The sequence below is a fragment of the Coregonus lavaretus genome (assembly GCF_964263955.1).
Source record: "Coregonus lavaretus genome assembly, chromosome: 7".
NCBI lineage: Eukaryota > Metazoa > Chordata > Actinopteri > Salmoniformes > Salmonidae > Coregonus > Coregonus lavaretus.
Window position 1 is genome coordinate 29210718 of NC_139994.1, and position 72089 is coordinate 29282806.

At 42.8% G+C, this 72089-nt stretch overlaps 3 protein-coding genes across 3 annotated transcripts in view; all 3 read right to left on the minus strand.

Annotated features, from left to right (window-relative positions):
* Nucleotides 1-27534: 27534 nt before the first annotated feature.
* Nucleotides 27535-43893, minus strand: LOC311132881 (hepatic leukemia factor-like). Its single transcript, XM_084166243.1, has 4 exons — nt 43608-43893; nt 35619-36041; nt 30999-31264; nt 27535-29069 (listed from the first exon to the last, which is right to left on the minus strand). The coding sequence occupies exons 1-4, from the start codon at nt 43795-43797 to the stop codon at nt 28854-28856; spliced, it is 1095 nt and encodes a 364-aa protein (XP_084022369.1). The 5' UTR covers nt 43798-43893; the 3' UTR covers nt 27535-28853.
* Nucleotides 43894-51645: 7752 nt separating this feature from the next.
* Nucleotides 51646-56913, minus strand: LOC311131977 (uncharacterized protein). Its single transcript, XM_084165122.1, has one exon. It carries the CDS (start codon nt 56831-56833, stop codon nt 52781-52783), a length of 4053 nt encoding a protein of 1350 aa, XP_084021248.1. The 5' UTR covers nt 56834-56913; the 3' UTR covers nt 51646-52780.
* Nucleotides 56914-70032: 13119 nt separating this feature from the next.
* LOC311131698 (protein shisa-7-like) overlaps nt 70033-72089 on the minus strand; it is a gene marked incomplete at its 5' end in the record, with an annotated part of 4502 nt that continues 2445 nt past the window's right edge. Inside the window, 2 exons of the mRNA XM_084164807.1 lie at nt 70033-71492; nt 72005-72089. The exon at nt 72005-72089 is cut by the window's right edge and continues 122 nt beyond it. Coding sequence (XP_084020933.1) covers nt 70633-71492; nt 72005-72089 — 945 coding nt within the window. The 3' untranslated portion in view covers nt 70033-70632. The remainder of the gene's footprint in view (nt 71493-72004) is intronic.

A 72089-nucleotide genomic window follows, 5' to 3' on the forward strand; every position in this document is an offset into this window, starting at 1 on the left:
ACCTTAATGACTTGGAGAAGATCTGCAAAGAGGAGTGGGACAAAATCCCTCCTGAGATGTGTGCAAACCTGGTGGCCAACTACAAGAAACGTCTGACCTCTGTGATTGCCAACAAGGGTTTTGCCACCAAATACTAAGTCATGTTTTGCAGAGGGGTCAAATACTTATTTCCCTCATTAAAATGCAAATCAATTTATAACATTTTTGACATACGTTTTTCTGGATTGTTTTGTTGTTATTCTGTCTCTCACTGTTCAAATAAACCTACCATTAAAATTATAGACTGATCATGTCTTTGTCAGTGCGCAAACGTACAAAATCAGCAGGGGATCAAATACTTTTTTCCCTCACTGTATATATATATATATACACAGTGGGGAGAACAAGTATTTGATACACTGCCGATTTTGCAGGTTTTCCTACTTACAAAGCATGTAGAGGTCTGTAGTTTTTATCATAGGTACACTTCAACTGTGAGAGACGGAATCTAAAACAAAAATCCAGAAAATCACATTGTATGATTTTTAAGTAATTAATTTGCATTTTATTGCATGACATAAGTATTTGATCACCTAAGAAGCCCTCCCGTTCTCCACTCATTACCTGTATTAACTGCACCTGTTTGAACTCATTACCTGTATAAAAGACACCTGTCCACACACTCAATCAAACAGACTCCAACCTCTCCACAATGGCCAAGACCAGAGAGCTGTGTAAGGACATCAGGGATAAAATTGTAGACCTGCACAAGGCTGGGATGGGCTACAGGACAATAGGCAAGCAACTTGGTGAGAAGGCAACAACTGTTGGCGCAATTATTAGAAAATGGAAGAAGTTCAAAATGACGGTCAATCACCCTCGGTCTGGGGCTCCATGCAAGATCTCACCTCGTGGGGCATCAATGATCATGAGGAAGGTGAGGGATCAGCCCAGAACTACACGGCAGGACCTGGTCAATGACCTGAAGAGAGCTGGGACCACAGTCTCAAAGAAAACCATTAGTAACACACTACGCCGTCATGGATTAAAAATCCTGCAGCGCACGCAAGGTCCCCCTGCTCAAGCCAGCGCATGTCCAGGCCCGTCTGAAGTTTGCCAATGACCATCTGGATGATCCAGAGGAGGAATGGGAGAAGGTCATGTGGTCTGATGAGACAAAAATAGAGCTTTTTGGTCTAAACTCCACTCGCCGTGTTTGGAGGAAGAAGGAGTACAACCCCAAGAACACCATCCCAACCGTGAAGCATGGAGGTGGAAACATCATTCTTTGGGGATGCTTTTCTGCAAAGGGGACAGGACGACTGCACCGTATTGAGGGGAGGATGGATGGGGCCATGTATCGCGAGATCTTGGCCAACAACCTCCTTCCCTCAGTAAGAGCATTGAAGATGGGTCGTGGCTGGGTCTTCCAGCATGACAACGACCCGAAACACACAGCCAGGGCAACTAAGGAGTGGCTCCGTAAGAAGCATCTCAAGGTCCTGGAGTGGCCTAGCCAGTCTCCAGACCTGAACCCAATAGAAAATCTTTGGAGGGAGCTGAAAGTCCGTATTGCCCTGCGACAGCCCCGAAACATGAAGGATCTGGAGAAGGTATGGAGGAGTGGGCCAAAATCCCTGCTGCAGTGTGTGCAAACCTGGTCAAGACCTACAGGAAACGTATGATCTCTGTAATTGCAAACAAAGGTTTCTGTACCAAATATTAAGTTCTGCTTTTCTGATGTATCAAATACTTATGTCATGCAATTAAATGCAAATTAATTACTTAAAAATCATACAATATGATTTTCTGGATTTTTGTTTTAGATTCCGTCTCTCACAGTTGAAGTGTACCTATGATAAAAATTACAGACCTCTACATGCTTTGTAAGTAGGAAAACCTGCAAAATCGGCAGTGTATCAAATACTTGTTCTCCCCACTGTATACAGTACCAGTCAAATGTTTGGACACACATACAGTGGGGAAAAAAAGTTTTTAGTCAGCCACCAATTGTGCAAGTTCTCCCACTTAAAAAGATGAGAGAGGCCTGTAATTTTCATCATAGGTACACATCAACTATGACAGAAAAAAGAAAATCACATTGTAGGATTTTTAATGAATTTATTTGCAAATTATGGTGGAAAATAAGTATTTGGTCAATAACAAAAGTTTCTCAATACTTTGTTATACACCCTTTGTTGGCAATGACACAGGTCAAACGTTTTCTGTAAGTCTTCACAAGGTTTTCACACACTGTTGCTGGTATTTTGGCCCATTCCTCCATGCAGATCTCCTCTAGAGCAGTGATGTTTTGGGGCTGTCGCTGGGCAACACAGACTTTCAACTCCCTCCAAAGATTTTCTATGGGGTTGAGATCTGGAGACTGGCTAGGCCACTCCAGGACCTTGAAATGCTTCTTACGAAGCCACTCCTTCGTTGCCCGGGCGGTGTGTTTGGGATCATTGTCATGCTGAAAGACCCAGCCACGTTTCATCTTCAATGCCCTTGCTGATGGAAGGAGGTTTTCACTCAAAATCTCACGATACATGGCCCCATTCATTCTTTCCTTTACACGGATCAGTCGTCCTGGTCCCTTTGCAGAAAAACAGCCCCAAAGCATGATGTTTCCACCCCCATGCTTCACAGTAGGTATGGTGTTCTTTGGATGCAACTCAGCATTCTTTGTCCTCCAAACACGACGAGTTGAGTTTTTACCAAAAAGTTATATTTTGGTTTCATCTGACCATATGACATTCTCCCAATCCTCTTCTGGATCATCCAAATGCACTCTAGCAAACTTCAGATGGGCCTGGACATGTACTGGCTTAAGCAGGGGGACACGTCTGGCACTGCAGGATTTGAGTCCCTGGCGGCGTAGTGTGTTACTGATGGTAGGCTTTGTTACTTTGGTCCCAGCTCTCTGCAGGTCATTCACTAGGTCCCCCCGTGTGGTTCTGGGATTTTTGCTCACCGTTCTTGTGATCATTTTGACCCCACGGGGTGAGATCTTGCGTGGAGCCTCAGATCGAGGGAGATTATCAGTGGTCTTGTATGTCTTCCATTTCCTAATAATTGCTCCCACAGTTGATTTCTTCAAACCAAGCTGCTTACCTATTGCAGATTCAGTCTTCCCAGCCTGTTGCAGGTCTACAATTTTGTTTCTGGTGTCCTTTGACAGCTCTTTGGTCTTGGCCATAATGGAGTTTGGAGTGTGACTGTTTGAGGTTGTGGACAGGTGTCTTTTATACTGATAACAAGTTCAAACAGGTGCCATTAATACAGGTAACGAGTGGAGGACAGAGGAGCCTCTTAAAGAAGAAGTTACAGGTCTGTGAGAGCCAGAAATCTTGCTTGTTTGTAGGTGACCAAATACTTATTTTCCACCATAATTTGCAAATAAATTCATAAAAAATCCTACAATGTGATTTTCTGGAGATTTTTTTTTTATCCATTTGTCTGTCATAGTTGACGTGTACCTATGATGAAAATTACAGGCCTCTCTCATCTTTTTAAGTGGGAGAACTTGCACAATTGGTGGCTGACTAAATACTTTTTTTCCCCACTGTATATATATATATATATATATATATATATCAGCTTTAGTGCAACATTGGTTTTTGGGCAACAAATTTTATATTAACGATTAGCCTAACTCTGCAAAAGTTCTAGGAAACTCAGCCTGTCTGCTTTTGGCAGATCACTTTTATACATTTCCTTTCTGTGATTAAGTCACATTATTTTCAATCATCTAAAATGTGCTTCTTACCACAACCAATCATTGAAATGCCTCCCAATCGCAGAATCTCAATATCTCCCTGATAAGGAAGGCTGCAATTTCTTCGGTTCCCGACCTGAAATAGAGGTTTCACCAAAAGTCTAATCAGTGTCGTCATCCCTTGAATGTATGTTAAATTAAAATGAATTCTTTATGCATTTATGTTATCAATGTAGTTTTTTTTAAGTGCAGACAGGCAGCCAGCCAGGCGGACGGACAGACTGACGGACAGACAGGTAAAAAGACAGTCAGCCAGGTAAAAAGAGGTAAACAGGTCAAAAGACAGTCAGTCAGTCAGAAAGACAAACAGATTGAGAGATAGACAGATAGACACCCAGAAACTCTGTAAATACAGCTAATAACCTTTGACCCCCCACTCAGTGGATGAGGGATCCTAATGTGGCTTGAAACTCTAATCCTCTCTAGTTTTATAGTCTTGGTGAGTCTAATCTTTGTGCCACAAGCCCATGACAACTTCCTTGTACTTGTATGGTTGACTCTCTATTGTTGGACATTGTTTCCTCCTGGCGGTTTCTGCTCATTAATCATAATTAACGTCATGTTGGAATGGATTCAATAAAGGCTACCTCTGCGCACCTGTGAATCTAAGTACATCTCCATCTATTCCCCAGGCCCATTTAAGTGGCCGTAAATTAGGAAAAGCAGAGAGAAATCAAATCAAAGAAAATAAAACTCTAATCACACATCTGGTCAAAACCATCACAGAGTTCTTTGTCATGAGTCAGAGGACTTTTACAGAGCTATTGGACTGTGGCCCGAAATGACCTACAGTCAATATACTGTACTATGTACTGTGTTGGGTCTATGTAGTTCAGATTGGGGTGCATTAGTAGTTTGGGTTAGATTAGCTACTCCCAAACCATGTCCTGATGTGCCCCTGTACATTGCTGGTTTTTATTCACACTAGTCTGGAGGACTCACATAGGATGACTATGAGAGCATTTTCAAGGTCTAATGTGAAAATCAGTATCTCATCTTGAATGTATGTCATAAGATTGATTCATTGATAGATGAAGTTTAAGATGAATACCAATTTGTACAGGGGGCTCCCATAATGTAGATCAGGAGACACTGGGTTAGATCATATAGAACCTCATTGTACTTGGTTTTATCTGTTCACTGTCTGCTGAATTCCAAGGATTTATGGAATTTATGGAAATTGCCTAGCTGGTCAGTGTTCCATGAGATTCTTCAGGAGAATGATGATTTCTGTTTGCTCTCGGGAACTTCTCTGCATATTTGTTGACTTTGCGGCATGGTAATGATGGGGTTTTGTATTCAGGACACTCTCTGGTAGGGTCTCAACTCTGGTACAGGTGACCTATCTGTTTTTGTTTGTTTTTATTTAAATCAGACTGCTAGTTTTATCAAGATTTAATGGGAACTGTTGGATGTGGTTGGAGGATGTGGATGGAGGATGTGGCTTCTGTAGTATTATTAGATCTAATATGTTGTAACAAACAGTGGTGTAAAGTACAGTGGCTTGCAAAAGTATTCACCCCCATGGCATCTTTCCTATTTTGTTGCCTTACAACCTGGAATTAAAATAGATTTTTGGGGGGTTTGTATCATTTGATTTACACAACATGCCTACCACTTTGAAGATGCAAAATAAGACAGAAAAACAGAAAACTTGAGCGTGCATAACTATTCACCCCCCCCAAAGTCAATACTTTGTAGAGCCACCTTTTGCAGCAATTACAGCTCCAGCTCCTTCAAGTCTCTTGGGGTATGTCTCTATAAGCTTGGCACATCTAGCCACTGGGATTTTTGCCCATTCTTCAAGGCAAAACTGCTCCAGCTCCTTCAAGTTGGATGGGTTCCGCTGGTGTACAGTAATCTTTAAGTCATACCACAGATTCTCAATTGGATTGAGGTCTGGGCTTTGACTAGGCCATTCCAAGACATTTAAATGTTTCCCCTTAAACCACTCGAGTGTTGCTTTAGCAGTATGCTTAGGGTCATTGTCCTGCTGGAAGGTGAACCTCCGTCCCAGTCTCAAATATCTGGAAGACTGAAACAGGTTTCCCTCAAGAATTTCCCTGTATTTAGCGCCATCCATCATTCATTCAATTCTGACCAGTTTCCCAGTCCCTGCCGATGAAAAACATCCCCACAGCATGTTGCTGCCACCACCATGCTTCACTGTGGGGATGGTGTTCTTGGGGTGATGAGAGGTGTTGGGTTTGCGCCAGACATAGAGTTTTCCTTGATTGCGAAAAAGCTCAATTTTTGTCTCATCTGACCAGAGTACTTTCTTCCATATGTTTGGGGAGTATCCCACATGCCTTTTGGCGAACACCAAACATGTTTGCTTATTTTTTTATTTAAGCAATGGCTTTTTTCTGGCCACTCTTCTGTAAAGCCCAGCTCTGTGGAGTGTATGGCTTAAAGTGGTCCTATGGACAGATACTCCAATCTCCGCTGTGGAGCTTTGCAGCTCCTTCAGGGTTATCTTTGGTCTCTTTGTTGCCTCTGATTAATGCCCTCCTTGCCTGGTCTGTGAGTTTTGGTGGGCGGCCCTCTCTTGGCAGGTTTGTTGTGGTGCCATATTCTTTCCATTTTTTAATAATGGATTTAATGGTGCTCCGTGGGATGTTCAAAGTTTCTGATATTTTTTATAACCCAACCCTGATCTGTACTTTTCCACAACTTTGTCCCTGACCTGTTTGGAGAGCTCCTTGGTCTTCATGGTGCCACTTGCTTGGTGGTGCCCCTTGCTTAGTGGTGTTGCAGACTCTGGGGCCTTTCAGAACAGGTGTATATATACTGAAATCATGTGACAGATTATGTGACACTTAGATTGCACACAGGTGGACTTTATTTAACTAATTATATGACTTCTGAAGGTAATTGGATGCACCAGATCTTATTTAGGGGCTTCATAGCACGCACCACTTTTCCGTTATTTATTTTTTAGAAGTTATTTTTTTCATTTCACTTCACCAATTTGGACTATTTTGTGTATGTCCATTACATGAAATCCAAATAAAAATCTATTTAAATTACAGGTTGTAATGCAACAAAATAGGAAAAACGCCAAGGGGGATGAATACTTTTGCAAGGCACTGTCCTTAAGTAAAAATATTTTAAAGTACTACTTAAGCAGTTTTTTGTACTTTTACCTCACTACATTCCTAAAGAAAATTGTGTACTTTTTACTCCATACATTTTCCCTGACGCCCAAAAGTACTCGTTACATTTTGAATGCTTAGCAGGACATCCCTGGTCAACTCTACTGCCTCTGATCTGGCGGATTTACTAAACGCAAATGCTTTGTTTCTGAGAGATGTCTGAGTGTTGGAGTGTGCCCCTGGCTATCCGTAAATGTAAAAAACACGAACATTTGTGCCATCTGGTTTGCTTAATATAAGGAATTTGAAATGATTTATACTTTTACTTTTGATACTTAAGTAAGTTTAAAACCAAATACTTTTAGACTTTTACTCAAGTAGTATTTTACTGGGTGACTTTCACTTTTACTTGAGTAATTTCCTATTAAGGTATCTTTACTTTTATTTAAGTATGACAATTGGGTACTTTTTCCACCACTGGTAACAAACTTGCATAAACCACAAACTTTATCTTTTACAGAATTAAAATATTGGGGTACTTGCTCAGTTTAATAATAGTGTATGGATAGGAAAATCTAAAGGGTTCAACATAAACAACACAAGAAAGATTTATCAAGAATGATTCATTCAACTAATGAATAGTCCTGTCACAGCCACACAGTCCAATGAGCAAATTCACAATATACTGTAACTGGAAAAACGTAGTCTTACCAGAACCTCTGATTGAGTATTTGAAAGAAAGTCCCAAATCCAAATAAATATTTGTAATCCAATGGTAAAACCCTAAAAAAAAGGCAAAAATCCCAACGAAATCCCAAATTTAACGTCAATAATCCAACAGAAAGTGTAAAGGTCCAACAGAAGGTGATGGCTCTGAACCGCTCAATGTCTATTTTCCTGCGATGTACTGATTAGTCAGATTCCGTTGCAAAACGTTTGGTCTGTTGCAAAAAAAATTGCAACGGAAGCTGTTTACTCCAAATGGAAAACGTTTTGCAACGAAAACAAGAGTTTCTATTGGACAAATGTCCCTCCCTGTTTCGTTCCGTTTGCTCTATTTGCTTCTGTTTGGCGCTTAGAGTAAACGGTTTCCGTTGCAAAACTTTTTGCAACAGACCAAATGTTTTGCAACGGAATCCGACTAACGAATACACCCCTGCTTAATAGCAAACAATATCAGGCTCTCTCCCAACAATGGGGTTTCAGCCTAATTCAATATGGCACCTGCAGCCTTTAAGGCCTACTGCAAAATGCTCAACTGTAGCTCAGTTGGTAGAGTATGGCGCTTGCAACGCCAGGGTTGTGGGTTCGTTCGGCCAGTATGAAAATGTATGCACTCACTAACTGTAAATCGCTCTGGATAAGAGCGTCTGCTGAAATGTATCAGCACAGTGTGCTAACATAGTCTTGGACAAGTACATAAATTTAACACATTATATTCATATTTTCACTTTATGCTTTCATGTGGGCCCCGTGTAGCTCAGTTGGTAGAGCATGGCGTTTGCAACGCCAGGGTTGTGGGTTCGATTCCAACGGGGAGCCAGTATGAAAAATGTATGCACTCACTAACTGTAAATCCCTCTGAATAAGGGCATCTGCTAAATGACTAAAAAATGTTTTGACAATGTTCTTGTTAAAGGAGTGCTTATAAAAATAATCAAGAAAGTTGACACTTTATATACTCTCAACTATTTAGTGAAAATAACCAACATTTTTTAATTATGTTCCTCCCTAGGATTCACAGAACCCAGAAATGTGCTTATCTTCATGGTATGTGAATATGGAGAAAAATCATGAGTCAATTAATTTGCAATGGACATTATCAAGGGGTGATCTAATTTCTGGCCTAAGATCATGTTCTACTCACCTTTCCATCTCCTACCTAATATCTCAGTCAAACCCATCTGCCGTTTGAGCGAACCTGGAATTAAACCTTGCTGCTATCATACTGATTTGCATTCAATTGGCACCGTTGGTATCTAAGATTAATTAGGCACTAATTATGTGGGCATATGGAGTGTGATCCAGCATACAGAGTATGTATAGTAACTTTTCTGAGATCCGACAGCCGGAATACCTTGCCTTAAACACGTTTTGGACCAAATATGGACCTTGTATTTTTACTTCCTATTTCCCACTGATACACACTGCCCCCGTTCTAATTCCTTAAATGTGCATGATTGGACAGGTGAACGTCAGGGCTCCAGAGCCGCTCCACCATGCCTTTCACGCCATTTCTAATCAGTGATTACCTCAGGGACAAAGAAAGGATGCACGTTTAAAGAATTTGAAGGGGGCCGGTGGTTGCAGTTCTGTGAGCAGAGTAGTGCAGTCCATGTCCAGGGGACAGGGTGTACCCTGTCCATGTCTGCCTCTGGCAGTCGGTTGGCATCAGTGCAGTTGCAGTTACTGTATCAGGCCACAGTTACAGCTGGTGAACAGCAGGTGGCAGCACTGTGTTGTTGTTTTTTGTTTCCCTGCAGGCTGTCCTCTCAGTGTTTGATTAGTGAGAGTGGAGCTGTAGGCTCCTGATAGGCTCTCATGTAGTCACACAGACACAGTTCCCCTCTCTATCTCCTGGCGTATACTCACCACATAGACACTCATACACTTACAAATGTCCATGTGCATACACAATCTCATTGTACAGGCATACATACATGCATATGTATGCACACATGCACATACATGCGCACTCACACAAACCATAGACACGCTGACACATAAGTTCCCATGAACATACACACACTAACACAAAGTCCCCCACACACATACACAGATATTGCCATTTGCCCTAAAGATCCCATGGGTGCACTTGCATTTGCACACACATGATCAAACATCAATTATCATGCACACACACAAACACACACACACAAACACATCCCACACGCCCCTCTCTCTCTTTCCCTCTCTCTCTCACTCACCCAGACCCAGTCTAACAGATGGGACGAGGGCACTGCCAGATCGCGGTCGACTGACAGAGTCCAACAATCTGATATGTGAGAGAGAGGAGGAAGAAGGGATGGTGATTGATGATGACACACAGGGCTCAGACACAGACAGACAGACAGACAGACAGACAGACAGACAGACAGACAGACAGAGAGACAGACAGACAGACAGACAGACAGACAGACAGAGAGACAGACAGACAGACAGACAGAGCCAGACAGACAGAGCCAATAGGAAAAGAGGGAGATGAAGATAGAGATGAGAGAGAGGGAGATCAAGATCCTCTCTTTAGCTAATGGCTTTGAAATTACAACCTTGGTGACACATTTACTTTGCACAGTTAGCAATGCAATCAGTGGGCGACGAGGAGCGACAATTTACATGCTAATACGTTCTCGTTTATGTGTAGAATGTTTTACATGCAATATTATATTTTGAGCACTTCTTCATGACTAAGGATGTCTGGTCATAATTGTGCACAAGCTTCTAGTCGGCATTAGTCCCAATGTTATGTTAGAGACTTGTCACAGCAAATTATTTAAAAAAAAAAGTAAATGTGTGTCCCTGGTGAGATGCAGAGGAACTGTAAAAAATAAGTATTTCATTTTACAGTTTGTCAACTTTGATTCATTTTACAGTTGTCAATTATGAGTCAAATCAAATCAAATCAAATCTTATTTGCCACATGCACCGAATACAACAGGTGAATTCGGCGCACCTTACAGTGAAATGCTTACTTACAAGCCCTTAACCAACAATGCAGTTTTAAGAAAAATACGTGTTAAGTAAAAATTTGATAAGTAAAAAATAAAAAATAATAAAAATTAAATAGCAGTAAAATAAATAACAGTAGGGAGGCAATATACAGGGGGTACCGGTACAGAGTCAAAGAGCGGGGGCACAGGTTAATCAAGGTAATTGAGGTAATATGTACATGTGGGTAGAGTTAAAGTGACTATGCATAGATAATAAACAGAGAGTAGCAGCAGCGTAAAAGAGGGGGTAGCCATTTGATTAGATGTTCAGGAGTCTTATGGCTTGGGGGTAGAAGCTATTAAGAAGCCTTTTGGACCTAGACTTGGGGGCTCCAGTACCGCTTGCCGTGCGGTAGCAGAGAGAACAATCTATAACTAGGGTGGCTGGAGTCTTTGACAATTTTTAGGGCCTTCCTCTGACACCACATGGTATAGAGGTCCTGGATGGCAGGAAGATTGGCCCCAGTGATGTACTGGCAATACACCTCTATGACAATACACATATACAGTCTGTAAAGTATATCCCAGGGACCAACCAGCTTAGCCTGCTACAGCCTGATAGTACACTGTCCTATTGTCCTATTGTGTTCAGATTTGTCAGGTAAATAATATTTCTTAATATAATATTCATTCATTTGAATTGAAGAAAATTGAATTGGGAAATTGCCTGTATGTATGTGTGTGGGCAGAGGGTGGTCTCGGTTTCTCCTTCTTCGTCAATATCATGATTTCCCTTTTCTACAAAAACCTTTATGAACCACATTAAGACCAATTTACAGTATGTAAATGGTTTCAGTGTGATTAAAATGATTTTGGATGTATAGATCAGGTATGAAGCTGTGAGATTTGGCATTACTCATGATAGGATTGGAAAATAGCATGAGAAGCATTTAAAGGATTAGTGTAATGATGAGTGAAGGTACACAAATCACATTGAATCAGATCTGACTGGCTCTCTATCTCTGCCACACACAAACACACACACACACACACACACACACACACACACACACACACACACACACACACACACACACACACACACACACACACCACACACACACACACACACTGATATGAGACAAATCTACCTAAGATAGATAGAGGGAATGAGATAATTTGATAAAGCGTGTGTGGTGTGCATGTGCGTACATGCAGACAGGCATGTGTGTGTATGTGTGTGTGTGTGTGTGTGTGCGTGTTTGTACATGTGAGTGCGTGCAGGCGAGTGTTTTCATGTCAGAAAGGACTGAGAGCAATCACGGCACAGCTGTGCGAGAGGGAGAAAGAGGCAATTGATCAGCAATGAGTGTCTGAAACATGTGTCAAACATCTGGAGACATTGGGCAATACCCTCCACATGGCGACTTCATTTGGCAATAGTGAGGCACTCACAGCCTTACTGATAAATCCTCTCGCACTCACACAGAAACAGCCAGATGGAGGGAGAGAGAGGAGAGGATGAGAGAAAGAGAGAGAAAAGGAGACAGAGACCGTAAATGAGTGTGCAGGAGAGAACGAGGAAGAAGGAGAGAGAGAGAGAGAGAGAGAGAGAGAGGGAAGGAAAGGAAAGAGAGATGCAAGAGTTGTGAAATAATCTAACAGGAAATGAATGCACTTTGAAGATCAGTACCGTTCCAAAGATTCAAGGAGAGAGCCCACAGCCCACAATCACTCAACAACAAAAAACCCAGAGTAAACCATATATCTTTTACATAACAAAAAGGTAATCCCCATCAGATTCCATATTGCATTATAATATCATGATGTTGTTAGATTAAGCAGGTCTGAGCATAAACAGCATAAACATGAAAACAACCAATCTTAGGCCTAGGTTACCAGACTCTCCGTGCTGCAGCCAGGTGAACCCAGCAAACCAGCCACATAAATAGAAACAAGGCTGGCAAATGAGGCTAGCATAGCATAGCATAGCCCAATTAAAAAGCAGAGCAGGAATGAGGTCGATGCTACATGCCCGTACCAAAGAGATACCAATGAGATGCTAACGACTACATGGTTGAAATAGGGTTCACTTGGGCTTAGTTCAAATATGCAACATCTAAATATAGCACCTAGAGTCTGCTACTTAACAGATGAAAATTAATTAAGCTTGCTTATGCTGGCTCCAAAAAGGGAAATGAAATAAACTGGAATGGGGTCATGTTTGTTCTCAGATGTTTTTATGTACAGTAGAGAGAAGAGAAGGTTTGTAAAATATTTATTCCTTTTCAGATATTTTATATATAGCCTTCACCACTGTCTGTTTCAATCTCGCTAAAATGGGTGAAATGGTGTTTCAGTAGATTTTAGAGAGTCAAATCTTTCCCAAGCTGATGTTCTACATGCTGTTAAAATGTTATTAGGCAATTTAGGCCATAAAGGGAATACAAAGGCTACAATTTTATAATATGCGATCTGAAAGGATTTAAAATGCTTCTCAATTCACAGCCAGTGGCTTACTGGTCATCTGGCTAAAGCCTGCATAGCAACAAACTGCTAAGCCGCTAACAGCAAGCTGCTATCAAATAGCCTCCTATAAATAGTGTTTGAGCCCAGATCTGATTCTGACTCTGTGGCATTTAAAACAAAACAAGCCACCACAATCAGTACAGACCTTACCAACCAGGGGTGATATGTTAATTCACCAGTAAACATTTAGGGGAATTCTGTGGCCGTTAGTTATCCAAATGTGGTAGCAAGCAATGAAGTTGTACTACAATACTACTCCTTAAAATAAAATAAAATAAAATGTTATTGGTCACATACACATATTTAGCAGATGTTATTGCGGGTGTAGAAAAATGCTTGTGTTCCTAGCTCCAACAGTGCAGTAGTATATAACAATTCACAACAATACAAACAAATCTAAAAGTAAAATAATGGAATTAAGAAATGTATCAATATTAGGACGAGCAATGTCGGAGTGTACAGTAGAATACTGTAGAATACAGTATATACATATGAAATGTGTAAAACAGTATGTAAACATTATTAAAGTGTTCTACCTACCCCCCTATACCTCCTTCAGGGAAAACATTACAGAGATTACAGTCAGTACCTAATGCACATGCCTTTGAGAAAGAGTTCGGTTCCACCATTACCTGTTGCCGGGATTCAATCAAAGGCACATTGTTGTAAAGCACACTGCAGTTCACTTTTAAAGGTAACTGACCTTTACCGTGAATGTAATCTCCACAAATGTCCAAAAAATGCCTTAAAAGGCATATTGTTGACAGTGCAGTTTGCTTGTGGACAATTCATCTGATTGAATCCCGTCCTGTGTGTAGGCTAACTGGTGATGTCATCCTGATAGTATGGAAAGTTTCTCTGACCCAGCAGGCCTCTGGAGAGGTGGTTATATAGATTACAGTTGTAGCTAGTGACACATCCATTCAACAGTGTCCCAGAAGAATCTGGTGTTCCTGGAAACTTGGCCTCCTTTGACAGTTCAGTGTTTCAGGGACAAATGCAAATATAAAACTGAGATTTACTCCCACCATTTAAAGCCCTTCCATTGGTTTGCCACCATCCCATTGAGAGGCTGCAATAGGACAATTGACTTTAGTCACATGAAGCGCTGTTATGTACATTGACATGTGACGCATCATTTTTATTGTGCCACTATTTTCTGTTGTATAGATCGATAGAGTAATGCTACATTGATATGTTCGGCGCCAGTGCATTGATATGCTGTGCCTGAGCTTGAAATGTAACAGTACAGACAAGTTGAACTTGAGAACACATTCAAGTCCTATTTCATCACTGTTGTTCTCAGTAAAAAAACAAAAACAAGAACGTGTATCTCCATGGATATCGCAACGCACCTCCAAAGCAAATGGAGACATTTGCCGTAACTACTCCTTAAAATAAAATAAAATAAAATGTTATTGGTCACATACACATATTTAGCAGATGTTACTGCGGGTGTAGCGAAATGCTTGTGTTCCTAGCTCCAACAGTGCAGTAGTATCTAACAATTCACAACAATACAAACAAATCTAAAAGTAAAATAATGGAATTAAGAAATATATCAATATTAGGACGAGCAATGTCGGAGTGGCATTGACTAGAATACAGTAGAATACAGTATATACATATGAAATGAGTAAAACAGTATGTAAACATTATTAAAGTGGCTAGTGTTCCATTACTAAAGTGACCAGTGATTCCATGTCTATGTACATACAGTGGGGAAAAAAGTATTTAGTCAGCCACCAATTGTGCAAGTTCTCCCACTTAAAAAGATGAGAGAGGCCTGTAATTTTCATCATAGGTACACATCAACTATGACAGAAAAAAGAAAATCACATTGTAGGATTTTTAATGAATTTATTTGCAAATTATGGTGGAAAATAAGTATTTGGTCAATAACAAAAGTTTCTCAATACTTTGTTATACACCCTTTGTTGGCAATGACACAGGTCAAACGTTTACAGAGTTTCTGGGTGTCTATCTGTCTATCTCTCAATCTGTTTGTCTTTCTGACTGACTGACTGTCTTTTGACCTGTTTACCTCTTTTTACCTGGCTGACTGTCTTTTTACCTGTCTGTCCGTCAGTCTGTCCGTCCGCCTGGCTGGCTGCCTGTCTGCACTTAAAAAAAACTACATTGATAACATAAATGCATAAAGAATTCATTTTAATTTAACATACATTCAAGGGATGACGACACCGATTAGACTTTTGGTGAAACCTCTATTTCAGGTCGGGAACCGAAGAAATTGCAGCCTTCCTTATCAGGGAGATATTGAGATTCTGCGATTGGGAGGTATTTCAATGATTGGTTGTGGTAAGAAGCACATTTTAGATGATTGAAAATAATGTGACTTAATCACAGAAAGGAAATGTATAAAAGTGATCTGCCAAAAGCAGACAGGCTGAGTTTCCTAGAACTTTTGCAGAGTTAGGCTAATCGTTAATATCAATTTTGTTGCCCAAAAACCAATGTTGCACTAAAGCTGATATATATATATATACAGTGGGGGAAAAAAGTATTTAGTCAGCCACCAATTGTGCAAGTTCTCCCACTTAAAAAGATGAGAGAGGCCTGTAATTTTCATCATAGGTACACGTCAACTATGACAGACAAATTGAGGAAAAAAATTCCAGAAAATCACATTGTAGGATTTTTAATGAATTTATTTGCAAATTATGGTGGAAAATAAGTATTTGGTCACCTACAAACAAGCAAGATTTCTGGCTCTCACAGACCTGTAACTTCTTCTTTAAGAGGCTCCTCAGAACCACACGGGGGGACCTAGTGAATGACCTGCAGAGAGCTGGGACCAAAGTAACAAAGCCTACCATCAGTAACACACTACGCCGCCAGGGACTCAAATCCTGCAGTGCGAGACGTGTCCCCCTGCTTAAGCCAGTACATGTCCAGGCCCGTCTGAAGTTTGCTAGAGTGCATTTGGATGATCCAGAAGAGGATTGGGAGAATGTCATATGGTCAGATGAAACCAAAATATAACTTTTTGGTAAAAACACAACTCGTCGTGTTTGGAGGACAAAGAATGCTGAGTTGCATCCAAAGAATACCATACCTACTGTGAAGCATGGGGGTGGAAACATCATGCTTTGGGGCTGTTTTTCTGCAAAGGGACCAGGACGACTGATCCGTGTAAAGGAAAGAATGAATGGGGCCATGTATCGTGAGATTTTGAGTGAAAACCTCCTTCCATCAGCAAGGGCATTGAAGATGAAACGTGGCTGGGTCTTTCAGCATGACAATGATCCCAAACACACCGCCCGGGCAACGAAGGAGTGGCTTCGTAAGAAGCATTTCAAGGTCCTGGAGTGGCCTAGCCAGTCTCCAGATCTCAACCCCATAGAAAATCTTTGGAGGGAGTTGAAAGTCCGTGTTGCCCAGTGACAGCCCCAAAACATCACTGCTCTAGAGGAGATCTGCATGGAGGAATGGGCCAAAATACCAGCAACAGTGTGTGAAAACCTTGTGAAGACTTACAGAAAACGTTTGACCTGTGTCATTGCCAACAAAGGGTATATAACAAAGTATTGAGAAACTTTTGTTATTGACCAAATACTTATTTTCCACCATAATTTGCAAATAAATTCATTAAAAATCCTACAATGTGATTTTCTGGATTTTTTTTCCTCATTTTGTCTGTCATAGTTGACGTGTACCTATGATGAAAATTACAGGCCTCTCTCATCTTTTTAAGTGGGAGAACTTGCACAATTGGTGGCTGACTAAATACTTTTTTTCCCCACTGTAGGGCAGCAGCCATTAAGATGCAGGGTTGAGTAACCGGGTGGTAGCCGGCTAGTGATGGCCTTTGATGCAACACACTGAATACACACACCAACACATCTGTGTCAAGCTTTTCCAGCTGCTATACTGCAAGAAAGAAGAGACATTAAAACTGCAAAAGGAAGATATTGGAGTCTACTTTGTGTGCAAACCTATTATATTTTTCCTTTGATGTAACAAAAAGACATCATGACCTGGAGCCAACTACTATTCAAACCTAGAATAATTTATTGTGAGATGCAGTCAACTCCCAATTAATGAAATGACTGGGACTGCTGTAAATGGGTGTATGAGACCAGAACAGAGAGCTATCCACAGCTAGAAAAATGAATTTATTTTTGAATTGGGACCGGTGAACTGCAATCCACTGCAATACAGCATGTACTTATTCAATACACCATATTGATTTAAGTTATAGGCCTTACTTGATCACATCTACGGTGCCCATTTTAGGACATTCATCACCCGTCTATCTCCAACACAACATGCTCCAATGAACACCAAATACGTTATTTCACCTATACGAACTCTATTGCACCATCCGAAAATGTATTTTCCCTAGCACCTAACACGCTCTAGAGAGTGAACACTTGTTTTGACTCGGGTACCCATTCTACTCAATTGTTATCTGTGTTCTGGCCTCAGTGGCTGGGTTCTGGGACCTCATTCTGCGTTTCTATCTGCATCACAGCACATACTAATAAGGTGCCTCAGCCACTCCCTCTCTCTCCCGTGTCACTGCAGAGAGGTTTGGACCACAGCGAGTCCAAATCTCTCTTCCTCTCTATTTGGTCTCTCTGGCCACTGCACATAAAGATTTGGAGCATATGCCTCTCTCTCGGTCTCTCCCTCTCCCTCTCTCCCCCTATCCCCTCCCTCACTCTCTTTCTCCCTCTCGCTCGCTCTGTCCCTCCCTGCCTCCGTCTCTCCCGCTCCCTCTCCCTCCCTCTCAACCTAGTCCTGTGCCTGTTGACTTTGATTCGTGCTCTAGGAGAGGAGCCAAATCCAAGGGGCTGTGGTGCATTCCCCCTGCAGCAGTCAGGAGCCAGGGCTCCAGATGAGCTGAGCTGCAGCTGCCTCCACTGCAACTGCCACCCACACAGTGCAGAAACACACTGACACACACACACTCTGCCACTTCATGGAAACCACACACTTCAGCCTACCTGCAGAGATATTATTAGAGTAAAACAAAAGGCCTGTGTACAGTGGACTGAATACAGAAATAAAACTGTAACACACACACCGGATGGCACATATTGCTAGGCAACCAGGAGTGTGGAGAATGCCCTCCAGAACAGGCAGCTACGCCAGCTGACAAGCAGGAACCTCATTACCGGCTTTACTTCACTCACACACTCTCTGCCTCTCGGACAAACATACTGTACACAGCACACACACATGCACACGCTAAAACACACACACACACACACACACACACACACACACACACACACACACACACACACACTGCACACACATTCTCACACATGAGAGAGCTTCACCTCACCCACCTCTGCAGAGGAACTAGCCCTCCCCACAGCACTCCAGCACCAGTCTCCATAGCGACGGCCAATCCAGAGCTGAGGGGAAAAAATAGTCAGTCGTCTTTAAAGCAGAACTGGCAAAGGAATTCCAGGAGTGGAGAGGTGTGGGTGTAGGAGCAGGAGAGTGAGGGAGCAGGTGAGAGAGGGATAGAGGGAGAGGAAAAAAGCTCTGGGGCAGGGGCCAGAAAGCAGAGGTCAAATCTAACCTGAAGAGAGCGAGAAGAGAGAAGAAAGAGCTTGGGGTTTAGAAGTGAGAGGTTGCTGAAAGGCCTTGTGGGGTAGGTAGAACAGTTTCCACTTCCACACCACTGAATAACTGTAAAATCTCCACGTGCCTATACTGTACGTAGCTGTCAACGTGTTATGAATGCTTATATAGTGCAGACAGCCTATACCTCCATCAAGGAAAACATTACAGAGATTACAGTCAGTACCTAATGCACATGCCTTTGAGAAAGAGTTCGGTTCCACCACTTAGTAAAATTACCTGTTGCCGGGATTCAATCAAAGGCACATTGTTGTAAAGCACACTGCAGTTCACTTTTAAAGGTAATTTACCTTTACCGTGAATGTAATCTCCACAAATGTCCGAAAAATGCCTTAAAAGGCATATTGTCGACAGTGCAGTTTGCTTGTGGACAATGCATCTGATTGAATTCCGGCCTGTGTGTAGGCTAACTGATGATGTCATCCTGATAGTATGGAAAGTTTATCTGACCTAGCAGGCCTCTGGAGAGGTGGTTATATAGATTACAGTTGTAGCTAGTGACACATCCATTCAACAGTGTCCCAGAAGAATCTGGCAATTTTCTGGTGTTCCTGGAAACTTGGCCTCCTTTGACAGTTGAGTGTTTCAGGGACAAAACTGAGATTTACTCCCACCATTTAAAGCCCTTCCATTGGTTTGCCACCATTCCATTGAGAGGCTGCAATAGGACAATTGACTTTAGTCACATGAAGCTCTGTTATGTACATTGACATGTGATGCATCATTTTTATTGTGCCACTATTTTCTGTTGTATAGATCGATAGAGTAATGCTACATTGATATGTTCGGCGCCAGTGCATTGATATGCTGTGCCTGAGCTTGAAATGTAACAGTACAGACAAGTTGAACTTGAGAACACATTCAAGTCCTATTTCATCACTGTTGTTCTCAGTAAAAAAACAAAAAACAAGAACGTGTATCTCCATGGATATCGCAACGCAACCTCCAAAGCAAATGGAGACATTTGCGTAACTGCAGGCCACGGAGATTATGGAGTGTGTTGCCCTTTTAATATACTGCAGCTTAGATGTATGTAATCATGTTGATACTTAGGAAAAAGGGATACACAATGATTTACAAACAGTTCACTAATGGTTAATAAACTAGTTATAACAGTTAATAAGCAGTGTATGATCTTCATGTCGTTGAGTTACTTGGTTATTCACCAGCGTCTTCTATATCCTACCCCTCATGACTTTCTTGCTCACCTTGCTGTCAACTCTGCTCTGCAACATAAGCTACAAATGTCAGGAGACACATATCACATACCCTGCACATCAGACAGGCTTGCACCATATATATCCACCACACTGGTGATCACTCACACTGCCTACATGACATTACAGCCAGGCTTGAATAGGCACACATCACAGAATACATCAGTGGGATTTAGATCTCCAACTAAAACCGTCGCTCATTAACGCCGGCGGCCTTTGAATCTGATTCCGCACGGAACTCGATACCACCCCGAAACAATTACACGGCTGATTCGGTAATCAGTATGCCCGTGACATTTGACTCGCTCGGTATCGCGACAGCTTTTCCAGACCTGTCAGATATGCCAGCCTCCCACGCCACCGCCGCAGAACCGCTCATCGGGCCATCGGCATGCTCAGCTACAGTGGAGGAGGAGGTGGGAGGTGTTTACTTGCGCTGTGCAAGGCCACACCGAGACATTTGGAGTGACATTCTTGTGCGGCGGCGCTGAGTCTCGGGGCTATGATGTGACAGGCTACCCAGCTTGACCCCCCAACACACACACACACACCCAATAGCATAGTGTTACAGGTTGGTTGTCAGGGAGATGGACTAGTTAAAAAAAAAGGAGGCTGGGGGAGGAGGGAAGGAGAGTACAGTCCATCTTTCCTGGCTGTCAAAATGGTTCTTAAAGAACGCTGGGGGGTGAAAGAGAGAGGGAGGGGGTGAGGAGTTAATGAGGGACAGGGGGTCCAGTAGGCTAGGGGGTAAAGTGAAAAAGACGGGAGAGATGGAGAAAGTGAAAGACAGAAGGGGTGTTTGTGGGGGTTTGAGGAGAGGAGAAAAGAAAAGAAAATAGAGAAGGAGAGAGAGGATTGGGAAAAAGTGAGAGAGGGGGGGTTGGAGGAGAGCTGGAGGAATGGTAGAGATAGGGGTAAGGAGATGGGGGTACAGAAGGAGAGAGAGAAAGAGCCGGGGGAGTGGTGGAGGGTGGATAAGAGAAGAGAAGAGAGGGGCACCACAGTGAGGGACCTGACATCTGTTTTCCATTGAGGCATGGCACATCACACAGCCATAATGAAGGGGACCTCTCACCCAGCTCTGTAGGGAGCTGAGGGAGGCTTTGAAGAGCACAGAAAAGGACATTCAGACATGTAGAGATATTACACTACACACCGCCACACTCTCAAGCATGCGCTCTTTGTCTCTCTCTCTTTAATTCTCTCAGACCCAAACTCTCTCTTACACACGCACATCAATGTCCACACGTGCATTCTCTCTTCGTAAATGATTAGACTAATTGTCTTCTCAGAGTCACGCACACACACAAACACACTTTCCATTCATCCCTCCTTGCAGTAAGACAATAAGTACAATTATTTCCCTCAAGTAATCTTCCTGTTCTCTACCCTCTATTATTTCTTTCACACAGCACTGTTCTTCTTCCAGCATATCCCTATCTCAGTGATGACAGAATAACACTCCGTAGTGGTTTAATCAGTAATAGGCCGAGGCCTTGATACCGTGGTAAAAACACTGGCTACGTCTTAAATGGCACACTATTCCCTTTATAGTCCCCTGCTTTTGACCAGAGCCCTGGTCAAAAGCAGGGGACTAAAAAGAGAATAGGGTACCATATGGGACACAATCACCGTCATGTCCCTCCTCTAATGGTAGGAAACATATTTGTCCTCCAGCAGTGTTGTCAAGGACACTGTGAGGCCATGGTAATTGAAGGTGTTGTAGTGTGTCCACCACTTAATCACTGCTCATGATCACTGCTCTGATGAAGAGTGATAAACTTGCCTTTGGCTCTGCTCCTATCGAGTAGCCTCAGATTTGGGTATTCCTGCATCTAATACTGTAACACATACATATATTACTTTATTTTAATTTTTCTATAAATGTATCCTTTTTAGGGGGAAGATCAGTGACTTAGTCCAGACTATTTTTCTAGGCCCAAAGCATACACAAATATTGTAATGTATAACATCCAGGAGTTGTGGAGGGTTCTTTGTTGTCGTACGTGAAATCAACCTGTGCTAAAGTCTTTAATGAACTACGAACATATAAAATGGTTATATACAACCTAATATTTACTTTTTTATTTATCATTCACTTCACCTGGGAAATCAAATTGAGAATTACATATTTTTATCAAGTTGATCCCTGAAATTCTATCAAAGTCTATCAAACGTTCCGTGATTAAATGGATACTGTGGTCAGAAAACAGATGCTCTGGGAGTCCGTGTGGATCTACCATTTGAACCCATGTTAGTTAACACCTGGAAGGTGCCATGCTGCTGCTACTGACTGAACAGATGGCAGACGGAGTTACGAGGGAACTGCTTAACGCAATCCATGCTGACGAACAGCTGAACCAGCCCACTGGTTACAGGTGGCACTGGGAGCAGTGGGCCGCCATTTTATGATGTCTAATATGGTCTCGGGGGTAGCACCATCTTAAATGGCCTTAGTGCCTCCCATTGGCGCTCTGTTGTACTTTCTGATGCTGTGTGAGTTCGATTCACTGTAGTTTCACAGAAAGAGAAGATATAAAATCATGACAACATACAAGACACCACAAAAGCTTTCTCAGTGAGTAAGGATGAATCTTTATTGGTGTTTTCAGAAAAGCCAGACCACATTCCCGAGCATCCCTATAGGCAGGATCAGTAGACATTACTGGTGCAATTGGGTAGTGGTGTGCTCATGGGACTTGTAGTTTATTTATAACAGTCACAACAGGTAGTAGTTTATAATCTACATGGGGAAGGGGAAATAGGCTGTGTACATTACCCGCAATGCCGTTTAGTAGCATACCATCACCGTGAGGATGGGCTACAAATGCCCACAAAAAGTTGTAGTACTCATACAGTATACAGACATATAGAAAAATACAGCTGTTAAAAGTTTATAAGCTTCTGCAAACAAGTCCCAGGTATCAAAAAGTTGCTTCTTTGTCCATCAAAAGATGTGTGGTGTTAGAAGCCTGTGCTGGGAGGTGTAGCTCAAATTCTTCCAGGGTTTGTTTCAAGTCCATAGTTTGTGGTTGTTTCAGTTTTTGTTAAATTACAACACACACTGACAAGACTACAGCCCCCACAGTGCACCTGGAGCTTTGTACAGTCTCAGTGGATGGTGCCGATAGTGAACAGGCTCATGGAAAATAAAGTAGAGTAAAGATGGTCTTGAAAAATACAAGGGAGATAAAATGAGAACTGCATTCCCCCTTAAAAGTTGTAGGAAGGAAAATTATTATAAGAGTACTAATAATAACAACAACAACAACAGCGATAATACTAGCAATCATAACTGTAATAGTAAGAAGAATAAAAAATAACATTGAATCCTGTCTGAAATCAACAAAGACCTTAAAATCCAGAACTGGTTTAATTAGGACCTCCCTCCCAAGGTGAGTTGGTAGTACACAGTACAATTCCATCTAATTTTACCGAATTGTACTGCCAAATTGGGCCAGTTCCGAAATGTATCCGGACAATCCATAAAAATAAAAAACCACAACTTCAGTAATCAACGTTAAGATTTACCGTAAGAGTTTTTTTTAGATTTTTTTATTCCCCAGAACACCTGAGAAATTGACAATGATTCCAATCATTTTATACTACATTTATATATTCAAGCTATGTATATTATTACATCTAGTCACATGTTCAAGCATATATCATATATACACATATATCTAGTGAGAGATTAGTTTGAATATTTAATAGTATATGTGTATGGTACATTAGGGTGCATTGTTTCACTGGATAAAGTTGTTTAGGAGAGGTATAGACATACTCTGTGTGTCAATCTATATATACGATTTCTCTTACAACACGATACGCAAAATAAAGAACAAATAAAAAGAAATAAAAGTGTATAGGCAGTTCAGTTACTGTGTTGAGGTGTGTGTGTTCAGATGGATGAACAGGATGAGCACCATATATAGTCCACACTAATAATTATTATTATTATAATAACAATAATAATTATAATCAAACTTGGGGTGTGTTGTGTCGGCAAGCCCAGGTTCATGCTAAACACTGCCAACTTAACCTGGGCAATCGATTCTAAACCAGTTTAATTCGGTTTCACAATTCAAAATGGATCAGGAGAGAGCGGGAGAGAGAGGGACAAATTCCTGGCATATGCTGTAGAAAGTGATGAAGTGTTGTGTGCTATCATACACCGGCCCTGTGTTTCAAGGTCGGGCTTGCTTTCAGGGCCAAATAAGTGTGTGTGTGTGTGTGTGTGTGTGTGTGTGTGTGTGTGTTAGTGTAATGAGATCATTTGAGAGAGATACAGCATGTGTCCGTACGTGCATATGTTTATGTATGTATGTAATGTAATGTAAAAATGCACTGGTCCAGCTTATTTGACTGTGTGTCATATTTGTTTGCAGTGTGTGTCTGTGTCTAAGCCGAACATACAGCTGTGGAAAAAATTAAGAGAGCAGTGCACATTTTTCTTAAATCAGCATCTCTACATGTATGACAGCCATTCCATTCCAGTGTCTGTTGAATATCCAACACAGGCACACCTCATTCTACTGAATTAGGTACTGATTAGGTGATCACATGAACCAAATCTTATTTAATAAGGAAAAGTATAAAACCACTGCTGTGGTCATCACTATCCTCTTGCAATAGGACCAGCTGGATGGCAAAAACAGTGCTAATAGTACCTCAAAAGTAATATTAATCAAAAAATAACTATTGACCATGCCAAAAGAGTTGAAAAGGAAAGTTTTGAGTGAGGAAAAGAAGGGTTCAATTCTGGCTTTACTACAGAGGGATACAGTGAGCGTCAGGTTGCTTCCATCCTTAACATTTCAAAGACGGCGGTTCATAAGAACAAGGTCGAGCAGCAGACCTTGGGGACAACAAAGCTACAGACTGGCAGAGGGCGAAAACGACTCTCTACTGACCGGGATGACCGCCAACTCATTCGAATGTCACTCAACAACCGTAGGATGACATCAAGTGACCTACAAAAATAATGGCAAACGGCAGCTGGGGTGAAGTGCACGGCGAGGACGGTTCGAAACAGGATCCTAGGGGCAGGGCTGAAGTCATGCAAAGCTAGAAAAAAGCCCTTCATCAATGAGAAGCAAAGAAGAGCCAGGCTGAGGTTTGCAAAAGACCATAAGGATTGGACCGTAGAGGACTGGAGTAAGGTCATCTTCTCTGATGAGTCCAATTTTCAGCTTTGCCCAACACCTGGTCGTCTAATGGTTAGACGGAGACCTGGAAAGGCCTACAAGCCACAGTGTCTATCACCCGCTGTGAAATTTGGTGGAGGATCGGTGATGATCTGGGGGTGCTTCAGCAAGGCTGGAATCGAGCAGATTTGTCTTTGTGAAGGACGCATGAATCAAGCCACGTACAAGGTTGTCCTGGAAGAAAACTTCCTTTTGCTCTGACATTGTTCCCCAACTCTGAGGATTGGTTTTTCCAGCAGGACAATGCGCCATGCCACACAGCCAGGTCAATCTAGGTGTGATTGGAGGACCACCAGATCAAGACCCTGTCATGGCCAGCCCAATCTCCAGACCTGAACCCCATTGAAAACTTCTGGAATGTGATCAAGAGGAAGATGGATGGTCACAAGCCATCAAACAAAGCCGAGCTGCTTGAATTTCTGCGCCAGGAGTGGCATAAAGTCACCTAACATCAATGTGAAAGACTGGTGGAGAGCATGCAAAGACGCATGAAAGCTGTGATTGAAAATCAGCGTTATTCCACCAAATAAGTTAAAATATTACTATTGTGTAGTTTAAAAATGAACATGAACTTATTTTATTTGCATTATTCGAGGTCTGACAACACTGCATCTTTTTTGTTATTTTGACCAGTTGTCATTTTCTGCAAATAAATGCTCTAAATGACAATACTTTTATTTGGAATTTGGGAGAAATGTTGTCAGTAGTTTATAGAATAAAACAAAAATGTTATTTTTACCCAAATACATACCTATAAATAGTAAAACCAGAGAAACTGATAATTTTGCAGTGGTCTCTTAATTTTTTCTGCGGCTGTATTCACCCATCTACATGAATACCTGGCAACACATTAGAGCAATATTTATTCACAAATATCTGTACAGCTGCAGCTGCTCTCGTGATTGATCACTGACTGTAGCATTTCAATTTATTTTCTCTATCTCTTCCTCACCGCCAGACACACAATTAAAAAGATTTAATTCCAGAAAGGAATCAAAGAGAAGATAACAAATTAAAGGGCAACTCCACCACTTTTCAAATTCACTTTCATTATCTCCAGCACAATATCAGTGTCAACATACACTACATGGCCAAAATACACTGCTCGTCAAACATCTCATTCCAAAATCATGGCCATTAATATGGAGTTTGTCCCTCCTTTGCTGCTATAACAGCCTCCACTCTTCTGGGAAGGCTTTCCACTAGATGTTGGAACATTGCTGCGGGGATTTGCTTCCATTCAGCCACAAGAGCATTAGTGAGGTCGGGCACTGATGTTTGGACGATTAGGCCTGGCTTGCAGTTGGCGTTACAATTCATCCCAAAGGTGTTCGATGGGGTTAAGGTCAGGGCTCTGTGCAGGCCATTCAAGTTCTTCCACACTGATCTCGAAAACCATTTCTGTGTGGACCTCGCTTTGTACACGGGGGCATTGTAATGCTGAAACAGGAAAGGGCCTTCCCCAAACTGTTGCCACAAAGTTGGAAGCACAGAATTGTCTAGAATGTAATTGTATGCTGTAGCGTTAAGATTTCCCTTCACTGGAACTAAGGGGCCTGAACCATGAAAAACAACCCCAGACCATTATTCCTCCTCCACCACCAAACTTTACAGTTGGCACAATGCATTGGGGCAGTTAGCGTTTTCCAGGTATCCACAAACCCAGATTTGTCCGAAGGACTGATGGTGAAGCATGATTCATCACTCCAGAGAATGCATTTCCACTGCTCCAGAGTCCAATGGTGGCGAGCTTTACACCACTCCAGCCAACGCTTGGCATTGCGCATGGTGATCTTAGGCTTGTGTGCAGCTGCTCAGTCATGGAAACCCATTTCATGAAGCTCCCGACGAACAGTTATTCTGCTGACGTTGCTTCCAGAGGCAGTTTGAAACTCGGCAGTGAGTGTTGCAACCGAGGACATACGATTATTAAGCCCTACGCGCTTCAGCACTCTGCGGTTCTGTGAGCTTGTGTGGCCTACCACTTTGCGGCTGAGCTGTCGTTGCTCCTAGACGTTTCCACTTCACAATAACAGCCCTTACAGTTGACCGGGGCAGCTCAAGCAGGGCAGACATTTGACGAACTGACTTGTTGGAAAGTCACTGAGCTCTTCAGTACAGGCCATTTTACTGCCAATGTTTGTCTATGGAGATTGCATGGCGGTGTGCTCGATTTTATACAGCAACGGGTGTGGCTGAAATAGCCGAATCCACTAATTTGGACATGTAGTGTATGTGAAAACGGTGCGTTTCTAAGTTTTGTAGAAAAAATATAAAAAGTTTAAAAGTTCTACCCGATGACATCATCAAAAGTCAAAACATTTTAAAAACAGTGATTTTATAAAAAACTATGAGATTCGCGGTGACGTGGGGAGCTAGAAAATACCCTCACTTGGGCTAGAAACTCGTTGCAGGTGATGTCACAGAGAAGCATTTTTTTAGGACCTTTCTCCTTTTCTTTTTAACCACAGATCATAGAAACGCGATGTTTTCACATATGTAAACACTGGTTTGGTGTTGGAGATTATGATTATGAGGTTGAAAAGAGGAAGAATTGCACTTTAAAGGGACATTTGACATTTTTTCAACTTCATATTCATCATCTCCAGCACCACCCCAACATCAATATATGTGAATATTGCACGTTTCTAAGATAAGGGTTTCCAATGACATCATCGGTGTGCATCGTGTGATTTTAACCAATTATGAGTAGGCATTGCCTACTAATAGGTTGATGAATTCATTGGAAACACTTATCTTCCTCTATCTTTTTTACTACAAAACATAAATGCCCCATTTTCACATGTTGATGTTAGGGTGATATTGGAGATGATGAATATGAAGTGAACATTTTTGAGAATTCCCTTTAACTGCTTCAACGAACCCACTAGAACAAAATAAAAAATATACAATGTTTGTTTCATCTTCGATCTGTCTATGTCTACAATCATTTACTAAGATACTTCTCCTCTCTTGTCGTCATGTTATGCCTGGATACAACCATTATACATTCTCGATTACGACCTCTGACCTCTAACCCTCTATCTTAATAAGTTCAAAATATATCATTTATCAATCCACCCTGTTGTTAAAACATCTTCATATAGCCCCTATCTCTATACTAAACTCACCCATATATAAAATATACAAAATATTATTTCCAAAATCTCCTCTGAACTCTCTGTGTTTGCAAATATAAAAATATACAGTTTTCCTATGTTGAAATCTCTTTGCTTTCTTCTCTCCTGCCCACCTCTCCTACTGCTCCTCTTCTAGTTATAGCTCATCCTCTGTTTTCTAGTTTGCCCATGCCTCCCTCCCTGCCCAGTACAGTCAAAAAATATACATGTTTTGTCATAGAAAAAAATTACACACCTGTCCTCCCCTGGCTTGTCTCCTTGTCTTTAGCTTAAAAACATTAGTTGTCTATGATCTGTATGATTTGAACACCTCATTTGAATGGGTGCACGTATGGCCTGCGCATTACCCGCAAAAACACTGCAATGCACCTGATATAAACACTGAACGACGTCTCGACGCCCAGGTGACACTACCAGTCAAAGAGACACGGGAAGTGAAACAGCACAGATACATAAAATGGAGGCTGCACTCACTACAACACTGTAGGCTCCTCGCAACATGGATGCTTACTACAGGTGTCATACGATGTTTACTTCACGTATACGTAGGCCGTACGCGCACCCCCTCAACTAAAGTGCTGCCAATGTTGCCTTCTACCCCCCTCTCCTCCACCCCCTCCCTCCTCTTCTTCTTCTTCTTCCTCACAAGTCTCCGTGTCGGCTCTCAAACTTGTTGAGGATGTTGCGGCAGCGGCCCAGCTCCTTGCGCATGTCGGCCACTTCCTGTCTGAGAGCAGCGTTCTCTCGCTCCAGGAAGGCGGCACGCACCGTGATCTGGTTCTCCTTGAGGCGCCGGGCATCACGTGAGCGCTTGGCAGCCTCGTTGTTCTTGTAGCGCCGGCTCCAGTACTTGTCGTCCTGCAGAAGTCACCACAAAGTAGAGGCGTGTTGTGGGGGTTTGGGGAAAAGAAGAGAGAGGAGAGGGGCAAGAAGGCTCAGTTTTGGGATGGCGAGGGGGGCAGAGGTGTCACAACTGAGCATTGTATTTGCACACTTGAAGCATGTACAGTTGAAGTCGGAAGTTTACATACACTTAGGTTGGAGTCATTAAAACTTGTTTTTCAACCACTCCACAAATTTCTTGTTAACAAACTATAGTTTTGGCAAGTCGGTTAGGACATCTACTTTGTGCATGACACAAGTCATTTTTACAACAATTGTTTACAGACAGATTATTTCACTTATAATTCACTGTATCACAATTCCAGTGGGTCAGAAGTTTACATACACCAAGTTAACTGTGCCTTTAAACAGCTTGGAAAATTCCAGAAAATTATGTCATGGCTTTAGAAGCTTCTGATAGGCTAATTGACATCATTTGGGTCAATTGGAGGTGTACCTGTGGATGTATTTCAAGGCCTACCTTCAAATTCAGTGCCTCTTTGCTTGACATCATGGGAAAATCAAAAGAAAACAGCCAAGACCTCAGAAAACAAATTCTAGACCTCCACAAGTCTGGTTCATCCTTGGGAGCAATTTCCAAACACCTAAAGGTACCACGTTCATCTGTACAAACAATAGTACGCAAGTATAAACACCATGGGACCACGCAGCCGTCATACCTCTCAGGAAGGAGACGCGTTCTGTCTCCTAGAGATGAATGTACTTTGGTGCAAAAAGTGCAAATCAATCCCAGAACAACAGCAAACGACCTTGTGAAGATGCTGGAGGAAACAGGTACAAAATTATCTATATCCACAGTAAAACGAGTCCTATATCGACATAACCTGAAAGGCCGCTCAGCAAGGAAGAAGCCACTGCTCCAAAACCACGATAAAAAAGCCAGACTACGGTTTGCAACTGCACATGGGGACAAAGATCGTACTTTTTGGAGAAATGTCTTCTGGTCTGATTAAACAAAAATAGAACTGTTTGGCCATAATGACCATTGTTATGTTTGGAGGAAAAAGGGGGACCTTGCAAGCCGAAGAACACCATCCCAACCGTGAAGCACGGGGGGTGGCAGCATCATGCTGTGGGGGTGCTTTGCTGCAGGAGGGACTGGTGCACTTTACAAAATACATGGCATCATGAGGAAGGAAAATTATTTGGATATATTGAAGCAAAATCTCAATACATCAGTCAGGAAGTTAAAGCTTGTTTGCAAATGGGTCTTCCAAATGGACAATGACCCCAAGCATACTTCCAAAGTTGTGGCAAAATGGCTTAAGGACAACAAAGTCAAGGTATTGGAGTGGCCATCACAAAGCCCTGACCTCAATCCTATAGAAAATGTGTGGGCAGAACTGAAAAAGTGTGTGCGAGCAAGGAGGCCTACAAACCTGACTCAGTTACACCAGCTCTGTCAGGAGGAATGGACCAAAATTCACCCAACTTATTGTGGGAAGCTTGTGGAAGGCTACCCGAAACGTTTGACCCAAGTTAAACAATTTAAAGGCAATGCTACCAAATACTAATTGAGTGTATGTAAACTTCTGACCCACTGGGAATGTGATGAAAGAAAGAAAAGCTGAAATAAATCATTCTCTCTACTATTATTCTGACATTTCACATTCTTAAAATAAAGTGGTGATCCTAACTGACCTAAGACAGGGAATGTTTACTAGGATTAAATGTCAGGAATTGTGAAAAACTGAGTTTAAATGTATTTGGCTAAGGTGTATGTAAACTTCCCAATGTGTGCCCTCCCTTGATGCATGCCTACATTGTCATTCACTTGAGTAAGCAGGAAGTTGCCCCGCTTTTTATGATGACATCTTATTGCTAACTCTACCATTAAGCTTCTTAGGTGCAAACTACATTTAAAGCCAAGAAGAAATGTAGTACCTTCTGCTCGTCTGGCACCAGCATCTTGCGAGCCTTTTTGATCATGGGCTGTGGCTTGAGCTCTTCCTCCGAGAAGCGGTGCCTTCGGGGGTCGAAGGCCTCCTGGCCCGGCACGCTGGACAGCGCCACATCCGCCGGGTCCGGGTCAAAGTTCACCATGATGTCAGCAGTGCCATTGGTGACCGGTGGGCCCCCTGGCAGCCCGGGTGGGCAGGAAGAGGAGGTGGTGGAGGAGGGTGAGAGGTCAGGAGGCACGACTTGGCCACCTATATGGAGAGAGGATAACAAAAACAAACTTGTGGTTGATCACATGCTTCTCACCATGGCCAGGGTGAAGGGTCAAAGCCTCAACCATGCTGAGAATAAGGTAAAGAGGATTAGTTATTTCTGTGTATGTAAACTGGCTGCTGCATGGAGGCTGCAGTGTTACTGGTCAGCCACCAGGTGGAAGCAGAGGCCACATAACACAGTCAGTCATGTGGTCGAGTTGGCAGCTGGCTGATCCAGGATAAGATGGCACCAAAGTCCAATCTTAATAACAACCATTTTGGGCAAAAGGTTGAAAATTATCCAAGAACTGTGCAGCTGGGTAAACAACCTTCTACATTCAGCTCTAAGCTTTCTTATAGCCCTTGCCATCTCCCCTCTTTTACCTTTGGTCAATGTCATACTATATTACCCTCAGTCAGTAAAATATGCTTTATCTTTAAAGGAGTAGTTCACTATTTTACAGCTTGATGTTAGATGGTTCCTCACCCTGAAAGTAATCTATGGGCCAACAGAAACTGTAATCCATGGTTCAGTTTTCTTTAAACAGACACTACAAAATTCTGCTAACCTTAGCCCCCAGAAGATAAAAATCAATGGAAGTGATGGGGGCATGTGAGTATGTTTAAGAGAAATATCCAAATCACCTGAAATCAATTCAAATCACCTCCATATTTGGTTTGATGCTACTTAAAAGGTGATTTGGCCATTAAAAAAATACACGCTCACATGCCCCCATCACTTCCATTGATTGTTAGCTTGTGGTGGTTAAAGTTAGCTGAAGTTTTTAGTGTCTGTTTAAAGAAACCTGATTACAGTTTCTCCTGGCCTATAGACTACTTTCAGGGTGAGGAACCATCTAACATCTAGTTGTAAAATACTCCTTTAATATACATTTTTGACATTTGATAGCAATACATGTACATTTTCCAGGTAACACTTCTAAGCAGGGTTTAAAGCTTTCATAATCCAAACACACTATTGTTATTATTTCTCACACCCAACTTTAACCAGTGAAATTAGACTGCAATTCATGAGGCCTTCACTACATTGTTTTATTTCCCTGTGCTGTAATATGAGCTATTGCTATGGCTACAACAGCTTTATACCAAGGGTATAACCTAACCTCAACACCCACTATTCCTCAGAAGACAACCAATACATTCTTATACATTCATAAATCAGCGATAACATAGGAATTTCATATTACATTTCAATTCAATATTGGTCTCAGTGTTTTTATTGCATTATTAATAGGGAAATCAGTCTTGTTGGCAACGATTGTTTGATTGTGCTCTGTTTTAGAAAACACTTGAGGAAATGCAACGCTGAAATGGAATGTGATTTAGGAAGTGTGTTACATAAAATGCACTCCCCAGTCCCATCGCTCCGTAGCCACCACAAAGACAGTTCCATACGATACCCCTCCAATCCCTACCCCACCCCCATACTCCCTCTATCTTATATTTAAAACATACACAAAATCCTTTCTTCCTAAGTATCCATAGGACAAACCACCCCTCCTCACATTCTTCCTCCCTCCTTCAGAAAATAACACAAAGAGAGAGCACAGCCCCCACACACACACACGCACACAAACAATAAACCTCACCTTTCATTTCACAGCAGTCTTTCCCTCAGTCCTTATGTCAACAACATGTAATTCTGAAATGTTATGTCACAATGTTGTTCAGTGTGTAAAAATGGTATGGCGACATGAAGGGGATATCTCTGCAATGTAAATCTCTCTGCTTCTTTATGTAAGGCTAGTCTTATGCAATGTTATGCTAGGGCTCACCAGAGCTCTCTCTCTCTCTCTCTGCTTTACTCCATCTCTATGCCTCTCTCCCTCCAACCCCTCCTTCTTCCGCCGCCCCTCCCTTCCCCTCTCTTGCTCTCTCTCGCTCCATTACTCTCTGCATCGCCACGTGACAACGCCTGCACATGGCCCAAGCGTGTGAGAGAGGGAGTAAGGGGGAGGGAGAGATAGAGTGAGAGGTATTAAAACATGCAAGGAGAACACTGAACTGGGCTCTCTCTCTCGTTTTGTCCTGTATTGCAGAGTCTTTCTTAACTCTTTCCTCGACACGTCATTAAAATGAATTATTGTGGTAAACATTTCTATGATTGATTTCTGAATTTGTTTATATCTCTATGCTAAGGTGTCACTCCGATTGTCTTCCCTGGTCTGTAACTCATGTGTATATTTTTTCTTCATTTGCACACACTGTATATAGATTTTCTATTGTGTTATTGACTGTACGTTTTGTTTATTCCATATGTAACTCTGTGTTGTCGTTGTTTTTAATCGCACTGCTTTGCTTTATCTTGGACAGGTCGCAGTTGTAAATGAGAACTTGTTCTCAACTGGCTTACCTGGTTAAATAAAAGGTGAAAAAAATAAATGTGTCTGTTTGTGTTGCACTGATTTAGCAGATATGAAAAACGCTGAGTGGTTGTTTTGGTCCGGCGAGAATGTTTTGTCAGAAAATAGAAAGTGACATATCATTTGAAAGCTACAGTCCTTGTCTTTCTGGAAATCAAACTCAAATCTTACTGCTGGCAATGTCATAAGAGTATGCAATGTAGGTCTAGTCATGGAAAGGGTACATCCTGATGGACATTGTAAAACATGTGTTTGTAGTTTTGAAAATAAAATGTACTTTATGGGGGTAGAATACAATATTATGCGTCGTTTAGAAAATGCCACCAGAGGGCTTCCGAGTTTACGAGGTTAATTACCGTAAAACTACAAGTGTCAAAATAAAGGGCCGTGAATAGTCTATTGGACAAGTTCTTTGAGACTATACCCTGTCTTTTTACCCTTTGTATATAGCTTATTTTTGTCCCCTGTCCCTTGCTCCTCTTCCGCTAGCATCATGCCACCAATTTCACACTAGACAGTAGGAGATTTGGGGATTTTCGGATGCATCAATGCACAATGATGCATTTGTACTATGGAATAAAACACAAAGCAGTTCTATTGGCCCTCCTACATATTAGTTTTTGCCTTGGAGCTCTACAAAAACAAATAGTTTTTTTGGGTTCGAACCAGTTCAAAACGTTATTTTGCTGGTCGGAATAGTGGAACGAAACGGAAAAAAGTGGTTCTGTTCAGAACAAAACGATCTGAACATAATTTTGGTTCCAACCCCTGCTAAACACAGAAACAAACACTCACATGGACACAACCAAACACACACACATCCTGTACATACCTACACCCACCCACACACTCCCTGCCCCTCCCCTCTTTTACCACACACCCTACTAACAAGAGCCCTGCATTGGCATGAATTTTAAGCCCTAACCGCGACGTTCAGGCCCTACCCTAACCAGGCCCGATTGCTTCTGCCAAATGTAAGGCCCTTAATAACTTCCTATTAGTAAATCCATTAGCTGCTCCTCTCTGTCTGTTACTCGATCGCTCCCTGCGCGCAGGCAGCTCGTTCTGCATGCGCTCTGCTCATGGCGGCTTTGAGTCTGTGTATCCATAGCAACGGCTGCTTTGCCAGAGATATTAGAGAAAGGAGGAGATAGGAATCCCATTGGGCAATGAATAGGGAAACGTATAACGCCCCACCCAGCAGACTGTCACCCAATCGCATTCACATTGTTATGCTGCGTCACGCGGTTGCTAAGCTAATCATCACGCAATCCCTTCTCAAAGTCAGGGTATGAGTCGAGAAACGTGCCTATTTTCATTGAAAGTACGTAATGTCACGATTCCAAAGTTATACAATATTACAGATAGCAAGTTACAGTAAGTATCTCAAATCTCAGAATATATTTGTAATGTTGAACTTCTTGTTGACGAACGTCATGCTAATGTTGGGTTTTTGAGCTAGCGCCCAATTGACTCTCATTCACTCCTTTTAAGGAGATCTCTCCTTGTCCCAGAATCGCCCAGAATGCACCGCGCGGCCCATTGATGTAGCATGGGCAACGTACACAATGGGCGTTAATACGATTCCAATGGAGTTTAGCATCTCCTCAAAAGTATCTCTGGCTTTGCTCCACGAACGAAGAGACATGAGAGAGCAGTTAGCTGTTAGCTACTTTTGGTCACTCTACACATACATTTAAAAATAAATAATTTATCCTGTCTTATATTTGATGAGGTTTAAGGACTTCTGACACCATGTTATGATCTTAGTCAGATATGACTGTGCTGCGCAGCAGAGCACGAGCAAATGGCTCAGCTTCAAAACGTTAGTGATTAATTTAGTGATACCCGAGCCCTACTCGTACCCTAGTTATTGATGAAAAAAACAGGCCCTACACAGCCCTAACCCGATGTATAACGTTGGGGCCCGTCGGGCTCGGGTCAGGTAGCAGAGCTCCACTACTAACCATGTAGGCTCTCAGGCCCTCCCATCATGCCTGGCAGTCCGTTTGGTGGCGGCGGCACGTTGTCCAGGCCCAGCAGCGAGGAGGAGGAAGATGAGGAGGACATGGAGGACGATGAAGAAGAACATGGCGGAGGGGAGGACGGCGGGCACTGGGAGCTCTGGTTGGGCACGGCCGACTGCAGGGAGCTCTGTGAGGGCACCTGGGCACTGGCGCTGGAGCCATTGCCACCTTTGCTGTGCATGGCCATGCCGTTCTCAGTCAGGAACTCCTCCAGGTCCATGTACTGCAGCTGGAAGAGGCCCCCGTCGCTGCAGGGCAGCGTGCGCTCCCACAGATGGGGCCCCAGGAAGGCCGACTGGGAAGGCCGACCACCTGGACCCCCACCCATGGAGTCCTCGTCTGAGTCCTGGGGCTTGTCTTTATCTGTTAGTGGGGAGAAAGAGAGAGAAAGGAGATGGAGAAAGAGAGCGAGCAAGAATAAATGGAAGAGAAAAATTGGAGGAAAAGGAGAGAGAGAGAGAGAGAGAGAGAGAGAGAGAGAGAGACATTGAGTGCAACAATCCAGCCTGTTCAGTGTTCATCACTGCTGTCTCTTATCATCACATAATCTGCCTGGGAGCCTAGTGCCCTCATCAGCTCTGCAGGCAACCAACCGCCATTACATGGCTGCATCAGCAACAGTGCCAGCAGTCTTCCCATCCACACACAGGCTGGCTGACAAATGTGAGTAAGGGAGTGAGATGCTATGCTAATATCATGAAGGTGGACTGAAATGCTACTCTGACATCATGAAGAAGAAGTGAGATGCTAAGCTAACATAATGAGGAAAGAGTAAGATGCTAAGCTAACATAATACGCTAACATTATTAGCGGAGGTGGCATCGTCTCATGTCTCAGCCCTCATCCCCTTGAGAGCCATCACATTAATGAGGAGAGGGGGCTCAAAAATGGGGGATGACTATCAGTGTGACACCGCTGAGAGCTAGGCAGAGGAGATCACATAGAGGACAGAAGGGGTAGGGGACAGGGTGACAGGGCTGATTCATAGCGTGATGATCACACCAGGGCTGTACTGGCCAGCAGGACAGCACATTATTGTCAGCACACACATACGCACACACACAGTTTTGGAAGTGCGATAGAGAGGAAAGAGACATGTAGAGGGAAGAGAGAGAGGGAGTGGAGAAAAAAGGGAACGCAAAATAAGACAGACAGACAGGAGAGAGGATAGAGAAGAAAGGAAACATGAGGAGAGACATTTAGAGAAAAGCAATGCAAAATCATAAATAGACAGGAGAGAGGAGAGATGGAACAGAGGAGCAATTAGGTAGGAGGGGATGGAGAAAAAATAGACATAGGGAATGAATATAAGAGGATATGTGGTGAGAAGGAAGAGGAAAGGGAAGAGGAGACATTAGAGATTCAAATAGGAGGAGAGATTGATGATAGGACGATATTGGGGGATGACAGGAAATATAGGAGATGAGAATAAAGAGGGTGAGGAGAGAAAGAAGAGGGAGTACAAACAGGAAGAGAGGGGTGATGGAAGTGGAGAGAAAAGAGAAGGAGTGAAAATAGAGAGAGATATGCAAAGAAAATAACAGAAGAGGGATGAGAAAAGAGATAGAAGTGAAGGGGGAGTGAGGGAGATGTGAGAAGTGGAAGAGGACTGCATGAGGGGATTTGGTAAATGTGCTAGAGGATAGAGAGGATGGAAGAGGGAGGAGAGAGGAGAGGGGAGATACGCTCAGCGAGTGGGTGTATATGAGGGTGTCGAACAAAGCAAGCCAGCCGACCAGGGAGAGAAAAATACTTTTTCTGTTCAAAGGGAAATGCATCATGAAGCCACAGGCAACCAAATATTTTTGCAAAAAACACTCAAGACTCTATCTCATGTAATAAAACCCTTCTCCATCCCTTAACATTAGTGATACACAACGACTATGCATGCTCTGATGGTGAACTTGATGCTGGTAGGCCCTTTGTGCCCCGACTCCATTGGAGGAGCTGTCAGTCTTGGTCAGCGTCATCTCTCACACAAAGACATCCATGGAAATGGTGGAGGGCTGTTGTTCAACTCTATAGCCACCAGGGGGAGGCTGTTTGTCAATGGGATTGTTGTTTGTGTACAGACAGCAGCTGACTAAGGTTGTGACATCCCTTTAACTTAAACGTTAAGTTCTCTATTTAGGGGACTTGCAACAGAACTATTTTGCTAGCACAGACTGGAATATGTTGCGGGACTCATCCGATGGCATTGAGGAGTTTACCACATTAGTCACCGGCTTCATGAATAAGTGTATCAATGACGTTGTCCCCACAGTGGCCATACGTACATATCCCAACCAGAAGCCATGGATTACAGGCAACACCCGCACTGAGCTAAAGGCTAGAGCTGTCGCTTTCAAGGAGCAGGACACTAATCCGTACGCTTATAAGAAATTCCGCTATGCCCTCCGACGAACCATCAAACAGGAAAAACGTCAATACAGGACTAAGATCAAATCCTACTACACTGGCTCAGACGCTAATCAGATGTGGCAGGGCTTGCAAACATTCACGGATTACAAAGGGAAACCCAGCCGAGAGCTGCCCAGTGACACGAGCCTACCAGACGAGCTAAATACCTTCTATGCTCGCTTCGAGGAAAGCAACACTGAACCATGCGTGAGAGCACCAGTTGTTCCGAACAACTGTATGATCACGCTCTCCATAGCCGATGTGAGTAAGACCTTTAAACAGGTTAACATTCACAAGGTCGCGGGCCAGACAGAAACCATGGACCCACTCCAATTTACATACCTCCCCAACAGATCCACAGATTACCCAATCTCTATTGCACTTCACACTGCTCTTTCCCACCCGAACAAAAGGAAGAATGCTGTTCATTGACTACAGCTCAGTGTTCAACACCATAGTGCCCTTCAAGATCATCACTAAACTAAGGATCCTGGGACTGAACACCTCCCTCTGCAACTGGATCCTGACAGGCTGCCCCCAGGTGGTGAAGGTAGGCAACAACACATCTGCCACGCTGACCCTCAACACTGGGGCCCCTTAGGGGTGCGTGCTCAGTCCCCTCCTGTACTCCCTGTCCACCCACGACTGTGTGGCCGTGCACGACTCCAACACCATCATTACGTTTACCAACAACACAACGGTGGTAGGCCTGATCACCTACAACGATGAGACAGCCTTTCGGGAGGAGGTCAGAGACCTGGCAGTCTAGTGCCAGGAAAACAACCTCTCCCTCAACGTTCACATTGATGGGGCTGTGGTAGAGCGGGTCGAAAGCTTCAAGATCCTCGGTGTCCACATCACTGAGGACCTATCATGGTCCATACACACCAACACAGTCGTGAAGAGGGCACGACAACGCCTCTGCCCCCTCAGGAGGCAGGAGTCTGAAAAGATTTGTCATGGGCCCTCAGACCCTCAAAAAGTAATACAGCTGCACCATTAAGAGCATCCTGACTGCCTGCGTCACCGCTTGGTATGGCAACTGCTCGGCATCTGGCCGCACGGCGCTACAGAGGGTAGTGCATATGGCCGAACTCCCTGCCATCCAGGACCTCTATACCAGGCCGTCATAGCCGCGGGAAGTAGTGGGTTGCTGAGGGTGCTGCAGCACCCCCTGAAAAATCAGAATTAAAAATATATATATATAAAACATATTTGAAATAAATATTTTTTCACAAAAGTAGTGCACTGAGCCTTTAATAGTCCTGTATTAACAGACCGATTTAGCAGTCTGCAGCGCCAGCACGGGCAAAAAGATTAGTCCAGCCCCACCCAAACTACTTCCCGCGGCTATGCAGGCAGTGTCAGAGGAAAGCCCTAAACATTTTCTAAAACTCCAGCCACCCAAGTCATAGACTCTTCTCTCTGCTACCACACGGCAAGTGGTACCGGACCGCCAAGTCTGTGACCAAAAGGCACCTGAACAGCTTCTACCCCCAAGCCATAAGACTGCTGAACAGTTAATCAAATGGCTACCCAGACAATTTACATTAAACCCCTCTATTATTTATTTATTTATTTATCTCAATTGTTTTGCACTGACTCTATGCACACTCACTAGACTCTACGCACACTCACACATACGACACTGGCACTCCAACACACACATTGCATATGCTCACACACACACACACACAAAACACACACATGCATATTGACGCCACACGCACACACACTTTCACACACACTGCTGCTACTCTGTTTATTATATATCCTGATTGCCTAGTCACTTTTGCCCCTACCCACATGTACATACTGTATTACCTCAACTACCTCAACCACCTCGTACCCCTGCACATTGACTCGGTACTGGTACTCCTTGTTTATAGCCTTGTTATTATTGTGTTACTATTTCCTTTTTTATTTAGCAAATATTTGTCTTACTTTTTAACTCTACACTGTTGGGAATGGGCTCGTAAGTAAGCATTTCACTGTAAAGTCTACACCGGTTGTATTTGGTGCATGTAACCAATAACATTTGATTTGACTCTGAACGTTCTGGTTGTCCCACTTCACATGCTGCTCTCAACTGAGATGCAGTATGTGAAATCTGACACCTTATTTGCATAGGGAGCGACACCTCACATTTTCTGGCCTATCTAGACAAAGGATCGATTTCCTCTGGCTGTGAACCTTGCAGCGCCGCTTACAATGAATACAGCATATGAAACGGGTGAGCCTAGCGATTGCAGCAAAAGCAGTATCATCTCCCTGTGATTTTCTCCGATGGATTTAGAGCTCTCGATTTTGTGCCCAGCGTCCTCTGAGCAACGAAGAGACGCCATTCAAATGCCTGCTAACTTGTTACAACTTCAGTTTTAATACAAAATCATTTTGTATAATTTATACAAGACCACTTGCATGTTGTGCTTAAAGCTGAAGTTGTAACAAGTTAGCTGGCATTTGAATGGCATATTTTCGTTGCTCAGAGGACGCTGGGCAGAAAATTGTCTGTCTTCAGTTATATGAATGGGTGCTGATTTTGTGCTGTCAGTAAGTATGATCATATTTACAGCGCCTTGCAAAAGTATTTATCCCCCTTGGCGTTTTTCCTATTTTGTTGCTTTAAAACCTGTAATTTAAATGGATTTTTATTTGGATTTCATGTAATGGACATACACAAAATAGTCCAAATTGGTGAAGTGAAATGAAAAAAATAAATTGTTTCAGAAATTATAAAAAATAAATAACAGAAAAGTGGTGCGTGTATATGTATTCACCCCCTTTGCTATGAAGCCCCTAAATAAGATCTGGTGCAACCAATTACCTTCAGAAGTCACATAATTAGTTAAATAAAGTCCCCCTGTGTGCAATCTAAGTGTCACATGATCTGTCACATGATCTCAGTGTATATATACCCCTGTTCTGAAAGGCCCCAGAGTCTGCAACACCACTAAGCAAGGGACACAACCAAGCAAGCGGCACCATGAAGACCAAGGAGCTCTCCAAACAGGTCAGGGACAAAGTTGTGGAGAAGCACAGATCACGGTTGGGTTATAAAAAAATATCCAAAACTTTGAACATCCCACGGAGCACCATTAAATCCATTATTAAAAAATTGAAAGAATATGGCACCACAACAAACCCGCCAAGAGAGGGCCGCCCACAAAAACTCACAGCCCAGGCAAGGAGGGCATTAATCAGAGAGGCAACAAAGAGACCAAAGATAACTCTGAAGGAGCTGCAAAGCTCCACAGCGGAGATTGGAGTATCTGTCCATTGGACCACTTTAAGCCATACACTCCACAGAGCTGGGCTTTACGAAAGAGTGGCCAGAAAAAAGCCATTGCTTAAAGAAAGAAATAAGCAAACACGTTTGGTGTTCACCAAAAGCCAAAAGGCATGTGGGAGACTCCCCAAACATATGGAAGAAGGTACTCTGGTCAGATGAGACTAAAATTGAGCTTTTTGACCATCAAGGAAAACGCTATGTCTGGCGCAAACCCAACACCTCTCATCACCCTGAGAACACCATCCCCACTGTGAAGCATGGTGGTGGCAGCATCATGCTGCTGTAGGGATGTTTTTCATCGGCAGGGTCTGGGAAACTGGTCAGAATTGAAGGAATGATGGATGGCGCAAAATACAGGGAAATTATTGAGGGGAAACCTGTTTCAGTCTTCCAGAGATTTGAGACTGGGACGGAGGCTCACCTTCCAGCAGGACAATGACCCTAAGCATACTGCTAAAGCAACACTTGAGTGGTTTAAGGGGAAACATTTAAATGTCTTGGAATGGCCTAGTCAAAGCCCAGACCTCAATCCAATTGAGAATCTGTGGTATGACTTAAAGATTGCTGTACACCAGCGGAACCCATCCAACTTGAAGGAGCTGGAGCAGTTGCCTTGAAGAATGGCCAAAAATCCCAGTGACTAGATATGCCAAGCTTATAGAGCCATAGCCCAAGAGACTTGCAGCTGTAATTGCTGTGAATAGTTACGCACGCTCAAGTTCTGTTTTTTTGTCTTATTTCTTATTTGTTTCACAAAAGAAATTATTTTGCATCTTCAAAGTGGTAGGCATGTTGTGTAAATCAAATGATACAAACCCCACAAATCCATTTTAATTCCAGGTTGTAAGGCAACAAAATAGGAAAAATGCCAAGGGGGTGAATACTTTCGCAAGCCACTGTATTTTACAGCTGTAAGAAATATTAAATATTATAGTAAGTCATTAAAAAGCATTTTAATCATTTGAAGCCCTATTCCCCAACTTTTGTTGAATAGGAAATACATCATACATGATTTTTCATATTTTCATCATATATGTACTGTGAACTTGAGCTTGTGTCCTCAAAAGTGACTACACCTCAGCAATTTATAACTATTTTTACCAGAAAGGTGAGATTTTAATATTTCTGGCAGTATAAGGATTACTAGGTATTTCTTATGGCCCTCATGATAAATAACTACTTTTGGTTATGTCTCTTTTTTACATTACATTTAACAACCCTCCCTGCCCCCACCCTTAGTTAACATTTGACCAATTAAAATGTATCTAGTCTGTGTTTGTTGAATCAATGTTTGTTGGATTGAGAGCTCGTGTTAGACATCCTTATATACTGAGTGTACAACACATTTGGAACACCTGGTCTTTCCATGACATAGACTGACCAGGTGAATCCAGGTGAAAGCTATGATCCCTTATTGATGTCACTTGTTAAATCCACATCAATCAGTGTAGATGAAGGGGAAGTGACAGGTTAAAGAATGATTTTTAAGCCTTGAGACAATTGAGACATGGATTGTGTATGTGTGCCATTTAGAGTGAATGGGCAAGACAAAAGATTAAAGGCCTTTGAACAGGGTAGTAGGTGCCAGGCACACCGGTTTGAGTGTGTCATGAACTGCAACGCAGTTGGGTTTTTCACGCTCAAAAGTTTCCTGTGTGTATCAAGAATGGTCCACCACCCAAAGGATATCCAGCCAACTATGGGAAGCATTGGAGTCAACATGGGCCAGCATCCTTATAGAACGCTTTCGACCCTTGTAGAGTCCATGCCCCGACGAATTGAGACTGTTCTGAGGGCAAAAGGGGGTGCAACTAAATATTAGGAAGGTGTTCCTAACTTTTTGTACACTCAGTGTCCATTAATATCATGAGATGTGTCCTTATTGAAGGTCTTTATTGAAGGATAAAAGCATTCATGTTCTATGCTGTGTATGTGTGTGTGTGTGTGTGTGTTCTTGTTGCTGGCAACAAAAATATGAACCTATTGCCATAATAAGTCATGCATGATACAAGTCAATGCAAGAATTGTCAAGTCTATATGCTTTATATTTATAACACATGAAACCAAGCCAACTGAATGAAAACAAAGATTGCAGGCCACCCTGTGTGTGTGTGTGTGTGTGTGTGTGTGTGTGTGTGTGTGTATTTATTTAAACATTTGGTATGCATGAACTGTCCCCTTCCTTCCCTCCCTGCCCCACCACACACACACACACACACACACACAACAAACCTCACCTTTCATTGCACAGCAGTCTTTTGCTCGCTGGTCAACCTTGATGGGCAGCTGTAGGAGAGTCTTGAGGCTGGCCATGGAGTTCAAGTGTCCGCCGGTCGGGACACTGCCCGCAAGGTTACCCGTACCGAACTGTGGGCTCGCTCCTGCCGGGAGGTCAGGCGGTAGGAGCTGTGTGAGCGGCCTAGACATGATTGGGATGGCCGTTGATTCCCACCGTGGAATGAGCGCGGAATGTATCGATTAATCCACAAACGATTGACTGGCTGTCAACGGGTTCACAACACAGTGACGTAACGATTCAAAAGGTGGACAGGTGGGCAGCTGAATACACACTGCTAGACCGACTGTTATTTACCTCATTTGAACGCCGAATGGTAGCCTATATAAATATGAATTAAGAATGTACTAGAGAATAATAGTAAAATTCGACATGACAAATATAATTTGACATCAACAATAAATTATTGCTATTGCTCTTCCAACTTGCCATTAAGAAATCAAAAGTTATGAAAGAAAGAAAATTATGTCCTCAAAAATATGTCCATGGTAAAATAAAAGTGTTCTATTCAATAATCTTGCCAGATGCAATGTGCCTTTTAAGAGTAAATCACTTAACACAGCCTCTATCTATGAGATAAACAAAGTTGGACCTTGCTTGATGATGTCCGTTTAACTGAGGATAATAGGCATCAAACCGAGTTGATTTTCTTCTTGACCTGGACAAAAATATTTCCCGAAAAATTAAAACAAACGAAACTGAAGGTTGTCTATGGAGTAAAATGGATTATGGAGAAATGCCTAGAAAAACAATAATAGAGAAAGTTGAAAATAAGTGTGGGGGGGGGGGGGGTGAGGGCGAAAAAAGGCTGCTTCGTCAAATAATATCCAACATGAGTAGGATAGATGTTGATGTCTCTTGTTTTTCCTCTCCCCACTTAGTAGATCTCGCTCCCTCCCTCTTTCTCTCTCGTTATTTTTGTCGTTTACCTTCTTTCCCTGCCTTTCTGTGGGCTGCCAGCAAGGAAGCAACCGAGCGCGGCGCGGCAGGAGTCAGCTGGAACGAACACGGGCCGCTCTCGTGACATCACCGCTCACAGGGGATTGGCGCTGGGAGAGAGGCTGATCAATATTCATGATCCACACCTTCTAAAACGCCCCAAACAACATTAATGAGCACCACCCCATCATAAACAAACCAGTCAGAGGGAGTTGTTGATTACTGTAACCAAACCACGCTGACTTTAACAATTCGCCTGCTGCATAACTTTTAACGCCCCTCCTGGTGATGGAACACGTGGTTGACCTTAATGTCAGTCATAAAGCTAAACTAGTGACCACGAGATTAATGGACCAATGTATATATCTGATTAATTGATTATAATCACGGGTCCTGTAGGCTACACAGAAACGCCACAACTGTAGCCAATCCTAAACCTACACATTAATGGCATTGCTTTGCAATGTCCAGTAGCCTCTGATTTATTTTCAATGTTACTATTACATTCCTTATAGACTACTTGGGGTGTGGGCTATCTCTGTAATTTCAAGGATCCGGATCCCAAATTCAACAAATCATCATTATTAATATTATTGCATTTAATCCGGCAAAAACGTGAAAGTCATTGTTTTGGCAGACACAAAATATCTATCTCCCTTCTACCTTAAAACCGATTCCTGCACTCGAAGCGAGCACATGGCCCTGGCACGCGCGGATGCTGCCTACCAGCGATTGGTTCAAATTAGGTCTGTCTCTGCCCTTTGCAGAACGCTATTGGACAAAACTAGGTCATTGGCTCCGCCCAAAGATTCCCCATGGTAGAGCCGCGTGAGACAGAGGATAAGTAAAACAGGCAAGTGAGCCCAGTGAGATTGAATGGATGAGTCTTTCATTTAGCAAGATCCAGAGATCGTATGGAATTTGCTTTGACGTCTATTAAAGTAGTTGGTGACCACCCCATAGTGTAAACGTTTTGCTTGATCATTTCCTTATTATAGTATTCCAATAATGACAATAGGCTATTAATACTTGACCCTACTAATACATTATAGCCTAATAATGAGCATCAACACTTAAAATATAATAATGAAAGGTACTTCTCTATACTAACTCCAGCTAATATTTGCTTTGAAACTTAAATACATTCGTATGTCTTGATAGTAATAACTTCCCCTTTTATCTGTCACACTTCTGAAGTACAACAGTGTAATTGATGTGCTAACTTAAAAACACGCTCCCAGGGACTGTGTTTAGGAGAAGTTGACCATACCATCAAATCCACATCACAACTCTTACAACTCATTGTTTAAAAGACAGACATTAATGCTTTGTATTATTTATATTATTATTCACGAGGCCTTTCAATAAAGTAGGGGATACGATTTGAATTGAATGAACAACTTTGATTGTCTGCCTTGACAATCCCACATTTGAGTGGTTAAAATTGCCTAATGCATTTGATTTTATATGTGTCATTAAACAATAGCCTGTCACAATTTATTAAAACTACAATTTCAAAATGAAATATGCATTAGACCTACAAACCACTAGATGGAAGCAATACTGCGTTTTTCAAGAGCAAATTTATCAGATGCCACAAACACATAAAAAATATATGGACAAATATTCACACAGATGAATCAATCCTTGACTTGTGTATATGGTGTGAATTGTTATAGGACGGATACTTTCAATGTGCATGTATAACTTTATTTCCTTATGTAAATTGCAATGTTTCTCATAGACAAAATATTCCCCTCCCTCTACCTGGTTATGCTTCTGTAAGCGTTCATAAAAGGGCCTCATATGGCCATCTAGAGGACACTGAATAGTATTACACTAGTCATTTTCTAACCACAGCTGCATGGCTGTCCTCGAAACAGGAATAAAATGTTACTGTGAGTTTAATGTGTATCTATCTAATCTGCAGTTTTGACTGCTGATTCACACCACTTACCCTATGATAATCTGATTTAAGTGTTTAATGCCCTGCCAAACTGGTGACAAAATACAGTATATTAAAAAAGAAAGGACTTTCTGAAAGGAGAATTCTAGAAAATGCACCCATAAGCAATCTTCCAGATACACAGAAGCTTTCAGAACAGCCAGTTGTGAGCCTTTGACACTAAACAGCCATACTCGTCCTCAGGGAATGTTTTCCTCGGTTTCTAAATGGAGTGTGGCACTGCTCAGGGCATTTGCCAACACATGAGCAGTAAACATCTCTGCAGTGTAAGGACAGAGCACTGAGGCGCCAAGTGTGGAGGACCTGGCAGTTTTGCCATTCATTTCAATTTATTAAATAATCAACATACAGCGCATTCGGAAAGTATTCAGACCTCTTGACTTTTTCCATATTTTGTTGCGTTACAGCCTTATTCTAAAATGGGTAAAATAATTATTAAAAAAAAATATATTCATCAATCTACACACCATATACACAAAGCAAAAACTGTTTTTTAGACATTTTTGCATGTTCATAAATATCACATTTACATAATTATTCAGACCCTTTACTCAGTACTTTGTTGAAGCACCTTTGGCAGCGATTACAGCCTCGAGTCTTCTTGGGTATGACACTACAAGCTTGTCACACCTGTATTTGGGGAGTTTCTCCCATTCTTCTCCGCAGACCCTCTCAAGCTCTGTCAGGTTGGATGGGGAGCATCGCTGCACAGCTATTTTCAGGTCTCTCCAGAGATGTTCGATAGGGTTCAAGTCCAGGCTCTGGCTGAGCCCCTCAAGGACATTCAGACTTGTCCCGAAGCCACTCCTGCGTTGTCTTGGCTGTGTGCTTAGGGTCGTTGTCCTGTTGGAAGGTGAACATTCGCCCCCAGTCTGTAGTCCTGAGCGCTCTGGAGCAGGTTTTCATCAAGAAGCGCTCTGTACTTTGCTCCGTTCATCTTTCCCTCAATACTGCCTAGTCTCCCAGTCCCTGCCGCTGAAAAACATCCCCACAGCATGATGCTGCCACCACCATGCTTCACCGTAGGGATGATGCCAGGTTTCCTCCAGACGTGACACTTGGCATTCAGGCCAAAGAGTTCAATCTTGGTTTCATCAGACCAGAGAACCTTGTTTCTCATGATCTGAGAGTCTTTAGGTGCCTTTTGGAAAACTCCAAGCGGGCTGTCATGTGCCTTTTACTGAGGAGTGGCTTCCATTTGACCACTCTACCATAAAGGCCTGATTGGTGGAGTGCTGCAGAGATGGTTGTCCTTCTGGAAGGTTCTCCCATCTCCACACAGGAACTCTGGAGGTCTGTCAGAGGGACCATCGGGTTCTTGGTAACCTCCCTGACCAAGGCCCTTCTCCCCCGATCGCTCAGTTTGGCCGGCCGGCCAGCTCTAGGAAGAGTCTTGGTGGTTCTAAACTTCTTCCATTTAAGAATGATGGAGGCCATGCACGGTCAACTATGGGACCTTATATAGACAGGCATGTGCCTTTCCAAATCATGTCCAATCAATTGAATTTACCACAGGTGGACTCCAATCAACTTGTAGAAACATCAATGATAATCAATGGAAACAGGACGCACCTGAGTTCAATTTCGAGTCTCATAGCAAAAGTTCTGAATACTTATGTAAATAAGATGTTTTTTATTTTGAATAAAACATTTCTAAAAACCTGTTTTCGCTTTGTCATTATGGGACACTGTGGGTAGATTGATGAGGGGAAAAAATGATTTAATCAATTTTAGAATAAGGCTGCAACGTAACAAAATGTGGAAAAGGTCAAGGGGTCTGAATACTTTCCGAAAGCACTGTATATGAAGGTAAATAAATAGTGAACTGTGTAGGAGCGGTCATCTGTGCATTGGCAAAAATAAAGTGAGTTCAGAATTGCTCTCGATTTAAATCAGTGGTATTCAAACTTCATCAGTGGACAAAACAAAAGGCGTAATGGGTCCGCACTTAAAAAGATGTCGCACAAAGCTTACTTCATTTGTGCATTGGCAAAAATAAAGTGAGTTCAGAATTGTAAACTACATAATGGCGCTGGAGGAGATGGTTGCCGTTTTACGGGCTCCTAACCAATTGTGCTATTGTGTGTGTTTTTTCGCGTTATTTGTAAATTTTTTGTACATAATGTTTCTGCCACTGTTTCTTATGACCGAAATAGCTTCTGGATATCAGGACAGCGATTACTCACCTCACACTGGACAAAGATTTTTTTCTTTAACAAGTCGACGCAAAGGATTTACTTCAGACACCCGACAAGGCCCAAATTCCCGTCATTCGCAGGAGAAAGAGATGGAGATATCGGGGACGTAGGTCGGGGTGCCTTGTAAGGATCCAATGGCGAGTGGGTAATCTGCCTCTACCATCAGTCGTATTAGCCAACGTACAATCATTGGATAACAAAATAGACGAGCTACGATCACGAATATCCTACCAACGGGACATTAAAAACGGTAATATCTTATGTTTCACAGAATCGTGGCTGAACGACGACATGGATAACATACAGCTGGCGGGGTTCACGCTGCATCGGCAAGATAGAACAGCGGCCTCCGGTAAGACAAGGGGTGGCGGTCTGTGTATATTTGTAAACAACAGCTGGTGCACGAAATCTAATATTAAGGAAGTCTCAAGGTTTTGCTCGCCTGAGGTAGAGTATCTCATGATAAGCTGTAGACCACACTATTTACCTAGAGAGTTTTCATCTATATTTTCCGTAGCTGTCTATTTACCACCACAAACCGATGCTGGCACTAAGACCACACTCAATGAGCTTTATAAGGCCAAAAGCAAACAGGAAAACGCTCATCCAGAGGCGGCGCTCCTAGTGGCCTGGGACTTTAATGCAGGGAAACTTAAATCCGTTTTACCTAATTTCTACCAGCATGTTAAATGTGAAACCAGAGGGAAAAAAACTCTAGACCACCTTTACTCCACACACAGAGACACGTACAAATCTCTCCCCTGCTCTCCATTTGACAAATCTGACCATCATTCCATCCTCCTGATTCCTGCTTACAAGCAAAAACTAAAGCATGAAGCACCAGTGACTCGGTCAATAAAGAAGTGGTCAGATGACGAAGATGCTAAGCTACAGGACTGTTTTGCTAGCACAGACTGGAATATGTTACAGGATTCTTCCAATGGCATTGAGGAGTACACCACATCAGTCACTGGCTTCATCAATAAGTGCATCGATGACATCGTCCCCACAGTGACCGTACGTACATACCCCAACCAGAAGCCATGGATTACAGGCAACATCCGCACTGAGCTAAAGGGTAGAGCTGCCGCTTTCAAGGAGCGGGACTCTAACCCAGACGCTTATAAGAAATCCCGCTGTGCCCTCTGACGAACCATCAAACAGGCAAAGCATCAATACAGGACTAAAACAGAATCCTACTACACCGGCTCCGACACTTGTCAGATGTGGCAGGGCTTGCAAACTATTACAGACTACAAAGGGAAGCACAGCCGCGAGCTGCCCAGTGACACGAGCCTACCAGACAAGCTAAATTACTTCTATGCTCGCTTCGAGGCAAGCAACACTGAAGCATGCATGAGAGCATAAGCTGTTCCGGACAACTGTGTGATCACGCTCTCCGTAGCCGATGTGAGTAAGACCTTTAAACAGGTCAACATTCACAAGGCCGCAGGGCCAGACGGATTACCAGGACGTGTACTCCGAGCATGCGCTGACCAACTGGCAAGTGTCTTCACTGACATTTTCAACCTGTCCCTGACTGAGTCTGTAATACCAACATGTTTCCAGCAGACCACCATAGTTCCTGTGCCCAAGAACACTAAGGTAACCTGTGTTAACTCTTAACTCAGCGTTCAACACCATAGTGCCCTCATCACTCATCACTAAGCTAAGGACCCTGGGACTAAACACCTCCCTCTGCAACTGGATCCTGGACTTCCTGACGGGCCGCCACCAGGTGGTAAGGGTAGGTAACAACACATCTGGCACGCTGATCCTCAACACGGGGGCCCCTCAGGGGTGCGTGCTCAGTCCCCTCCTGTAGTCCCTGTTCAACCATGACTGCATGACCAGGCACGACTCCAACACCATCATTAAGTTTGCCAACGACACAACAGCGGTAGGCCTGATCACAGACAACGATGAGACAGCCTATATGGAGGTGGTCAGAGAACTGGCCGTGTGGTGCCAGGATAACAACCTCTCCCTCAACGTGATCAAGATAAAGGAGATGATTGTGGACTACAGGAAAAGGAGGACCGAGCACGCCCCCATTCTCATCGACGGGGCTGTAGTGGAGCAGGTTGAGAGCTTCAAGTTCCTTGGTGTCCACATCACCAACAAACTATCATGGTCCAAACACACCAAGACAGTCGTGAAGAGGGCACGACAAATCCTATTCCCCCTCAGGAGACTGAAAATATTTGCCATGGGTCCTCAGATCCTCAAAAAGTTACACAGCTGCACCATCGAGAGCATCCTGACTGGTTGCATCACTGCCTGGTATGGCAACTGCTCGGCCTCCGACTGCAAAGCACTACAGAGGGTAGTGCGTACGGCCCAGTACATCACTGGGGCCAAGCTTCCTGCCATCCAGGACCTCTATACCAGGCGGTGTCAGAGGAAGGCCCTAAAAATTGTCAAAGACTCCAGCCACCCTAGTCATAGACTGTTCTCTCTGCTACCGCACAGCAAGCTGTATCGGAGCACCAAGTCTAGGTCTAAAAGGCTTCTTAACAGCTTCTACCCCCAAGCCATAAGACTCCTGAACAGCTAATCATGGCCACCCGGCCTATTTGCATTGTCCAATTATTATTATTATTTTCACTGCATCAGGGATAGCGTACACAGACGTTTCGGCTTTGCAGCCTTCTTCATTGTGTAGGAAAAATGTTATTTTAATTCAAAACAGCATTTGAAGGGAACAACCGATGAGCAGCAGGTGCTTCTCAGGGTTGCTGCTAATCTTCCAATGAGGGATGTAGCTTTTCTGGACTACCTGTATACAAGTTAGACCCCACTGCATTTCCCCCACAACCCCACTAGGGGGCGACTTCAAATACCACTGATTTAAATAAAAGGAAGGGAAGGCATGAGATTTTTTGATTTTTATTAGATTTTTAGGAGTTTCAACAATTCACTTTAGGCAAAGAAAAGGATAGTTATTTAGTAATAATATTTAATGTTTTAGTTTACTGAAAGGAAAACACTGGGGGACAGGACCTAAGTAATGAACAAGGTGTACACATGTTATGGGATAGGGCTTAACTGTGGCATAGGGTTGGTAAAAGGGGGAGGGAAAAATCACATCGATACATATACTCATCATCCCATTGTTTTACAAAGACAGTCCCCAAACTCATTACCACCCACCCATACAATAGCAACAATGATAAAATAAATGATACTTGGAGTAAAAAACTAAACAGCAAATAATCAATATATAATAAAATATAATACGAATTATACAGTATACTCCGGTTGTTCCCATTACCCTTTCCATTCCTTACACTTAAGTCCCATTAATGTTTTCCCCTTTATTTGATGGAATAGTTTACAGAAAAATGGTCTCTTTCATTCCATTCTGATCCATTTCAACCTATTCAGCTAGTCAGTTTTGCACAATTTTACCAAATGTTTGAAATGATACCTCTAGTTACACAAAGTGATTAATCAATTCAGTAAGTGAAGTTTCACTTTAGGAGTGACTAACTGACTAATATTTTATCGGTTTAAATAGCTTCTTAGAATGACTGGCCTGTCTTACCGGCCAATTTTTTGCTTCAGGCCAAACATCTGTATGAAAAATAATCTCTACGGGGAACAAAGAAAAACACATAGTACAGAACAATAGACAAAGACTATACTGTTTAACTGTGAATAATGACAGAAAACATAATAAAACATCAGTACTTTTGGTACCCCACTCTTACTAGTATGCATTCATAATCCCAGCGCAAACACAGCTAACAAAAAGGATACTGTGGTTGAAAGCATTTTAGAAGACAAGAGGTGCTACTCAAACACTCACATGATCTAGAATACCCTCTCCCCTTTGGGGAAGCAAAGACCGTTGGATGGTGCTTTTGATGTGGGCCTTTAAAAGTCTGTTATCTTACAAACATCTCTGCTATAGTAAGGATTGTATGGATGTAAGCCTGTTGCCCACATCTTTAAAACTTGCTAGTTCTTGCTTGCTTTCTAGTTTAAAAATCCTAGACTATAAAATAATTAGTGGCTATATTCAGTCACCACTGTTGTTCTCCCAGGCTGGCCCTCCTGGACCTCTTTTGCAGCTGTCTTCTCAACAACCTCTCTTGGGGGCAAGTTCACTTTCAAGCCCCAGTTTCCACTACCTAACAGAGATTGACCCTGGCAAGCGACGCTGTGCCTCTCCAGGAGAGATCCATTCCAGAAGCGGGAGCGGCATTTGGGACATGAGAACCGCCCTTGGGAAAGGTGACGTCCACGATGAATGAGGGCTTTCCGTAATGTCCGAGAACGCTTTCCGCAGACTGAGCACTTCAGACGGGCTTGCTGGCCGTTATTTCTTGGAGGATGCCTCACAGAACGATGGATCAAAAGTTTGGCCTGACTGGCGAATGTGGTGCTGGGGCAGTACTGGCATGGAAATCGTTTTATGGGGACTTCCATAGATGACAGCCCACTGACTTTAACCACACCTCCACACCATTGTTTAACTCTATACCCTCCTCTCATTCTCAGGAGCTGGGCGAGCAGTTTCTTCTGCTTAAGCTTCTCATGCATTATTCCTTTTTTCCGCTTCATCACTTTGAGTCTCCTGCTCGTAGCCTTATTCAAGGCAACCCCCACTAGTTGTCCCCCTCTCATTATACTTTGATATTCGACCCTCCTTTTTTTCTCTCTTTTTCTCTTACCACCAACCCATCCTTCTTGGGACTGGAACTGAAAAGGGCGGTGTTGACCTTGGGAGGATTGGTTTGGCATGTAGGAGCCTGACGGATAAGTTGAGGGGTGACCTGATTCAAAAAGAGGGATGTACTCATCTGCTTGGGAAGGATGTTGGGTTCCACCAGCTGGTGGGTTTGCCGACCCAGTGCGGCCCAATCCATGCTGCGATTGCCTGTGCCTGGACAAGCTGTTAGAATAGGCGAAGGCCTTCCCGCATACCTCACAGCAGAAATTTTTTTCACCCCTAATTCCACCACCATGGACAGTTTGTTGATGGGCTGTCAAGTGAAACTGATGGCGGAAGGATTTCCAGCACGTTGTGCATGTAAAGAGCTTCTGAGTGGGCTGAGTGGATGAGCTGGACCCCTGAGACTTATCTTGAGGGTACGGATAATAAGATTGAGAGTTTGCTTGATTTTCATCTAAACTAATAACCCCTCCATGGCCTTTAGCAATTTTTCCTCCTGGTGTAGCATCCAATTCCCCTTTTGTGTGTAATTTTCCATGTCTCACCAAGCTCTGAGCGTAAGCAAACTCTTTACCACATAGGTCACATTTGTAGTTCTTCTGCCCAGAATGCACAGTGGAATGTTTAGTAAGATGGAAGTACTCCCGGAACTCTTTCCCACAAACATCACACCGGTGTGGCTTTTCACCTGTGTGAACACGGTCATGCCGACGTAGGGTCTCACGTCTCCTGAATCCTTTACCACAAACTCCGCAAGAATATGGCCGTTCTCCCTCCCCACGACTTCTTCTTTGTCGAACTATGATTCCATCAGGTCCTGGTTCTCTCTTCTGCCGAGGCTTGCGGGGCTTTTTCGGTTTAGCATTCATCATCTGCTGGCTTGGATGTGTTAAGGGGATGGTAGAGCCACTACCTGATCTGTAGGTCTTGTCGATTTCAGATGTAGATGATGGACCACCTGGTGAGACTCCCATATTCCCAAAGCCAAGTCCTCCAAGCAAACCTCCAATGATGTCTCTTCGCTCCTCTCCTCGACTCTCGCCAGTACTTATCTCGCAGGAAGCAGCGGCAGCTGCAGCAATGGCAGACATGGCACTGCTAGTGACCTCATCCTCAGAGTCATCCAATAGAGATGAAAGAGGAAGATGAGGTTGCTGTTGATGGAGATGGTGTTGTGGTTGTTGACTTTGAGGGTGTGGGTGTAAGGTAGGTGCCAATGGTGCCTTTCTGAGTGTCTGGCTTGACATCCCACTTCCATGGGAGCTCTCTCCAGAATAACAAGATTGGTTAGCCTGGTTAGCCTGCTGTCGTCGGTAGTCATCCACACTGTAGGATGGCTGGTATGATGGCCGGTTCCTTGAATAATCCGTTCCAAATTTACTCGCTCCATCTCGTTGGTAATCACCTGTACCACTGCCTTCAGCCACCATTCCAGTTTTGCTGCTACTTGCACTTGAAGAGCTTTGATTTTCACCACTACCACTTGGTCTGGGCCGGGAATTCCTTCCAGGCTTTCCACAGGTGCCAGACGCAGCATGGTTTAGCAAAGAGGTGCTCTCTCGGAAGCAGCGACCACAAGCAGGGCATCGGAAAGGCTTATCATCATGGATCTTCTCATGCCTGGTGAGGGACTCACGGCGGTTGAAAGACCGTTGACAGACACCACATGCAAATGGACGAGCCCCTGAATGGATAACACCATGCTGGAGGAGGTGCCCCCTTTTCTTGAATCCCTTTCCACATTCGGTGCAACAGAAAGTTTTGTCTTCGCTTGAAGTGTCTGGCTTGGCATCTTCAGAAGTCAAACCATGACTACGGAGATGCCTGCGAAGGCTTGTAAGATGACTGAAGGTCTTTCCACATTCACCACAGTGGTAGATGGCTTCAGGGTCAGGTTGACAAGGCATGGAGGTCATGGGATTTAGATTTTCAGGTTTAGGTAGCTGTGAATCATTAGCTACCAGCACAGAGGCAGTGGATGAGGAAGGAGCTGAGGAGGAAGAGGAGACCGTTGAGGAGGACTGTTGTGTTGATGAAGAGAGGACTGATGAATGGTTACCACCAAGGCTGGTTATGGCTCCTCCTACAAGGCCCGGTTGAATGGTTGAATTTTGACTGTGTTCAGTGGAGCTGCTGTGGCAGTTACTACCACTGCTACTGCTGTGACTGGTGCCATCTGCCTTTCTCTGAGGAAGGTAGCCAGCCATAGCCTTCTTTCTCCTACTACCACCACTTCCACCAGATCCACTGTCTCCTTTCCCTTCATCTTTCGAAAGTGATAAATGGAGTGGTAGAGGGAGGGGCATACCACTAGCCTCTTGTTGCATCAACGAAGCCAGCTGATTGGAGGAGAGAACTGGAATACCTTGGAAATCAAAGCCACCCAGAGATGACGGCTGAGGTGTTGGGTGAAGAGGATGATGTGGGTGGGTATGGCTGTGAGAGTGCGATAAAGCATGGGGTGCCAATGGTTGCTGCTGCTGTTGAGGCTGGGGTGTGGAGTGACTATGACTGTGTGATGAGTGAAGAGCTGGAGGTGGGGCGAGGGCTGAGTTTGAGTCACTAGCTCCTTGGCCCAAACCCAGGCCAAGATGATTATGACCCCCTTGTTGAACCAGAAACTGCTCCAGACTGCTGTTGGTCGGGACCCCTGAAAGAAAGTACTGATTGGCGGCAAGCATGCAACTGAACTGCTGATGTAAGCTACGTGGATCAGACTGCCCAACGAGTGGTTGCCCTAGGGAGGAAACTGCACTGCCAGGGTTGTTAGAGGCGGAAGATGAGGCTGATGGGGAGGGCGAGGAGGAGGAAGGTCCAGGTGAGGCTTGGGGAACAGAGAGGCCAGGGTGTAAGGGTGGTGGTGGGGGAGCAGATGTAACCACACCTCCAATAACACCAGACCCTCCACTGCTACTACCCCCAAAGTCAAAACGTCCCATTCCAGAGTGCAGCTGCTCCTGAGCTAGTGCTGCTTCTGCAGGGTGAAACGGACGTAAGAATTGTGGGTATCCTGCAGCAGAGCTCCCACTCACACTACTGCTGCTGCTCATCTTGCTGGATTTCCGTGAACTGTGTGAGGATGAGGACTGGCTCTGGTGTGATATTGGTGGAGGTGGGGCACTCATTTTGGCAAATATAGATGAAGAATCAGCAAAAGCATTACTTCTAGACCCCTGAAGAGACCCCAGACCAAGCCCAGAGAGAAGAGCCCCTGAGGACTCCCCCTGTTGTTGGTGCTGCTGCTGAAGCTGTTGCTGGTGCTGAAGTTGGACTTGCTGTTGGTGCTGGAACTGTCTTTCCAATCCAAGGCCTTTAAACTGGTGGGCTTGGTGTCCACTTAGCATATCTAGAATGTCCAAGGGGTACTTACTGAACTGGAACATCTCCCACTCACTGATGGGAGGTTGTTCCTGGGTCACGCGCCCTGCTGTTGAAGCACAACAATATCGCACCAATAATAAGAATAATCAATGATCAATAGCCACAGCTACTGGAAGTAATGCTTTCTTGAACAACTCTCTAGAATGACTCTCGCTGCTACCAATGTCTATCCCTGATCCCCTCTTATACAGATTAATGCCTACTGCTTGCACTTTACAACCAAGAAGAGCAGGTAAAGGTCCTTTTAAATAAATTATGTTCCTAATTTGGAATACAATGTATAAAACACAATGTATAAATAGCATGCAGTCTATGTAGTGTTTTTAGATTCCTTCTATAGTTGTAGTCTTTATTTTTTGCCAAAAATGTGAAGCTGTCAGCATCCAGCTGGGGGATGAAGGATGAACAGGTGTTCCACTTCTTTGTCTGCCCGTTGATGTCACGCTCACGAAGACTGGGGAAAAACAGAAATATGGATTAAGTCCCTTGGTTAAATAGGCCTGGAGCTTGATAACGCCTCATCCCCAGAGAATTTACCAAGCATCATTTCAAATTATTTTCAGCTCCCAGTGTTGGCATACATGACCACTTATTGCTGGACAAAATTCTGGAAGACCTTCCAACTTAAGATTTGTCAAAATGTAAAGAAACATTTGTGCCTTTAAAATATTGATTATTTACAATAATTATGTTGCATAGACCAAAGCAGCCATCAACTCTGTTAAAGGTAATATAACCACCTGCAGGTACTAAAGGATTACAATCATTTTTTATTTAAACAAAAGTGCCTACATTTTCAGGTCAGAATCAGACACTGATTTGAAAGAGCAAAAAAACAACAGGACATTAGCCACAGAGCACCAAAGTTGCTTGTCTGCAGGGTCGTTCCATTTGATTTCAATCACTATTTGACCGCACCCCTTTTGATATGAACAAAACTTTCTATACATATTTGCCTATGATAGAAGCAGGGGCCACATAAGCTTTTAGAAATCGATATTTCAGGCATCTCGAGTGGCGTAGCTGTCTAAGGCACTGCATTGGAGTGCCACTACATCCTGGGGTTTGATCCCATAGGGTGGCGCACAATTGGTCCAGCGTCGTTCAGGTTAGCAGAGGGTTTGGCCGGGGGGATTTCCTTGGTTCATCGCGCTCTAGAGACTCCTTGTGGCCGCCCAGGCCACTGCAATTTGACTTTGGTCGTCAGTTGAACAGTGTTCCCTCCGACACATTGCTGCGGCTGGCTTCCGGGTTATGCAAGCAGTGTGTTAAGAAGCAGCGCGGCTTGGCTGGCCATGTTTCGGAGGACGCATGACTTGACCTTTGCCTCTCCAGTGCCCGTTGGGGAAATGCAGCGATTAGACAAAATCGTAACTACCAATTGGACATCACGAAATTGGGGGAAAAAGGGGGTAAAATTACGCAAAATATATATAAATAAATAACATTTGCATTTTCAAAATGCAGACCTGCATTTTATATTTGAAAGTCATCAATAGTGATCAGGGGTGTGCAACTGTAGTTTTACTTCACACAAAATAAATGAACGCAACACATTAGATTATAACAGAAGTGCAACTCTATTTGTGCAACTCAGAGTGTGACTTTTTGGACCTGAACGACAAAACATTCAGGAGATAGAGGTGCTCGAAGTTGACCCATTTTGCATACCCCACCCTACCATGAGACATCCATGTCTTTATCACTGAAAAAGATAGTTAAATATCATTTGAAATCTTACAAACAGGGTTGTCAAACTATTCTATGATTTCTCTGGAAAAAAGTTCATAAAAAAAAAAATGGACAAGTTAACGTCAATTATACTGAACAAAAATATAAACGCAACATGTAACAATTTTAACGATTAGTCTTAGCAACAGTTAATCAGTCAACTGAAATACATTCATTTAGGCCCTAATCTATGGATTTCACATGACTGGGCAGGGGCGCAGCCATAGATGGGCCTGGATGGGCATAGGCCCACCCACTGGGGAGCCAGGCCCAGCCAATCAAATTGAATTCCCCACAAAAGGGCTTTATTAAAGACAGAAATACTCCTCAGTTTCTTTAGCTGTCCGGGTGGCTGATCTCAGACAATCCCGCAGGTGAAGAAGCCGGATGTGGAGGACCTGGGCTGGCGTATTTACACGTGGTCATGCTGTTTAATCGACTTCTTGACATGCCACACCTGTCAGATCACAACAGCATGATCATTACACATGTGCACCTTGTGCTGGGGACAATAAAAGCACACTAAAATGTGCAGTTGTCACAACACAATGCCACAGATGTCTCAAGTTGAGGGAGCGTGCAATTGGCATGCCGACTGCAGGAATGTCCACCAGAGCTGTTGCCAAAGAATTGAATGTTTACTTCTCTACCATAAGCCGCCTCCATCGTTTTAGAGAATTTGGCAGTACAACCAACCGGCCTCACAAATGCAGACCACACCAGCCAGGACCTCCACATCCGGCTTCTTCACCTGTGGGATCATCTGAGACCAGCCCCACGGACAGCTGATGAAACTGTGTTTGCACAACCGAATAATTTCTGCGCAAACTGTCAGAAACCGTCTCAGGGAAGCTCATCTGCGTGCTCGACGTCCTCACCAGAGTCTTGACTTGACTGCAGTTCGGTGTCGTAACCAACTTCAGTGGTTTGCTGATGTCAACGTTTTGAACAGAGTGCCCAATGGTGGCGGTGGGGTCATGGTATGGGCTGGCAGAAGCTACGGACAACGAACACAATTGCATTTGATCGATTGCAATTTGAATGCACAGAGACATCGTGACGAGATCCTGAGGCCCATTGTCGTGTCATTCATCCGCCGCCATCTCCTCATGTTTCAGCATGATAATGCACGGCCCCATGTTGCAAGGATCTGTACACAATTCCTGGAAGCTGAAAATATCCCAGTTCTTCCATGGTCTGCATACTCACCAGACATGTCACACATTGAGCATATTTGGGATGCTCTGGGTCGACGTGTTTGACAGCGTGTTCCAGTTACTGCCAATATCCAGCAACTTCGCAAAGCCATTGAAAAGGAGTGGGACAACATTCCACAGGCAAAGATCAACAGCCTGATCAACTCTATGCGAAGGAGACATGTCGCACTGTATGAGGCAAATGGTGGTCACACCAGATACTGACTGATTTTCTGATCCACACCCCTACCTTTTTTTAAGGTATCTGTGACTAACAGAAGCATATCTGTATTCCCAGTCATATGAAACCCATAGATTAGGGCCTAATAAATGTATTTCAATTGACTGATTTCCTTATATGAACTGTAACTCAGTAAAATCTTAGAAATTGTAGTATGTTGCGTTTATATGTTGCGTTCAGTGTATTTTGCAGATATGAAACAGATTCACCAATACATTTCTTGGTAGTCCAAAAAATATTGCTATTAGGTTGTAAATCACAGCTGGCCTGGTACATTGTTTGCTGCCTCCACCTATTCGGGATGCACTGTTTCAGTTTCAATGACTGAAGATTTTAGACAAAAATGGACGAATGTAACTAAGGTTAGGAATGTCAATACAATCAAACTAACACGGGCAATGATCACAAGTCAGTCATAATGTGGCTAATAGGCTAGGGTATATATTTATGTAGCTATTTATTTAGCAAGCTAAAAACAGAGCTTAACGCTAGCTAGCTGCTGGGAGGATGTCATGTCTTCATTGGGTGAGTGACCGACTTTTAGCCAATCTTTATCGTTTTTCAGTGGCTACAGTACAGTTACAGATGCAGGTGTCATTTGGTTAGCTAGCAAAAAATGTGAATCGTTGTTATCCAGTTAGCATCTCTCTTGCGTTCGTAAATTCACTCTGGCCATCAACTCCGATTTCAGAGCACTCTTCTGAGTGTGCCAGAGCGCAGAATAACCGATGAATTTAAGAACGCACAACACCCGCTGAATATGACCGGTGTCAGTAAATGTAGGCAAAAAACGAACAGGTAGTCACGAATGCTCTAGATAATATGTAAACAGCCTAACCAGCTCTGCTAGGGCGAGTAAAATGGACAGAGTGAGGTGATCTCTCATTTGTGTCTGGAAGTAGCTAGCAAGCTAGCCAACTTTAGCCAGTTAGCTTAGGTGCTTGACTGCCGTTGTGAGGAACGCTCGGATCAACCCTACTCCTCGGCCAGACTGCCCAGGGTCAATCGTGCAGTGTGCGCTCTGAACGCCCGGAGAGCGAAACCCTCTGAATTTACAAATAGACAATGCTCTGAATTTATGAACGACCAAGAGCGCACTCTGACACATTGAAGGCAATTTATGAATGCAACCTTAGTTGTCAATCAAATGAATTTTCCATCAAATGGCAGGCAGGCAAATTCCCATTCAGTTGTCAAAACGTTGGTTGGGACAAGCATGGATTGGCAGGCATGCTGCAGAAGGACGAGCAGGCTACTATTCCCCATCGTTTATCAGTGCAATTTTGACGGCCAACAAGCGGAAAAATTGAGAGGGTTTATCTAATGTTCCCTCGATGGATTTTAGCTCATCTAGCTCTGACTAGCATTAGTTGTTGAGCTTGTTGTTGATGTGCATAATTGAGTGAGAGAGAGCCTACCTTTTCATGGTTGTTTGATCAATACGACTGTAAAGATCCCAAATGTAAGATGACTCCCCTGGTATTTATATTGGTCCTTTAACTCATTTACTGCCTGGTAATGTCACCAGGCAGGCCAAAACTCCATCCCACCACAACAGGCAGAAATTTCAAGCCGTCTTTTTAAACAGCTCTTACACTAAAACGGCATTATCATCACCAATTGGCAACAGATTTTCATGTGAATAAAAAGGAAATTATGCACATTTTCCCTTCAGTGGTGTTGCCACCAAACTGACTTGTTGCATAGAAAAATCAGTGCGTAGTGCACACAAAATGGGATTTCTCAAGTTTTCATGTACCGAATCAAAATCTAAAAGTTTGATGTGTTTCCATCGCATTTTCAACTCCACCGATAGTTGTCACAAAAACTGTTGCGTTAAAATAGCAAATGTGCCTACTCTGGTCTTGGCACATGCACTCTAGCCCAGGGTTTCCCCTACTGGGTGCATTATCAAGCTGTGATTTATCAAGCGCATGAAAACGTGGTTATTTTCACAATATTATTCCAACCTCAGTGTGGAAATATAAAACACCGGAAAACCACATTTTACTGCACTGGGCCTTTAATGTCTAAGAATGGATATTCCCACTCAAGTCAACCATCTTTGTAGTACCATTTGAAAGTTTAAATATTAAACTATTTTCATTAGTTTTTTTTTTACATTTATCAGCAAAAGCATGAAACCAAACATTCAAGACAGCGTATGCTGTGTTTCAACCGATGGCAGGCACAACATACACCTCAGATGATGTAAAATAGGGTCTAAGATACAACATATATATACGAACATGGACAAAATAGGAGGTTACACGTTTTTAGATAATTGACGTTAAAGGGACAATTTTGGCAACCCTGTTTGTAAGATTTCAAATGATATCAAACGCAACAGTTTATCTTTTTCAGTGATGAAGACATGGAAGGGTTATGCGAAATGGTTGACATTTGAGCACCTCTATCGCCTGAATGTTGTTATTCAGGTCCAAAAAGTAACTTTCTGACCACTTCTACCATAGGCAAACATGGAAGGTTTTGTTCAAATCAAAAGGGATGCAGACAAAAAGTGATTGAAATCATATGGAACAACCCAGCTGTTAGGTCAGCCAATCATACATTCCTTGTGCACCTCAGGTTTGCTTTGAGAAGAGATGTGAATTCAAAGTGTGCAGTTAATTATGTGCAAGAGACCTCACACCAAGTCAGTGTTTTTCAATTCTGGTCCTTGGGGCCCACAGAGGGGACACATCTTTATTCTAGCCCAGCACTAATTAAATTAACCATCAAGCCCTTGATTTGCCTAGTTGGGCTGTGCAGGTGTGTAAGGGCAAAGCCGCCTATAAATACACTACCGGTCAAAAGTTTTAGAACACCTATTCATTCAAGGGTTTTTCTTTATTTTTACTATTTTCTAAATTGTAGAATAATAGTGAAGACATCAAAACTATGAAATAAAACATATGGAATCATACAGTAACCATAAAAGTGTTCAACAAATCAAAATATATTTTATATTTGAGATTCTTCAAATAGCCACCCTTTGCCTTGATGACAGCTTTGCACACTCTTGGCATTCTCTCAACTAGCTTCACCTGGAATTTTGATGTCTTCACTATTATTCTACAATGTAGAAAATAGTAAAAATAAAGAAAAGCCCTTGAATGAGTAGGTGTTCTAAAACGTTTGACCAGTAGTGTATATTTAGGGGAAACACTGATGTGGCCAAAAATATATTTCACCACCTTTAACTTTTTTCCAGGTGACTTTTCAGACTTGGTTAGATACATGGTTAAGTGGAGGCATACCGCAGGTACATACCGACCTCACCTAGAATATTCATAAGCTACATTTCAATATGGTAAGACCAGAGGCGCGTTTAGCAGGACGCAATGTTTTGGAATGTTTAGACAGAAATAAGCTACGTAGAACAGACGTGTGAAATACGGAATCACGTCGGATCTATTCATGGAATTTCTATTTGCAACGTTCGAGAACGTTTTGCAACTGAACATGCCCCTGGGCTACACCTAACCTTCAGTATTTTAAAGTAAATCTCACAGGAACCCCAGGGTAAACCTTCTGCTAGAGTACAACAATGAATTCACCGTGTCCTTCCCCATAACAATAGATACAAAAACAGTTTACCGTCTTCTGGGTATTTTTCAATTACCTTTCTTATTGGGCGATAAGGTCACCCAACCTATTTCTACCATTTTACATTTACATTTTTAGTCATTTAGCAGACGCTCTTATCCAGAGCGACTTACAGGAGTAATTAGGGTTAAGTGCCTTGCTTAAGGGCACATCGACAGATTTTTTACCTAGTCGGCTCGGGGATTAGAACCAGCGACCTTTCGGTTACTGGCACAACGCTCTTACCCAAGGTAGGTATTATATTTCTAATACCAAACAAGGTAGGTATTATAATAATCAACAAAATACAATGATGACCCATATAACCTAATAGAGGTTGGTACAATTGTCTTATGTTATAATAAACAAACAAGTAGCCCACTCCATTGATTATTTTTATTGTCATATGAAACTTTGTAAACAAATATAAGCCATTTACTCCAAATCAAGTCTAAAATATTAATGTTGTTTCTGTCATGGAATGACATTCCTTGAGTACTACAGTTAGGCCTATATCATAGAAATTAAGTGTTACTGGTGGAGCACTCTTTGATAGAATGCATAAATTGCAGATTGTGGTTTAGTGCATAGCCTATAAGCCAATTAAAATTAAATGTATTTATGCAACCCAAATAAAAACAAATACAAAAACAGAAAAATCAAGAAATTACAATCTAAAGTAGATATATTAGCGTGAGCATGAGTAAGAATCCAGAATATAAATACGTGACATAATTTGTGCAAAGTTTGGGGGAAAAACTGATATGATAACATGCTGTGCATCATTATGCATAGCAAATTGACTAAACTAAGGATAGCTAACATGGCCATGTCTAGACATGTACCTGATAGGTGCTAATTGCTTACTGTTGAGATATTTGCAACCATAAGAGAGAATGTGTTTTCACATAACATTTTTAGGTCAATAATCCTTTGTAAATTATCAGTGACGTTCCCAGTATTTCCTAATAATTTCCTGCTGATCTGTGAGTTTGTGAAGACATTGCTTGCACCACTACAACGTTGTAACGTAGCTACCATTCTAACAATATATTTTAAAACATCTTACCAACAGGTTTGGTGGGATGTTTATGGACTGGAGACTGGTGTAGCACTTTCTTCTTGAAGACCAAAATGGGGGAACAGGTAGAAACGAATGGGTCTACTTCCATTGATCTTCAGGTAGGTAGCTAACTAGACTAACTTGAAAAACCCAAAAAATTGCAGGTGGTGGCAAAATTAAAAAATGTGCAGTTCGTCATTAGCCAGCTAACGTTAGCAGGCTAACGTTACCTTGTTTTTTTATAGGCGGCTGCCTAAAGTTTTCAACCAAAGTAACAAGAAAAAGTTATTTGGATCTGAGTAAAGGAGTCTTTCAATCATGTCGTTGTTAGATAGCTAATAAATTAAAATCTCGTATGAAACCCTGGTTACATAGGTAGCCGATGCTAAGCTAACCTAGCCACAAAGATAATAACTAGGTTGATAGCTGTCGTTTTAGCTAACCTTATAGCTAGCATTAAAATCGCCTACCAAAATGTTTAAAGAAAAAAATATATAATAAAAAGGGCGCGGGAAATGCCGTGATAACTACAACGGCCTCCTTTTTTAAATGTCAGATAGCCATTTTTCTTCATCCAGGGAAAATATTTTCAAAGGCCTGCCTCTCCATCGGCCCAGGAGGGCTGTTTTCGACTCGTTAACAAAAACTCTTTCCGCTGGGTTGGCCTGCTAATTCAGATAAGTGTCTTGTTTGAAGCAGTAGCTTCGATGCTTGAATCGTTAACTCTTCGAATTGATCGAAATTAGCCCTTTCTGGAGTTTTTGTCGTATTTTCATTATTTTTCTTCGGTCAAATATTTTCCGCCCCGTGTCAATTTTATGTGTCCCCGTCTATGGGCTACGGCTGCTGATGTTCTTCTCCTTAAAATGGTAGCTTCCGGTCTGTATTCTATTTCCGGGTAGTGCCACAGGTTAAGAAGTCCGACCAGCTGTATTTGGTTGTGTGCGTGTGTGTGCATAATAGTGTATGTGCTCCTGTTGTCTCTGAATGTGTGTGTGTTGACGTGTGTGTGTGTGTGTGTGGACGTGTTTAACTATACTTGTGGGGACCAGAAGTCCCCACAAGAATAGTAAACCAAGAAAAATGTGACCAACTGCGGACATTTTGTTGGTCCCCACAAGGTCAAATGCTATTTTTAGGGGGTTTAGGGTTAAGGTTAGAATTAGTGTTAGGGGTTAGGGAAAATAGGATTTTGAATGGGACTGAATTGTATGTCCCCACAAGGTTAGCTGCGCAAGACTGTGTGTGTGTGTGTGTGTGTGTGTGTGTGTGCATAATCCAACCAATCTATGTATGGCCATTGCCAAATATATTATTGATTGCATGTATTTAGTTGAATTATGCATTTTTCACACAATTGAGATTGCTTAGCATCAGCAAACAGCAACTTTATTATATTAAATACATTTTTAGTCTAGGAAATAGTGAATCAATTTTTTAAATGAAATATTGCCAGATTAGTTTCCATGTGTGCTTATACTGACATCGTTCATACTGAATCCACAATGGTGATAAAGAGGAATAAAGGAACAAATTACTTCATGTTTTGGTATAAGAAAGGTTGAGAGAACAATTGGCTCTCATATTACTAGACACTTAACAGCTGTGCATCACATATGTGAGGTAAAGCAATTAGAAATAATTAGTTCAGAGCATGTGGCCCAGAGAGTTTTATATTCCTGGAATTTTAAGTAAACAAGTACAGTGTAATTATAGGGCCATTTTCAGAATTTACATCCAGTTTGAATACTTTAAAAGCACAATCCATTTTTCATCCAAACGGCAGCCCTGCCACTTGATTTGCTATAACGCTGAGGGATGGGGCTGGAGAAATGTTACCACTGTCAAATTCAAGGAGATATGGATGCAAGCTTTTACAGTCCATGAAATCGACATATTTTTAAGCAATACATTATTGTTTTTTTACAAAAGCATTATTACAAACATATTTTGGGTTATGATGGGGTAAATCAATTGTAGGCTACTCAATTCATGAGGCATTTGATAAATTGTATTATTTAAGAATCAATGGATACATATAATTAATTTAAATTATATTGAACAGCAGTACATTTTGCATTACATTTTGCACTTTTTGCACAGTACATTTTGCACTTTTAAAAATGAATTTTCTCTCCCGTAATTGCTGACCTAACTTCAGGACAGATGAATAACAGCGCTCCGCACCGCCACATAGCTGCAGCATCACCTGTTCATTTAAATCTGATCAGGGATTAGGAAGGGTGAAGGGAGGGACAATCTGCCTGACTGTCGGTTTGCCTGTCTGTCTGTCTGTCTATCTTCTGTCTGTCTTTGTCTGTTTCCTATCCATCATTGATCAGTCAGTCCAACCATAAGACAAAGAGCCAAAGTGATTTACATCACAATCATAATTTGTGTTGATCTGATCAACACCAATAACCCAGTGGAAAAAAATTAGTCATTGTGGGGATTTTTTTATTGTTATTATCAATTGAACAGTATGATTCTACAAAGGCGAGAATTCACCAATAACCAAAATAAGGGTTGCACGCTTGTGAGATCTTCACTTCATATTCTTGGAAACAGACATGGGGATTGTGTATTAGATTAATCCCTATACATTTTTCTGAGGTATGCCAAATTACTTGGGGAATACAATGCAGCCCCGCCTCCTCATCGTCCCGCAATACAATTAGGGGCCAATGAAGCTGTCTCGCACTTACTCACACCTCCTTCCATCTGGAAAACCTCACGCCACTAACTGTCACCCCACGAGCCACACACCCAAACAACCATTTTATACCACAACCTCCCTCTTACCTCCACACAGACACCTTCTGGAATCATTTCCTTAGACCACACACACGCACACACACACACATTAATCATCAGTACATTTACAGGCTCACAGATTAATGAGGACGTACTCAACTAAAACATAATCACAACATCAGTATACCTCCAAAAGTACAATAAAAACATACATTGAAAATATAACTGAATCTTCGTGTGACATAAATATATTTAGCCTCTCTTCGTTTTAGTTTAACAAGATTCCAGTTTTGGAATCTGACGTTTTCTCACTGTAAAAATCATTGGGCCATTCTAGTCCTATAACTGGTTATCCATAATCATGTCAATAAACAAGGCAAGCCACAATACATTCTCCAAACTATTCTAGCAAAATCCCCATTCTTTACAATAAAGAGTAAAGTTCTTGAAAAGAGTGACATTCCGGTCACATAAGTGTAATCTTATAACGAAATGCACCAATTTTAACCAAAAATGTTAACAATGTAATTTTATAGTTTTTGCTCTACAACTTGAAATGTGAGAAACATTTTTTTTGCTTTGGTGAATGTAGCTTAACAAGGAAAGCTGTGATGGATGTCCTTTGTGATATTAGGCTTATGAATCCAAAAAGCCAATATGAATAATAAGATCATAGCCTTCGTTTTTAAATAGTTAGCGGATTCTCTGAAAAACACAACTGTCTTACTTGTAATATCCCAAGTCAGATCAAATGTGAGATTCAGCATTCCTGAAAAAACATTGAAATACACACACGGGCAAATACAGACGCATGTACATTACACATACACGCCATGACATCATAAGTCAGCACTATGACATCATCAACACTGGCTTTGACATCTTCATGCGGTTTGGCTTTTCACTTTGATTGCATCTGCTTTTTTTCTTCAAGAATACAAAGGTTAAAATCCACTAGGAAGTTGAATATTCAAAATCCAGGAAACATTGAGCTTCACAGAGAATAAAATAAAAAAAAATAGGGTAACTAATAATCATGGTGATAATAATAATCAGAGTAAATCTATAGTAATCATAATCATGACTATAAACACACAAACACATATCATAGAGTTTTAAAAACATTGTCTGAAAGTTCCATCAATCCATTTTTGTCTTTATCCAGTCACAGTTAAAGGGGAGAGCTGAAATACTATACAAAGATTTAGAGTCAATACCATGGTCTCCTTATCCTTTCAGTCAAAGAGGAGATTTCAACCCTTTTAAAAATGGCCAGTAAGAACCACATCTTCCATCTTATAACCAGATACCCGTCAAACGCACACATAAATAAAAATTGAACTTTTGCAAATGTACAAAATATGACATTATGTCCACCTCCACCCCTGCAATGTAAAAAACTATGACATGATTGGCTTTTTGTCACACTCAATGTCAACCTCACGAGGGCACAACGTAGCTTTGCAGAATCTACTGTTTTCTTCACACTTACAAAATGTGTCAGTCATTTCTGCAGTGTTGCACAAACTGTATCCAATATTGACACAGAAAAATTCAAAAGCCAACATAGTACAGACCACAGACAAACAGAGTTTTTAGAATAGCCCTTGATGTTAAGTGTCCATTGTTCCCTGTTCCCCCTTTCCCACCTAACTCCAAATATTGTGAACGGCTGGAGTTTCAGAAACAGTAATAATATGTGGAATTCAGAGAAGACTGTGAGTAGTGATTGGTATATTAACTACTGATAAATACATGTATTACCTCACAATCTGTGGTAAACAGCTCAGAAAGGATGATCAATGGAGTAGGAGCGTGACTGGTTTTGGGGATTGTTTTAAGGGACAGACCCATGGGCAGGTATGGCTAAACAAAGCCTTTGCATTAACGAAGAGGTAAACACTGTATGGCAGTGTCTCTCAAAATTAACACAACTTCACTGAGCTTTCATTCTCATCTGATGTGGTCAGCAGTTTTGTAATCTTTTTTCTTTCCGGTGGTCTTTAGCGCCTTAAAAACAATGACTGACATTGTGTCGAATAACAGTGTCGAAGCATTTCTGTGTGACTATAAACGAAACTGGAATCAGCTCCACAGTTTGGAAACTGACCTCAGAGCTGTGACGGGACTGACCGCTGCCGTGGAAATACTCATTAGTGACTTGGGTATCTTTGGGAGTGACAGCCGTCACATCGACCAGCCAGCCAATCGGGCGAGGGTGCAAAGGTGATTCAGCAAAGTGATGTTTGTGTCAAATCATTATAATAATAACTGAGTAAATCCAGCCATAATCAAGAGATTAACCTTATACAAAATGTCTAAGTTATGGCTGTAGTGTAAGATTGTGGTAGCTAGCAACAGTACTCCAAATGTGTCTATTTTCAAGTCTTCCAATCACAAATTAGGAAAGTGATGATGGGCAACTCAAACGTCCACTCAGTTTCAGCCATTCAGTCATCAGGCTATAGCAGTGTGGCGCCCCCCACCCCACCCAACCCCACAGAATATACATACTGTCCAACAGGGCTTTATTCTTTTACAAAAAACAACAATTTACAGTCTTGTATTTTTTACAAAAGTCAAACAACCATCAAATTGTTGTGTATTCCATTGACATCTGTGTCTGTTCAGATTCAAAGACAGGTTTGTTCTCTCTGTCAGAGCAGCTACAGGCTTCACAACAAGAAACTCAATAACCATTTAATCATTTTGACCCAAGCAGGATCCACTAGTAAAAGTCATCATGTAGGATCATTTTTCAAGTGCACAAAAAACTTTTTGAAATTGTTTATTTTTTGCTCTATACATGGCCCCTTTTTCTTTCTCCCTCCTCAACAATATAGCTGAATATGATCTTTTCCAATAATCAAATCAATGGGCTTCCTTCAAAATTCCCTCTAATAATTCAATTTTCTCAATGGTTTCTTTCTATCATTGCCCTTTTATGTGTTTCCTAGCAACAGGTAACAATGTGATCCACTCTTCTCTCAGGTCTTTCCTTCTCTGGACTTAAAAACAGGCGGTTGTTGGGACGCATTGTCCTCGTCATATCCTTCTCTCTCATCAGCTTGCCCATGTCTCTCCTCTGTTTGTCCTTCTATTCACCTTTCTTTCCATCATGCCCCAATTGACCTTTCCTTCCTCTTCCTTTTCTTTCTGTGTGAACACTTTCAGCTTGAACATTCTCAACGCGACCTTCATCTCTCCTTCTCCGTCGTCTCTACTCTCTCACACGGTCACCTCGTTCTTACTAGCCGTCCTCAACGTCTGGCCCCCTCCCCCTCCTCCTCCTCCGCCCCCAGGGATGTATTGGAGCTGTTCGATGGTGTTCTGCCTCTTGTTGGCGAATGCCATCCTCCGTGCGTTGTGGCCCCCAATGGTCCCGGCACCGCTCCCTGGCCCTACCCCGGCCCCTGGTCCGTGCCCATGAGGGTCCCCCCAGCTTCCTGCCGGGTGGCCCGCCGTGCTCCTCTCCAGCTCATGGCCCGATGTGGGGTGGGAGTTCATCTTGATCATGTGATGGCGGTCCAGCGAGGGTGTGACGCAGACGTTCTGCTGTGATTGGGCTTTGTGGCTGAGGCATCCCATGGTCGGGACCCCCATCCCCCCAAAGTCACCCATGCCCCCCATACCGCCCATCCCTGGCATGCCCATGCCCCCCATCCTCTCCTCCAGACGGTCGGGCGAGACTAGGAGTCTCTCGTGGGACTTACGAAGCGTCTGTGAGGTGGAGCTCTTGCTGGTGGTCATAGCCTTGTAGTACTGGTGCTGCTGGTTCTTAGAGAGTCTGGAGAGGGTGTTGCCCTCACCGAGCGCCAGGAGCTGGTCCTGGGACATGACCCTCCGTGGGGGCTTGTCGAAGGCGGCCTGGTACCCCAACGACTGGGCTGGCAGAGGGTAGGGGTTGGGGGTGGATGTGGGCACGTGGATCCGTGGCCGGGAGGAGTGGAGGGGGAGGGTGCCCCTGGCTCCAAGAGTGTAGTCACCACCCCAGTGGAGGTGGTGCTGGGAGGAGTGGAAAGACGGAGGGGCGTTGTTAGGCCGTCGCTTTGATGTGTAGTAGCCAGAGTAGTCGTCCAGATCTTTCTCTGTTAAAAAAAAAAAGAGGGAGGATGAAAGAAAGAAATGTAGAAATAACAGTTAGTGAAATTCATTCATTATTAGGTGAAACAAAGTGTTCAACATTTCTCGCCCTAAGAACCCTTTAATCTTTAAAGACTTTCCCTGGACTGAGCTCCCTGAGAGCCAATTTAAATGTGACCTTTTGCCAACCGTTGCTCTCTCTGTTTATTCTACAATCCTCCAATACATCCTCCATATAATCTAGCTTTCAGGGGCACCCATTCGAGACAAACAAGCCTTTATCAACGCCCAGTCTATAGACAAAAGGGAATAGATCTGACACGCATCATCGGCCGCTGCTTCTTGCCTGTTATGCCTTCTTCCACACACACACACACATATCTCTGGAGCTCTCTCTAACCACCACCACCAGTTCCTTCCCCCCACCTCCAGTCGCCTTCCTCCCATCAGCGGCTACCAACCAGACATCCAGCCCTCTCTCCGCCCCCCGCCCCTCCCCCACTGCTCCCCTTCTCACCGAGCCTCTTCAGGGAGCTGTAGCGGTTGATCTCAGGTTTCATGGCTGCCTCATAGGAGGGGGGCAGCTGGGCCAGGTTGTGGAA

Excerpts from the sequence above, each read along its gene's own strand:
- LOC311132881 (XM_084166243.1), bottom strand. The coding sequence starts at position 43,797 with ATGTCTAGGCCGCTCACACAGCTCCTACCGCCTGACCTCCCGGCAGGA. Across the intron at positions 36,042-43,607 it reads AGACTGCTGTGCAATGAAAG|ATAAAGACAAGCCCCAGGAC; the intron begins GTGAGGTTTGTT and ends CCCCACTAACAG. Across the intron at positions 29,070-30,998 it reads TGGTGCCAGACGAGCAGAAG|GACGACAAGTACTGGAGCCG; the intron begins GTACTACATTTC and ends TGACTTCTGCAG.
- LOC311131977 (XM_084165122.1), bottom strand. The coding sequence starts at position 56,833 with ATGTTCCAGTTCAGTAAGTACCCCTTGGACATTCTAGATATGCTAAGT.